The sequence below is a fragment of the Mixophyes fleayi genome, chromosome 2, assembly GCF_038048845.1.
Source record: "Mixophyes fleayi isolate aMixFle1 chromosome 2, aMixFle1.hap1, whole genome shotgun sequence".
Lineage (NCBI taxonomy): Eukaryota > Metazoa > Chordata > Amphibia > Anura > Limnodynastidae > Mixophyes > Mixophyes fleayi.
The window spans coordinates 363231085-363298925 of NC_134403.1; the positions used below are offsets into that span (position 1 = coordinate 363231085).

The 67841-nt window shown below is 41.1% G+C and overlaps 1 protein-coding gene across 1 annotated transcript; it reads right to left on the reverse strand.

Moving 5' to 3' along the window:
* Window positions 1-36242: 36242 nt before the first annotated feature.
* Window positions 36243-58233, reverse strand: RIPK4 (receptor interacting serine/threonine kinase 4). Its single transcript, XM_075197283.1, has 8 exons — window positions 57967-58233; window positions 48683-48974; window positions 44177-44325; window positions 43805-43854; window positions 41999-42157; window positions 40013-40119; window positions 39512-39764; window positions 36243-39099 (listed from the first exon to the last, which is right to left on the reverse strand). The coding sequence occupies exons 1-8, from the start codon at window positions 58146-58148 to the stop codon at window positions 38168-38170; spliced, it is 2124 nt and encodes a 707-aa protein (XP_075053384.1). The 5' UTR covers window positions 58149-58233; the 3' UTR covers window positions 36243-38167.
* Window positions 58234-67841: the final 9608 nt, after the last annotated feature.

Here is a 67841-nt window from a genome sequence, read left to right on the forward strand (position 1 = left end):
CAATAGGTACTTAAATAATGTATAAAAGAACCTTGTCAGGGATGGATATATAAAAATATTATTGGTGATCTATGACTGTAATAAAGGAAATACTTATCAGTAATAATGAGAGAATACTCACCTGTAACTGATCAAGGAGAGGAAAATAATCCCCTTTTTAATAGACAGATTAATAAATAAATAAGTCTATAATATAAACATATATATGATATAAAGATAGAAAGGGGTTATGAATATTTAGAAACAACACTTATCTGTGGTCTGGAGAGGGAGAGGAGTGTGTGGACTGTACGTGGGCCAAATAAACTTCTGGATTATGCAGGGATCTAAAGAAATAAAAGACTAAAAATATGGATTGAAGAATATCAAATGAATTAATGTTAAGAGTTAGATTATGTTTTAGTTATTATTACTTTTATTAAAATATCATTCAATTCACTAGAATAAATAAAGGGGTTTCATCATGTAATAATATTATTAATTTTATTATTAAGCAAAGAAAAAATCGTAATCACTTGTCAAATCCTATTTTATAACACATTTATTGTCACCCATTCACCTGCACACTTATTTGTTATATTTCGCTGGTTTTTAACCCATGATGTTTTTTAGTAATGAATAATAAAAGTTATATTTTAATTACTCTGAGACATTCAACTCCTATACTTAATTGATAATTAATTAGGATTAAGCTGTGCATCAATTCTAAAACAACCTTCTTGGTTCTCTTTGAAATATTACTGTTCATGAGTTTATGATGCACCCCTCAATCTAGTGTAGTGATTGAATACTTTACTTTAGCCATACACAGGAAGGGTGATCTTACTCCCTACAATTAGTGCAACATTTTCCTCTTCCCCTTTTCCCTTTATCTTTAAATTCTGCAAAAGGTACAAGGATTGGACTGCTGAGGACTGAGGTAAAGTCATTTTCTCTGATGAATTCCCCTTTCAGATTGTTTGGGGCATCTGGAAAAACACTTGTCCAGAGAAGGAAAGGTGAGCGCTACCATCAGTCCTGTGTCATGCCAACAGTAAAACATCCTGAGACCATTCATGTGTGGGGTTACTTCTCAGCCATGGGTGTGGGCTCACTCACAATTTTGCCTCAGAACACAGCCATGAATAAAGAATGGTACTAAAAATCCTTCAGGAGCAACTTCTCCCAACCATCCGAGAACAGCTTGGTGATGAACAATGCCTTTTCCAGCATGATGGAGCACCTTGCCATAAGGCAAAATTGATGACTAAGTGGCTCGGGTATCAAAACATGAAAAGTTTGGGTCTAAGGCCAGGAAACTCCCCAGACCCTAATCCCATTGAGAACTTGTGGTCAATCCTCAAGAGGTGGGTGGACAAACAAAAACCCCCAAATTCTGACAAACTCCAAGCATTGATTAGGCAAGAATGGGCGGCCATCAGTCAGTATTTGGCCCAGAAGTTGATTGACAGCATGCCAGGGCGAATTGCAGATGTCTTCAAAAAGAAGGGTCAACACTGCAAATATTGACTTTTTGCATAAACTTAATGTAATTGCCAAAAAAAGCCTTTGACACTTACGAAATGTTTTTAATTTTAGTTCAGTATAACATAGCAACATCTGACAAATAGATCTAAAAACACTGAAGCAGCAAACTTTGTGAAAACCAATACTTGTGTCATTCTCACAACTTTTGGCCATGACTGTAGAATGTTAAAACTTATACTTCACTGACACCCACTCAGCATGTACAACTAATCAATCACAACTAAGTCTATTTAACAAGGATCGCACCTGTTCATGTACCGCCACAATCCGCCTTTCGCCGTCTCAAGATAGCAATAGCAGGATATATTCATAGAAAAAATGCTTCATTTCAAATTTTTCACATTGGGATGCCTGCAAATTAATTATGTTTCATAATATTTTTTTAAATACTGTTAAATTTTTCTTTGAGAACTGGAACCCCAAGTCTGGCCCAACGAAGCCAGATTAAGACTATCCTTCCCGCAGCTAGCCAGATGATTATCGCTCAGGGACATTTTAACAATAAATTGCGACAATAACTGTTTTTCTATCAGTTATAGGAATTTATTTCAGCGCAAGGTCCCCTAGGAGCCTCGCGCAACGATACCCATACTAACCAGTCATGATCTCTGTACTGTAATTAGGGAGATATCTGGATACAGTTAGAGGGATTGGAACTACAAGATGGAGTGGAAATTTGCGGGGAAGTTTTTGAGTTTTGTACTAATATCATGGAAATTACTATAATCTAATTTTCTTCCAATATTTTGTAATGAACTTTTTTATTGAAAGATAATAACAATATTATGTCAGGAAACTGGGTTTCAGAACCTGTACCTATTTTCCACCTCTGTCTTTTGAATGTTTGGACCTATTCTCTAAAAGTGTTTCTGCTCCTAATTACATGACACAAATAATAAAGACAGAGGCTGCTCCTACGTCAGTGTAACTCTGTGGCTTCCTATGAGTCAAAGAAAAGAACTTCGCTTGCTCAATACTAAACACCACAATTTTTTTATGTAAATAATTACCTTTCATCACCATCCATTTACACCGTACACAGCCGTCTGCTCCTGTTCTTTCCACTTATTTGTCAGTTGCCATAACTTGAATTAATTTATTTTAAGGATATTTAACATTAATTATAATGTTTTAGCCAGGACATGTATCCCTGCAGTGCGGGTCTCTACAAGGCACAAACATTGTTTCCTGCACTCATACATCGGTTCTCTGTATAACACGTGTGGAATCTGATTGGACAAGAGCTCTGACCAATAGAATCAGACATACACTGCTTGATTGGCTAGGACAGTTTCGCTCCCCCAGCGATAAGAGTCCTTCTTGCTGTCTGATGCGGAAGTCCACAACTCAGTGCTGGTAATAGCAGGATTGTACGGGATGCTCAGTACCAGTGGACTTAACAGACCCCATAGTAACATTTTGGGGGGCAGCCCAGCGATATGTGTCTATCTGTCTTGGCATGAGCAGAAATAAAAGCCCAAACTATACATGCACCAGGCCTCCACAAATAGAGCAGATGCTTATGGAGCAATATTGCAAGTACCCCCTCACCACTGGGGCATATGTTACACCATTACTCAGTGGAGACCCTACTGACTGGCTCCATGGGGTTTCAACACCACGCCGCCAGTTGGCGTGACCAGCAAGGCATGGGGGCGTGGCTATAATATGAGACAGTGCTTGGCTGTTCTCCAACTCTCCCTATCCCCATAATATACATGGGCAATGCTGCGTGCACTACTGATAGGTGCATGCAGCTCTCTTTTCGAGCAGAACAGGGGGCTGGGGTCCAGCCACCTCAATTATACAGTGCCTCAGCCTTGGAGGGGGGTTTCCAGGTGCTAAGAACCCCCCTCCCTCGGTTTGCCTATGGAGTAGGTGCCTAGGTGAAGAAGGGCTGTTGTCTGGGCTACTGCAACTGGAAAGACAGTGAAAAAATAAATGCGGAAAATGGGGTGGGGTAAAGTCGGACATTCTTGTAGAAGACACATCGACATTACCCCTTTCATCGAAGAGAGCTTTGACTAGTTCAGTATTTTCAACTTGTATTTGATCGGATTAACTTGACTTCAAATAATTCATCGGGGTAAAAGAGACCTTTTACATCAATTCATCATATTTTGATCCAAGTAGATCTATCAGCTCCTCTTAGAACAAATATTTTGTTGAGGGGAAAAAAAATGTATGTTCTGACGGTAAACAAATAGAAAAATACATAAATAAAATAAATGTGTTTTTTTAGTATTAATGTTTAAAAACTGTGGAGTGGAATTACTGTTACATTTAAAAAATGTCCTGGAAATTCTTGAAATAGTTCAGATATGAGATTTTTGTAACGATTCCTGCGCTAATGTATCGTGTAAGTTATATAGATAAAAAAAACACATATTAAACATAATTAAGCAGCCATGAAATTGTGCCACTGACTTATTAGGTTTTGATGATGTCTTAACATCTTCTGTGATGAGTAAGGAGACATCTTGTATCATTTCAAGGTATTACACAACTTCCCACTGATCTATGAAGGTAAAACACAGTTCGGTGTTTCCCCTGCAGCTGTTAAAAAGTAAAGAATTACCTCCCCACTCTATTACAGGCAGCTGAAGCTCCGCCCACACCTTTAGTACAGTCACCTGGTGAAACTCGATATATGTGGAGAATGCAGTCATTTGAGCTGCTGTGACATCACTCAACCTGCCCATATGTATGAATCAACCAATCCACACAATTCGTTAGAGCAAGGCTGCAGAGGAGTGAAAAAGATGTTGGCAGATTTATTTAGTGAAGTGTAAACCTTCCAGTTATTACATTTATTCAGTTCATATATGATTGATAAAATGTATTTTATACTATCAAAAGCTATATAATAAAATATAGAATTCCAATAATTTTCCCAGTAATCCCTACTTGTTTTATATAAAAACCGTATATACTATTTTTCATGTTTTGTGTTGAATTTCATTTTTATCCCTGTATTAATTTGAATGAATACATAATTATTTTTTTTGTATTATAATAAAAATTTTGCACCCACATAGACAGCACCATATAGGCCTGCAACTCCATGTGCATAAAACTGGATGCATTAATCTTTATTGAAAGTAAATGTCCTGATTGCTTGCGAAGTTCTAGGGCCTGATTCATTAAGGATCTTAACTTGAGAAACTTCTTATTTAAGTCTCCTGGACAAAACCATGTTACAATGCAAGGGGTGCAAATTAGTTTTCTGTTTTGCACATAAGTTATATACTGACTGTTTTTTCATGTAGCACACAAATACTTGATAGCTTATTTGTACACTGAAATTTCAAGTTGATATTTGTGTGCTACATGAAAAAACAGACAGTATTTAACTTATGTGCAAAACAGAATAATAATTTGCACCCCTTGCATTGTAACATTGTAACATCAACAGTGATGTTGGGTGACAACGTGCCAGGTTAAACGTTCTTTCTGTGTCGCATAAATTCCAAGCACTGTCATATTTGGTAATAATCAACCTCAGAGGAGGAACTTGCAGTACAGAGATGCTTCCTGCATGGGGTCATTAAGAAAATCTGGGAGTCGATATTGTCAGCTGAACATCTATCACCTTTACCAGCATACACACGAAGGAGCTGGTAGAAAACCGTGAAAGCCATAATAATGTCTTGTCCTGTAATATAATTCTGTTCCAAGTTAGAATGATGGAGGTATGTTGTGCAAAATTCTATGTTGACTGGAATAAAACCACCTATTAGCATATAACAAAACAGGCTTAGGGGTATATTTACTAAACTGCGGGTTTGAAAAAGGTGGAGATGTTGCCTATAGCAACCAATCAGATTCTAACTGTCATTTTGTAGAATGTTCTAAATAAATGACAGCTAGAATCTGATTGGTTGCTATAGGCAACATCTCCACTTTTTCAAACCCGCAGTTTAGTAAATCTAGCCCTTAGACTGTGTAATAATAACATGCATAGACACTGGATTCCAGTTGAAGCCAAGCTCCTTATTGCCGTCAGTGGAAATTATTCATTAAAATAAGTGCAGACTTTTACAGTGTAGTTACCAACATAGTGCAAGGTGTACTAAAGACTGATTGGTGTAAAATGACTAGGGATGTGCACCGGCGACTTTTGAGGTCTCGTGTTTTGTGTTTTGGATCCGGATTTTCGTTATTTTTGAGGTTCGGATTTGTCTCGCAAAACACTTGACGAAAGGTCTCGGTTCGGATTTAAGGTATTGGATTCGGATTTTTTTTGAAAAAAACATAAAAAGTTTAAAAATCAAGTTTTTGGGCTTATTTTCACTCCTAGGCTATTATTAACCTCAATAACATTCAATAACAAGCATTTCCACTAATTTACAGTGTATTCTGAACACCTCACAATATAGTTATTAGTCCAAAACGTTGCAACAAGGTATCTTTCTGGACTGCGTAGAGGAGTGGGTCACCACAATATATATTAAAAACCCTGAACTTTTATGATTCGCACCAATAATTGTACCTGGACTGCGTAGAGGAGTGGGTCACCACAATATATTAAAAACCCTGAACTTTTATGAATCGCACCAATAAATGTACCTGGACTGCGTAGAGGAGTGGGTCACCACAATATATATAATAAGAAAACCATCAACTGGTTTGATTCGCACCAATAAATGTACCTGGACTGCGTAGAGGAGTGGGTCACCACAATATATTAAAAACCCTGAACTTTTATGAATCGCACCAATAAATGTACCTGGACTGCGTAGAGGAGTGGGTCACCACAATATATATAATAAGAAAACCATCAACTTGTTTGATTCGCACCAATAAATGTACCTGGACTGCGTAGAGGAGTGGGTCACCACAATATCTTAAAAACCCTGAACTTTTATGAATCGCACCAATAAATGTACCTGGACTGCGTAGAGGAGTGGGTCACCACAATATATATAATAAGAAAACCATCAACTTGTTTGATTCGCACCAATAAATGTACCTGGACTGCGTAGAGGAGTGGGTCACCACAATATATATAATAAGAAAACCATCAACTTGTTTGATTCGCACCAATAAATGTACCTGGACTGCGTAGAGGAGTGGGCACTGGGCACCACAATAAAATATATAAAAAACCTTCAACAGGTCTGCATTACACTACACATACGGCTGCTCCTCCATCCTCTCCATCATATACATGTTGGAGTTTTAGCATGTGACAACCTCTTGTTTTTGATAATGTCAGTGCATTTTGAATATTTTTCAATTTGCCCCACACCACTGAATGTACTTTATCTATGATACGCATCTATCTATCTTGACTGCGTAGTGTGGTGGCCCCGGTACACAATTTGGTACCGGGGCCACAATAAAATAAATACACCCTCCACGTGTCAGAATTCCACCAAACAAGTATCTGGACTGCGTAGTGGGGTGGCCCCGGTACCCAACTTGATACCGGGGCCACAATAAAATAAATACACCCTCCACGTGTCAGAATTCCACCAAACAAGTATCTGGACTGCGTAGTGGGGTGGCCCCGGTACCCAACTTGATACCGGGGCCACAATAAAATAAATACACCCTCCACGTGTCAGAATTCCACCAAACAAGTATCTGGACTGCGTAGTGGGGTGGCCCCGGTACCCAACTTGATACCGGGGCCACAATACCTCCTCCAAACATGCTACAGACAATTCGTCATTGAGATCCCATTAAGTATGTTAAAGACAGACAGGGTCCAAGTGTTATTAGTTGACTTTGTAAAGAAAAAAACTGTCCCTGTTGCACATAGTCGTGCAATGAAGACTTACTTTTTCATTTAAAGGCACGATCTTTCAAGTGTAGTGTTTGTAAGTCTAAGTCATATTATACTTTTGGTAAAATTGGTTTTTTTGGTTCCTCTTTATGTTAATTAATTAGTAATAGAATTAAAGTAGGAAATAGAATTAAATAGAATTAAAGTAGGAAATAGAGTGGTATAGAGTTGTAGTGTGGTATAGATAGAGTGGTCCACACAATATAATAATAAAACCCTCAACTGGTCTGAATTCCACCAAACAAGTATCTTGACTGCGTAGTGTGGTGGCCCCGGTACACACGGGCCAGGGCCAGGGCCTAAGCCGTTCCTTGCCACTCCGTGTCGTAAATGGCATATTGGCAACTTTACGTTTCTCCTCAGATGATTTTAAGTTTCTCTTTTTGCTACTTTTTCTTAACTTGGGCTTTTTGGATTTTACATGCCCGGTACTACGAGATTGGGCATCGGGCTTGGAAGACGACGTTGATGGCATTTCATCGTCTATGTCATGACTAGTGGCAGCAGCTTCAGCATTAGGAGGAAGTGGGTCTTGATCTTTCCCTACTTTATCCTCCAAATTTTTGGTCTCCATTATATGTAGCACAAGATACTGCAGAATGTGTGAACTTGGTAATATTGCAGTACCAATGGACTTATAATGCTGGATTGGTTTTGCAAATTTGGTTATAATTATTATATATATTTTTTTTTTTTTAATTTTTTTATTTTTTTTTACTTTTTTTTTATTTTTTACAAACTTGGGAATAATGGGGAAATAACTATGCCCTTAGAAGCACAGAGCACAGGACACAGCACCACTGGACTGAACAGGACACGGCACAGGACCCAGCAGCACTACGGAACTCAGCAGGACAGAGCACAGGACACAGCACCACTGGACTGAACAGGACACAGCACAGGACCCAGCAGCACCACTGACCTCAGAAGGACAGAGCACAGCACACAGCACCACTGGACTGATACTGCAGAACACAGCACAGCACAGCACAGCACAGCACTAAACAGCACAGCACTAAACAGCACAGCACTAAACAGCACAGAACTAAACAGCACAGAGGACCACCTAACACACCCTCCCTCTACCCTGATCAATGCCCGAGTGAAGATGGCGGCGACTAGCGGGGAATTTATAGGATCCGAGTATCGCGAGATCCGACAACGGGATTATGAGTCAGAGCCTCAGTTTCACTTTTGAATTTGGCGCCAATACCCGGATCTGTCTCGGATCCGACTCGGATCCGCAACGTTCGGGTGGGCTCGGATTTCAGAAATCCGAGCGCGCTCATCCCTAAAAATGACCCATATATATTTGAACATTGTTATACTTTGATTATATATTTTTGACGCTTTGACCACCTGTCTGGTTTTCCAGAATAGAAGTCACAATGTAACTTTTAAACCACTTCACTACACCTAGCAGCTGCGTCTGCACGAACTGTCCTACACATTTGCATGCACAGCGGTGCCAACCACACCCTGCTTTGCGCTGCCCAATGGCAGGAATGGAAGTGTGTACAAATCAGTGGGGAGTATTCTGATTGGCTCTCCAGCTCCCTGCGCTACAGTGACGGGGATTACGACACTCAGTAAGGGAACATTTGAAAGGTGAAAAAGATTTTATACAGGTAGAGGACAGTCTCTGACTGCAGGGAGAGAGAGGTAATATATATGAAAAGAAAGAAAATAGAAAGAATAAATGAATGAATGAATATAAATAAGATAATATAAGTTGAGAAAGTGTTAGAGAGTAATGTAGACGGGAATTAATAAGTAAGGATAGTTAGCTAGGAAGGTGAAAGCAAGTCATAATTAATTAGGATAATAAGGGATGAGAAATTCACAGACAGGAGAGTCAAGGGTAGAAAACTGCTATCCAAGGTTAATTATTTTATTTATAGTTAAATATATTAGATAGAAAAGGAAGCCCTTGCATTTGGAGAGGTGGATCGGGTGTACAGTAGGGGCGTGAAGTAGGGGCGTCAACCACACCCTTTATGGGCGAGTCTGATTTTGAGTCACATGTATATTTAAGATATGCCTTTTAGGCTACAAAGGACTGTCCAATTCTGTATATATTAACTATGCCCTAAATGCGTTGTTATCATATGGAGAGTGATTAGATTACCTCTGCTTGTTACAAATTTCCTAGGAAATAAATACTTGAAAAGAAAGGCCAATATACTAATAGAAATGGGCTGAACTAGTATTTATGAGAATGTAGACTATCCATTCACCCAGTACCTTGTGAATACAAGTCAGTCCTCATGAATATTAGTCAGTCCTCATGAATATTAGTCAGGCCTCATGAATACAAGTCAGTCCCCGTGAAAATTAGTCAGGCCTCATGAATACAAGTCAGTCCTCATGAATATTAGTCAGGCTTCATGAATATTAGTCAGTCCTCATAAATATTAGTCAGGCCTCATGAATATTAGTCAGGCTGTGCTTCTTCACCCTCTAACCAGGGAAGTGTTTCCACGAGGAAGGGGCATGTGAGCAGTTGCATACCTCCCAACCTTTGAAGTCCTATAATTGGGACAGAGTGTGCCTGAAATGGTGCCGTACTTAGCACTTCTCAAGCGCTAGGCCATTCTAACAGCCCTTCCTAAAATCTGACAAGCATTGCCGCACGCACATGTGGCAATGGCCAGAGTATTGTTCAATGGCCAACATTCCAACAATCAGGACATAAGTAGTCACTGTACAGTAAGGGCGTGCCAAGCTACAGCGCGTGCAGCAGCGTCTGATTCAAGCATTGGGCATCTCTCAGGTATGTGTTTTCCTGTTGTATCACTTGCACCAGCTACAGATCAGGTTTAAGTGCTGATTACTAGTGATGACGGCTGTGTATGCCGCTAGAACATGTGTTTGCAATCAGGAGCAACTGTAAAAATGTATTTTAAATTCAGTAGACATTAATAACATCCTGAGAAATGTATTTTATGGAAGAAAAAATAATGAAAAAATATATATACATTTTTTTTTATAATGTTTTGTCATTAATGACTATATTATTAACAGATTACATTAAACTGAATAGTTGTTTTTTTTATTCTGTGCTTTCTTGTGCGACTTTATATTCCACATATGTATTGGAAGTATCCAGCAGTGTATTGTCTGTTAGAGCAGAGCGGACCTAGACCCGTATTCATTAACAGACGTTTCTTGTTGAATATAGATGTACATATGCCCTATGTACGTGTGCACATTACATTCATTTTGCGTTTGTTCCCTGAATCAGGCCCTGTATTTTAAAATATGCATTTTGGAGAATATATATTGATGAATAGAGCTGGGGTGACAATGGTCAGTACATTCTGCTGTGTGATGATGTTGGTCTGGGAATCATTTCCGTGGGCAAAATGTGTAACATTTTGCAGCCAAATACGTGACAAGGCACAGTGGTTTAGTGGTTTGTGCTTCTGCCTCGCAGCACTGAGGACATAATGAGTTTGATTCCCGACCATGGCCTTATCTGTGTGGAGTTTGTATGTTCTCCCCGTGTTTGCGTGGGTTTCCTCCGGGTGCTCCAGTTTTCTCCCACACTCCAAAAACATACTGGTAGGTTAATTGGTTGCTCTCCTAAACTATCCCTAGTCTGCCTGTGTATGTGTTAGGGACTTTAGATTGTAAGCTCCAATGGTGTCACACATTTAATTGTCTAAAAGGGTTGGTCTTACCGATTGGGTACATTGTGAAAGAGAACTTAGACAAGAAGGATGGGTGGATTAAGGATGTGGAAAATTATTGTCCAAATTTTTTTCCCATCTAAAGTATTGAGGCATGCTGTGGTGTCAAGAGCCTTTTATTTTGCTATAGGCTACAGCTTCACTTACACTGTACCCCTCACATACACGCAGTGGGTACATCCTGTCACAACCCCCCCAGGGTAAGGTACGTCGTCCCCTGTTCCTGCTGGGATCAGCCTCTGGAAGTCTGAGAGTGAGATTTCTGAGTCAATTGTGAAATATGCGTAGTTATCATGTTGGTTGGGGGCTGGATTGCCTCCTCAAGTTTAACCCATTAAGTGATATTTCCATTCTCCATCCCCCTGGGAGGAAACTCACACAAACACTGAGAGAACATACAAACTCAACACAGATGTGAGACAGTAATGCTAACCACTGTGCCACTGGGCTACCCAAGAGTTCTAAAAACATTTAACCACCATGGGCTAGATTTACTAAACTGCGGGTTTGAACAAGTGGACATGTTGCCTATAGCAACCAATCAGAATCTAGTTATGAGATCTTTAGTACATTCTACAAAATGACAGCTAGAATCTGATTGGCTGCTATAGGCAACATCTCCACTTGTTCAAACCTGCAGTTTAGTAAATCTAGCCCATGGTCTACATCTACTGACTAGAGGTTGTCCTGGGTAGGCTAAACCTTTCAGTCACACACAGCTAGTACTTGGCATTATTGCTATTTAACTGATATTTCTGACTAAGTAATCTAAACCTGACTACACGAGCGAGGGTTGGGTATGATATGTTAACGATGAATCTGTCGTCAGTCTGACACCATATTGTACCCATCCCTCGCGGGGATGTAGTCATATCGGCGACAGTAAATCTGTCAGCAGTAGGACTGTCAATAGCAATTCAACAGAACACAAAGGAAATATATTTTTTTTATTGCTGTTATATATTTACACCCTATATTTAAAAAATGAAACATACAAAACAAATATTATTGTTTTCATTGCAATTTCCCTTTAAGACTGAGATAAATGTCATTCTACCATTTAGTGTTCAGTATTTGTTCTTCTTGTACCCTCTTATTTTATTTAAATAGAATTTTGGATTTGGCGCACTTGTCAGTCGTCTATTTGCCCAGTAATAGCACCATCACTGCTTGTCCCAAGCAGCCCCCCCCCCCTCTTCATATCTAATTCAACATCTACTTACATCCCCTTCATTCTCCACCAGCCACATAGCACGATCACTGGTAAGACCAACATGTCATTTCAGTAAGTGGTCTATAGACGTCGGGTTGTTGAACAACAAAATAACTCCCATAATCCTTTGCAGAAGCATGAGAACCACAGTCTCAGAACAACATAAAAGTTTGTCTGTCTATGTATTATTGAGGGCACCGAGTCTTCTCCTCCCTGCATCGTTCTAATCCCTGCCTACAAATAGCCCAATATTTAGTGATTTACTTTGTTTGTACCTATTAACTTTTCTGTCTCATACCTTTGAGGAATCAGTTGTTTTTCTCACAACAACAGCTCGGAGGTATAAAATCCTGTATCATTAGTGTGACCCTCTGAAAGTGATCAGGGCAATAAATATTAATTGTTCAAGTCCCTTGTGTCACATCATGTCACTGTTGTTACACCGATAACGTGATCTGCCAAGGTTCTGTACATGGGCACCCGGTTACTAAATATTCTGTGGAGGAGTTTACCGCTGTAACAATTTCACGGACATGTCTGTTCTTGTCAATTACAGATAAACAGAATAGTCAGCGATATCTATTTATATGCCAAGGAAAAATACAATTATATATTCCTTCTATGTGAACGATTTCCACATTTTGTGAGGCATCTGTGTCGCCTATGTAGACGACGACTTGAGGTGGAACTGAGGAGGGATGTGGCGGATTAGCGGAGGCCCAGTACAGTAAGGACGCGCCGTGGGAGCTCAGACGCAGATGCGGACGTATCAAGTCCCGGTTTTCTTATACTTACGCTTGGTTTCAGCCATATCACTTGCACCAGCTACAGAGGAGGTGTAAATGCCGACTGATAGTGATGACTGACGCAATATACTGCGGGTTTGAAAAAGTGGAGATGTTGCCTATAGCAACCAATCAGATTCTAGTTATCATTTATTTAGCACATTCTGCAAAATGACAGCTAGAATCTGATTGGTTGCTATAGGCAACATCTTCACTTTTTCAAACTCGCAGTTTAGTAAATCTAGTCCCTAGTCTTTGTATTAAAAACTGGCAGTAGCTAACAGAAAACATGTATATGCAAGATAGACTTTAAAAATGCATTGTATGTACAGTATGCATTAAAGGCATCATGTTTTATGTATTTAGTGTACAAAAATAAAAAATAAATTAAAAACATTTAAATCCATATTATTATCAATTATTATAATGTTATAATGTTAACTATTAATTTATTTTATATAATGTGACCTCTTATTCAACAGCATACTGCAGTCTATTCTGTCTGTCTATATACGGCAGGTAACACTTAGCCAGAGCATACTTACTCCCAGGGGGTAAACCTATCAAGCTGTGAGTTTCTGGTGGGTTTGAAAAGTGGAGATGTTGCCTATAGCAACCAATCAGAATCTAGCTGTCATTTTGTAGAATGCACTAAATAAATGATAGGTGGAATCTGATTGGTGGCTATAGGCAACAACTCCACTTTTCAAACCCACCGGAAACTCGCAGCTTGATATGTTTACCCCCAGAATCAAACTGAAAAGTATCTTGAGATATGCTTGGATTTGTATATAGACTCTCAAATTCCGTGCTCGATTCTAATACGCAGTTTGTGTGCAGAGTCGGAACATGAATCAGGCCCTCAGTAGCCTCTGTATTAGGTACACATTTCTATCAGGACCCCCTATTGCCCCCTAAAACAGCCTGAATTCTTAGTGGGATGGACTCTACAAGGTGCTAGAAACATTCCTTAGAGATTCTGGTCCATTGTATATTTTTATTTGTATATTTTGTATAGTTTTATTTTAAGTGCATTAAAACAGAACAAAGAGAGAAACAAACTTTGTCCAGAATTCTTCATAAAATTCTGTTGACTGTACAGTCCCAGAGAGTTACCTCACAATATAACCAGCTAGATCTCTATAGTAGACACATACAACATTTGTATAGTTTTACTCGTGGTCTGATGTGAGTAAAGAGTCAATTTATCATGTGTCATTTTGATTTCTGCCTTTAGTTTTTAATATTTTCTTCCTTTTTTACCCTTTGAAAACAGCGAAGATCCGGATTAGCTGGAGCAGACTGATGGGTCTGCAATGTTACCAGCATCATTGGATCCAGTTTGATGTATGTGCTACCCAGTGGTTGTATATGTACTGCGATGAAGAGTATGTACACCACACTTGCCAACTTTTTCTTGTTGGCTTCAGGGAGATCCCGGGGGAGGTGAGCGTGCAGGGGCGGGGCTTGAAGATTCACATCTTTTTTGCCCCGCCCCCTAATCGATTGTCACAATTTTGGCTAAGATGACACAATATTTGCGTCATTAAGCCCCGCCCCGCGCCACTTATCTATTGCGGGGCGAGAACCAGGAGGATGCCCTGCTTTTTGGACATAGGACACAATTTCTGAACTGTGTCATCATGCCACAGATGGCGAAGCCAACCACGTCTTGTACTGGCTCAGCATCAGGGAGAATGCCAGACTCTTCACGGAGTGAGGGAGATCACCCCTATTTCAGGGAGTCTCCCTGACATTCAGGGAGAGTTGGCAAGTATGATGTACACTTAAAATATGTCCTCATAAATTAGATCATGTGTTGCATGTAGATAGGTAGGAGTGTGCTGTAGTTTTGAGGTCACTGTCTATTCACTCTCCGCTTGTGCCCTCTGGCTTTCTATGACTGGTCTCCATCATGTGAAGTAGCCGGGGTAGAGCGGCCTTGCCAGAAGCACTCCAATAATTTCCACCAGAAAGCTGTAGCTTAGAGATCACTAATCTTAGCTATATGTATATTGTGATAGCTACCACTCTATTCTGCGTTTACATATATTGCACACACTGTTTCAAGTCCGGACTTACGCCTGTTTGCATAGCGTATTTTGCGTGAATTCGCACAGCGCATGCCCAAAAACCAAATGTACGCAATTACACGACATTGAAATCCACAGGCATTGAACACTTACAAATCCTTGCGACTTGAAAGACTGAACGGGCGAGGGAAGTGCTGGACTAACGTAGGCCATGTACAGTAAGCGTTTTTGCGTAAGTGTGCTTGTTTTGGGACATATTTTTATGCACCTGCTACAGGGCAGGTGTAAATACGGGATCATACATGACCAACAAGATATTACTTCTCTGATTCTGTTTGGATGACTGTGACGCCGTCTCTTCGCTGTTTAGGAGGAACGTGAACACGTTGTCTTTCTTTACGACCTTCCCGCACGCCTCCCAGCAGCTAGCACAGAACAGCTGGATGCATTGCAGGATTATTTTCTAACAAGTAGCGTATATTTGCATTTATGTTTGGTATTTAGTTATTTTCAAATAATAGATTAAATTCAAATACAGATGAAATAAAAGAAAATGTTGCAAATATATAAATTATAATGAAAAAAGTATAGGTAAACTTGTTTTGGGGGGTTTTCATTGATCTTTTTTAATTCTAATTTATGATTATATAAAAGTTATAAGTGGGAAAGTCCACGTATGTGCGTTCATATGTGAATTCATTGTAAATACATTGTAAAAACAGTGCAATTACTCCATAAAACTGCTACTACCTGTATGTGTGTCTATGCTTACAATGAAAGCAAACAATGTATATACAGAGCGTATTTCCTCCCCTATTCACCGCATAACATATGTCAACAACGTTTGGTTCTGAATGAGGGTGGAAATACACAAAAGTTGCCTACTCTTCTTAAACAAGTAAAATCTGCACATTTGCCCTCCGCCATGAATCAGAGGCTCACTGTGTATAAAGGGAAATGATTATCTTATAAATATATTCATGTCGGATCGCCTCTCTTTCATACAGAAACTGTTAGCTTTTATTATGAGTGAAGTATACACATTATGGACCTCATTTCGAGTCGTGTAAGTCCGTGTAAGAAGTGTAGGAGTGGGAGTGTGCCGCAGCTTGGTAGGGTATTACGAGTGACAAGCAACCCCAGTCGCGTCCCACTCTTAATGCCATACTGAGCTGTGAGCAGTTCCTGCAGCTAGCTAACCGCTTGCGCCACTTAATTCCTGCTGCACAGCTTTAGCCCTGTTTTGACGTGTGTTGCGTCTGCGCCTCACTGCGACTAGGATGTATTTACATGGTCACGCCTTCACAATTCCGTGTTCCTCCCATTCTCTCATAGTGAGCCGCAAGCTGTCGCAAGTGTTATTTGCGTCCATGATGCAGGCGGATTTGGGGCTTTCTGCACATGTGTGATAGTGTTTTTTTTTGTTGGATGCGCTTAAAATGGACTTTGCGTCCGACTCTAAATGAGGCCCTATATCGTCTTTCTAAGCTTTATTCCACTTTTTTAGATAGGTACATCCAATATTAGTTTTTTTATTTGACCCTAAAATTAATAGCATCACTATATATATATATATATATATATATATATATATATATATATATATATATATATATATTACTGTATGTGCACCATAGATTGATGCTATACACAGATGACGTATATTTCATTTTGACAAGTGATGTGACCCAGCGGCCCTGGGACATGCTGACAATAAACTCGCCCTCTCCTGTGTAAGTCAATAAAATGTGGGTGTGTTTATGCCCTGAAAGCCCACGGTTGTGTAGCCCTCCGGTTTATTTTTTTAAAATCTCTGCTCTCATGTCGGTGCGGAATGTAGCTGCTCAGCCTGGGAGTTGACGTTAGCTCTCTTCTTATGCACAGAGGGCACTATTATGACGCTCCACAGGAATCTGACAAGTGAATATAGTTTTTAAGGCTTTAGGCATCGCCTTCTGATCACTTAAATGCCACCAAAATGTAACCCTGTCATGGATATTATTATGTGAGGGACACTGCCCTGTTCCCTGTTACGTTACTCTGTAATTAGCACAGACGTCACTAGTAAGTGCCGTAGGCTGAGCAGGGCAGTTGCTGGGATTTGTAGTGTGTGCCTAGAAAATAAATTTAACATTGGCTTTTTATATTTCAGGTCAGCTCCTCTGAGCTGCCTTCAGAATTTTTCACATACTCTATTGTAACTTCATTGTTTAAAAAATAAATCAGGAATCTTTCCATACATTCCTGCTTGACGCGCCAATTTGACACATTTCATCAGAGAGACATGTTTCGGTTTGGTATTCCCCACTTACTCTTTAAACTAGATTCAAAGGAAGTGATCCGGCCTCTAAGTCCAAGGGGTATATTTACTAAACTGTGGGTTTGAAAAAGTGCAGATGTTGCCTATAGCAACCAATCAGATTGGCTATATAAGAGCTACAGTAAGAAACTGCTGTTCAGCGTAACCCTGAAGAATGAAATTTTCTTATTAAGTTACCAGACTGCACAATTTAGAGGAAAACAGTGGATCTGGTTACAAATAGTCAGGTGGCCCTGGGAAAGGTCTTAATATACATCAATATATTACATTTCTTTACTGGCCACGTATGGGCTTATTCAGCGTGAGGATCAATATCGGGGGATAATGGGGTAAAATTACTAAAGCTTCTAAAAAGTAGAGGTGTTGCCCATAGCAACCAATCAGATTCTAGTTATCATTTATCTTGTAAATTCTAAACAATTATAGAATCTGATTGGTTGCTATGGGCAACACGTACACTTGTACTTTTTAGAAGTTCTATTAGATCTAGCCCAAGGTCTTTATTGTGCAGTACAAGCTGCAATATCTGGCCAATTGGTTTACTGCAGTGTGAGTGTGTATGGCCGGCATATTGTTTCCAATGTTGGTAAATGTTTACAAATAAAAGCACCCCCCCCCCCCCTCCATTTGTCTATACACATCTAGAAAGTGTCTTTATGATCTGTAAAATTAAATGTTTGCTAAATACGAAAAATAAATTATTTACTGCAATGAATCTCTGTTTTATTCTGTGTCCACAACCTCAAGAGATAACAACTATCAATAATTAAACCAGCTTTATTTAAGTCTTGAAGATGTTTTATATTATTGCAAAGTCACTGTTACTTATTATCCCCAGTTTCCTCATGTGTTCAGTTGGTGCCTGTAGAGATGACTAAGCAGTCATAGAATGTTTACATTGTTGCAATCTGTCCTCTAACCGGTGATTATTTATGTAGTTGCAATGTGACTTCTAACCAATGTTTTCCTGTCTGTTCAGGCAACCGTTTAATGTAGAGCAATATTTATTGACTAATTAGTTGTTGCATTCATTTCAGATTTGCTTTATATCCCAATTCTGCCACTTGGCTCGCGTGCCCAGCAACAGGATCACACAAAAGAGATCACATACGTGTTACCAGCGTTCCTCGCGGCGGCTCTGCATTGTAGTTCTGTCCCAGCAAGTTGCTAGGCAGCCGGGAGGCTGGAGCTCTATTGAGGCGATCACATGATCTCAATTAGCCTATTGCGGTGGCTCGCCTCTTAGGGAGCGTTGTGATTGGGCCTCATGAGTTTAAATTACAGGAAGAGCTCAGTCTACCTGCCAGTTATAGCGTTTATGTCCTGCATTGTGTAGAGCCCGCTGTGTTGCTGATCATATATTCTGTTGTATTACTTCTTGCCTGACCTTGCTTGTTCCAGGATATTTCTTGTCTGCTGCCTGTCTAGATCCTCGGTTTTGTTCTTTAGACCTTCTTTGCTCGTTGCCCTTCCCTGACCTTCTGGCTTGTCCTTGGTATTCCTAGTTGCTGTCTGCCCTTGACCATTTGTATCAGTACTGATGATTCTGGGTCATTATGGAGAGCAAAGCAAAAAACAGGAGTAACCTTTGCACTTCGGCAAAACTATGTTGCATCGAAGGGGAAGGTTGGTGCTTAAGATGATCACCTGTGTGTGTTCCAGGGTTCGTGGTTAGCACTTCTGCCTCACAGCACTGGGGTCATGATTTCGATTCCTGACCACGGCCTTATCTGTGTGGAGTTTGTATGTTCTCCCCGTGTTTGCATGGGTTTCCCCTCCGGGTGCTCCGGTTTCCTCCAACACTCCAAAAACATACTGATAGGTCAATTGGGCATTATCAAATGAACCCTAGTCTCTCCCTCTCTGTCTGTGGGTGTTAGGGAATTTAGACTGTAAGCTCCAATGAGGCAGGGACTGATGTGCGTGAGTTCTCTGTACAGCGCTGCGGAATTAGTGGTGCTATACAAAATAGCTGATGATGATGATGACAGGAACTTGGTAGCGCAGTACAGAGATGAAGGCAGACACTGGTCAATAGAGGTCATCTTTGGTCATCATTCAAGTACATTTTTCAACATGTTTGGTAATGGTTGGATTATATTCAATAGGACCATAACCGGGCCGTCACTCTACAGCCGTACTTGCTGCACAATCAGAACAAAAGTCCAGCATTGACTGCGATATCACATAGCGTATGACCAGGTATACACAGGATATGAGCAACACTAGAATGGAACCTAGCGAACAGGTATTGTCCAAATAATGCTAAGAAAGATTAAAGAATGCAATACCACTTATGGCCTCCAGGGCCCTTCTGTGTACACTGTATGTTCAATGTAGTTTGTAGTCCATGCTTGGGCAGGATTTATAAATGCCACACTTGTGTGTATATTATAGGCATGTATCAAGAAAATGCAGTACATTTTATTATAATATACCTTCTCTATCAGAAATCCTGTATATACTCCTGGACATCGTATCTTGTTAGTGAGGGATCCCAATAAAACCACAGATTCCACAATGGGAGAGTCATTGCTATTCTATTGTGTTAGGTATTTGACAATTTACAGATAATATATGTAACACATTGGGGTAAATGTATCAAGCCGAGAATTTTACCGGCAGGTTTAAAAAGTGGAGATATTGCCTATGGCAACCAATCAGATTCTAGCTGTCATTTTGTAGAATGTACTAAATAAATGATAGCTAGAATCTGATTGGATTTTGAAACCCGCCAAAAAACTCTCTGCTTGATACATTTACCCCATTGTCCCTGAAAGGCAACAGATCAGTGAATTTGTCTTAAACACAAAAAGATCATACTCAACATTTCATTTCATCATAACACAATTTTTATGTGCAATGACACTTGTTTTAATGCACCCTACATAAATAGGTAAACAGCCCAAATAAAGTAGTCCCATGTGCCGTATGAGATTATAATGTGTGTGACTCCAACTCACATGGTGTGTAAAAAGGAAATCACAACCCACCCTCATATTGAGAGCGCCTCATTAATTTTATCATCATTTATATAGCGCTTTATCTTTGCCTTTATTTCCCCAATGTATTGTGAGATCCTTATTTAGCCATTACATAATTCAGCAATAGGACACTGCTGATATTTGTACTGTAAGTACCATAGTTAAATAGATGATGATGATTTGTGCAGCCTCCTGTACAGGGTCAATCTTGTCCAGATTGTGACGTGATCCATACTAAGCTGTTAATGTGACTTTAGTGAGTTCTTGCTGCTGTTGTCAGCTGAAGCCACTTTTTCAGATGTGGGGTGTAAGGGAGGGTACAGTGTAGAGGATTATTTTGCATTGCATGGAATTTAAGAATGCAAACCTATCAATCACCCAAGGGAATAGAGTTGTTCCCGGAATATGCATACCTGAGAGGCAGGGCATAGTCACTTACCCCAGGAGATCTCCCTGTAAACCAATCACATCAACAGAACAATCCATTAACACTGTGGGAGAATAGGCTGGAAGAAAAGCAAGTGAGGGGACTTCTTTCTATGTAAATTCCTCCTTACCTCCCTGCTGGGTGCTGCTGCTCTGGGGAAGGTGCAGATTCCCTGTAGGCGTTTTTTCTATACTTAATGAAGGATGAGGTATAGGGAGATTAGTTTTACCCTATAGACGTTTGGGTACACACTACAGTGTTATCAGCCCATTATCGCGCCAATCACACAATAAATGACCGTTCTGACCGATATGGCATGAGTGTGTACATTCCAACGATGAACGATTATTGTACCAAAGCTCATTGCATTGTTTAATTTGATTTTGAAAGCGAACTACAAACCCCGTTCAACAACGGAACGACAATCTTGCAGTGTGTACGCACTCACGACCGGCAGTGTCCATAGATCTCTATGGAGTGTGCAGAGTCACGATTTTTTCAGCCAATGATTATGACAGATGAAGAGCACAGATCTGAAGGTAAATCGTGTAAAATATGTATAGTGTGCATAGGCAAACCGAGGGGGGTTTTCCTAGTGCCTGGAAACCCCCCTCCAAGCCTGGAGCACTGTATAATTGAGGTGGGGATGGATCCTGCTCCCGCTTCACACAGCTCTGCTTGAAAAGGGAGAGCTACGTGCACCTAACAGTAGTGCACGCAGCATTGCCCATGTATATTATGGGGATAGGAAGAGTTGGAGAGCAGCCAAGCACTGTCTAATATTATAGCCACGCCCCCATGCATGCTGGCAGAAACCCCCCTCTACAAATCCTGCCTTTGCCCCTGGTGTGTACACATGAATCGGCATGCAGATCAGGACTTTTTTTTTCTGTCGATAAAATCGTTAAGGATATCACATCGGGAGAAATTTTCTGTAGTGTGTACCCAGCCTTGCTTATTATTTTTTTATTTATATAACGTTACTCATGTTATACAGTGCTGTATAGAGGATATGTAATCACTCACATCAGTCCCTGCACCTTTCAAACTTACATTCTAAAATCCCTGCCAAACACACATTGTGTCAGAAGCCTAGCTACCTACCAGTATGCTTTTGGGGTATGAGAGGAAACCTACACGAACATTAGAAGAACATACTGTGCAAACTTGACACAGATAGGGCCTTGTTTGGAATCAGATTCATGACCCCAGTATTGTGAGGCAGCAATGCTAACCACTGTGCATCATACTGCCCTGTGTGTTATGGATATTGTTGATATTATGTGAGTAATCTTGGAGTGAATAATACTGAAGATAATACAGTCAGGGGGCTTTATAATGAAGATGATCACCTCATGAGATCTTTAGTGTGGATAAGCGTTAAACTGGCCACGTAATTTGTAATACTGCAGTTGATTTTGAGCAATTGGCCCGATATCACAAAATGCGTGGCCTTCAATTGACCAAAATGTCAGATTATAATCCCATCAAAAAAATCAACTGGATTGACCCATAACGTTAAATTCTTTCATAACATTGTCCCTATGAATTTCATACCCAAAATCTCTGGCTTCCAGGATCGCTTTGGGCTACCCTCTGCCACTTTCTACCAGTATGTACAGATCCATCATCTCTACCATGTCAAAATAAAAAGTAGAACTCCCCATCTCCCCACATACTAGAAGCCTTCTGCCTTATCAGATCCAGCTCAAGTGGCCTAATCTCAATGTTTTATTCGCTGTTCCTTAAGTATATGTGGTGCCCCAAAATCTGAGTACCCTGGGGTGTATCTATATGTTTATAATTTGTTAATTTAATTTGTTAATTGTTAAAAGTGTTTATAAAGATTTTAAAAAAAAATGTTTGAGGGAAAAGTGACAGTTGGGAGTGGTTGGTGGTTGCCGGGAGTAACAGGAAGGAGGAGTGTGTGGCATAGCAACAAGTCCACTAACATTGGTAATAACTGTGAACTCCCAGAAGGCAGTGGGGAGAGGAAAGTTCTAGACTTCTGAGGGAGAGAGATCCCTGTGTCTGCATAGACTGAGAGAGATCCCTGTGTCTGCATAGACTGAGAGAGAAGAAGATAAGAAGTGAGACAAAGAGAGGTGTGAGTAAAAAGGAAAGTACTGAAAACAAATAAGCAGTATAGAGATCGGTGACATCACACTAAACAGACTGAGCTATGTACTGAGAACAGTGTGAGAGGAGAGAAAATAGAGAGGTCTGTGAATACACACAAAAGAGACTGCGTAATACAAAAGATCATCAGCTTATTTGGCGTGAAAAAGTAATTTATGGGCCCCAACCACGTGCAGCACTTCTACTAGATTCCTGTGCACAGTTCAACCCAGGACTGAGTGTAAAATATGGTAACGTTACCAGGGATAATATTGGTGCACCAAATGTTTTAGTTGAATATTAATGTTAAGTGATTTACCTGAAAATTGATTTATTATTATATGTTAAATGCTATTGTGCTCTATGTTGATCAAATGAGTGTTTTGTCATTACCATTGAGTTGAAGGGGTCAGTGGCGCGGTGGCTTACCAAAATTATCTTTACCGCGTTATTAATAAACCCAAGTTATTTGACCAATCCTTGTCCCTCTCATTGAAGTATTTATCTCCTGACCACCGGATGTCCGAATAAAAAAGAACCTGACTCGTGTCTGGAGGACAAGGTAAGGGAAGGAAATCCCATCAGTACTCGGCCACCACATATACCCAGCTGACCAATGAGCGGCAAGAGCTTTTATTGAAAGAAGACACGGGGGAGGTCCTTGGCCCAGAAAACTAGTCCCGGATCTGAGAAGTGGTAGCTAAAAGCTCCATCTGTACGCAACTCATAGAAAATTTGTGCAAGCTCCACTTTGGGTGGTACCTTGTGCCAACAAGACTCAGGCCATCTACCCCAATGCCTCAACATTCTATTGGCGTGCCTGTGGAGGAGAAGGCATTCTGTCCCATATCTGGTGGTCATGCCCCAAACTAACACACTCCTGGATCGAGGTCTGGCATTTGCTTACACATTTAACTCAAATCACGAATACAGATAAGATCTCCTACCACCTTCTCCAGCACCCGGTCCCTGAAACTTCAAAACACACACAAAAGTTGACCCTCAATTGGAAGAAAACAAGAAAACAGCCCCCCCCCCCCCATTATCCAACACTAATTCCTAAAGTATAGCAAATTCAAAAAATGGAACACATTACCAGCAATATCCACAATTGCCCCTTTCAATTGTCCTTCACCTGGAGCATCTGGATATCCCATTACAGCACTGATCATTGATAACACACAACCCTCCATGCACGTGGGGGGTACAGAATAATGATGGTGATTATTCCGACAAGACTTACCACGACGTCTTCACACCGAAGGGCTCCTTCCCGACCAGGCTCCAGGACAACTGATGTTGCCACCGACTGGAAGCAAGCGCGATGAATGAAGAAGCCGGCGCGACTTGATGACGTCACTGGCAACCGCAACGCTGTTATCGGTGCTGTTAAGGGGGCAATGTAAGTATGCGGGCATGGACAATGTACCTTACAAAGCGTTGTACATTGTCCGCATCGATATGCTGACCTCTACCGGGACATTCCGCCACCCCCCTCCCCTACCTCTCCACTAGTAACACTCCACTGGTATCACTTAACCCCATCCCATTCCGGTCTCTCTCCCATTCTCTTATTTACCTCTCCCTCAAACAAAAGATTGTCTTTGGATTCAACTTGACTATGTACCCCATACCCTACTTCTCCTTTTCATTCTGTACCCCTTGCCCCACCGCCCACCCCCCTACCTTCTCATTGAAATGAAAAAAAAAAAAAATCAGCTGGATTATAATCAGGCATGTTGGTAAAGGCGGTTTGTGTGGTTTGTGTGTTCTGTTGTCTTTCGAGAGCACCGACAGGCCCCAATGTGTGCCAAAAATCTACCCAAACTCTCAGTTGGAGCACCGAACGGCCAGATCTCATTCAATTTGCCCACCTACACTGATACAGTCTTCTTTTATTGCAGTGTTTGTTCGCAATTGTACAGCGTTGCAGAGCATGCTGGCACTACAAAAAATAAATAATAATAGCCCAAATTCTTGCCACATATAAAAATATGTTCAGCAATAGGGTCAGTTTGGCTCACATGAAAATGGACAAACAGAGCGTGAGCCAGGTGAGGTCCGGTCCTTCTCCTCAGTAGGTTCCCTCCCAGTATGGTTTACTCCTGTGGCCTTTGTAAGTCCAGGAACAACATCACAAGAGGTCCGACTTAGGAAATGACACCTAGATGGTAGAGTGGAGTCAATTGATCAGAGGTCAAAATTGGTAAGAATTCTGGTCAATTGAATAATTTTGCAAATTGAAATTGATCTGGACAAGGTTCAGCAGATAAAAAAAACACCCCCCCCCCCGCCGTAGGATCAGACCAATCACTGTCAAGCAAACAAAAAAACAAAAATGAGCCAATCACAATGCAACAGTCACATGACCATAACCATAAGAATGTATCATGCAACTAGATACACACATTTTTTTAGGCTTTTTTAGAGAATTATCACAGTGTCTCGGAAGTGAATTTTGATTCCCGAGTAGCTCCGTCTATTAAACATTTTCACTTTTGCACACAGGTCAGATAGATTTCTACGTTTACAAAGAGCTTGTTACATTACACAGATTCAAATAGGTTTTTTTTTAAGCATAAGCAATGTGTCATTTAACTAGCCCAGATGTTAAAAAAAAAAGTTTACATTGAAATAAATGTTGCAGTATTTGTGGTTAAATATAATTGCTTCCTACTTTACCCTTTATAGTGCCAAAACACTTATGTATGTTTAGCCAGGCTTTAAAACTCCTCTTTTTTTGTTTCATTGAAAAATGACAATATAGGTTTTACTTCCTTCAAATAAGGCAACAACAATCTGCTTAAAAGGAAATACAACCCTCTCAAATGGATACATCTTTAATCTGCATATGTGCTTGTGATGATTAGGGGAGATGATGAGGAGAATGAAGATGAACAGATTATTGGTGAGAGCCAAGAACAAGACCATATACTTTTAGCCTGAACCTGCACCCACAAACCATTAGGGTACAAAGGTCACAGGTTAGTCCTCAAAGCACAGAAGAGTCTTTATTCTGATCAGCGATATTTTTTAAGCATGATATTAAAACTGGTAAGGAAAAGAACAAGTCTACAGTAACAGGCATAACTGCTAAAAGGGGAGGACCCGAGTCAACGGCTTGGGATGTAGGACAAATTTTCACAGTAATATGGCAGCACCCAGAATTCCTCTGGATACTGTAGCGAGAAAGATCAGGATAAAAATAAGCCCCTCCCACTATGCACTCAAACCGTATCAGGTCCAAACAAACTCCACCAAGATTCACCAGACTACGCCCCTACTCCAACAATAGCCAATTCCCCTTTTATTAGGTATTTCCCTTCATCATCATCAGCTATTTATATAGCGCCACTAATTCCACAGCGCTGTACAGAGAACTCACTCACATCAGTCTCTGCCCCATTGGAGCTTACAGTCTAAATTCCCTATCATACACACAGACCGATAGAGACTAAGATCAACTTAATAGCAGCCAATTAACCTACCAGTACATTTTTGGAGTGTGGGAGGAAATCGATGCACCCAGTAGAAACCCACGCAAACACCGGGAGAACATACAAACTCCACACAGATAAGGAGATACCCTTTTTAGGGTCTGTGAATTAGGATTTTTTGTGAGGTTTGATCCAGTGAGCAAGTAACATTCAAAAAAGGGCAAAAGAGCCTAAATTCACTCTCCACTTCATCAAATCGACCTTCTGTGATATTTCGCTCCACTTTAAAGTGAATCTGTCATGTACACACAGTGGAGGCAACCAGTTTATAGGGTAATACAAAATATATGAAATGCATTCTGTCCATTCACTCGGAAATTGTGACCTCACTGAAGCACTAGGTCCAACCTAAAAGATGGCGGCTTCCACTGTAAGAGACATCTGCACTTTAAGTCTGGGACTGAAATCGTGCCATAGGCACGTTTGCAAAATTAATTACGTCCTACTTACTTTACTGTTTTTGGTAAACCAAATATTGTTATTGAAAGAACATTTCAAAAAAAGTGAATACTTGTACAAAATAGCATTAATAAATGTCTAATCATGTTTTAACTGGTGATACAAATAGTTTACACACTCATTACAACACAAAACACATTTATTAAAGAGCACCATATTGACCTTGATCCATGTCTGAATTAGTTACACATTACTTAGTTATTATCCTGGTTTATGTTATTTACAAAGGGGAATCTCCCTGGATCATACAACAGTAACTTGCCAATAATTCTGGGAAGTTCAGCAAAAACTAGGGGCTCAAAGATTACAAACCTGTCTTATAGTACTTGCACTTTACCTGTTAGAAGTATCTTATGCAAATTCACTAATTTAAAACACAGAAAATTAAGTAAATTATTAACTGACAAGTTAACCCGTGCATGATACTCATGCATTCTAGTCAAATCAAGCTACTTAAGGTCTTAAAAAGGTTCTTGTCATGCATTTGGACCTAGCCCAGGCCTCCTCAGGGGAAGAGCGTTACTTCCCGACACAAGCGCCCTTTTTAATGTGTGTTCATGAGGTAAAATTACCTCACGAAAATGAGTTTGAGCCCTCAACTCGTAAATTTAGCCTTTACTACCCCTCCCACGGGGGGAAGGGGGGATGATGGAAGTTAACTTACTTCACTATTCTAATTTTTTTGTCAAATAATTTCAGTATACCAAACTTCAGGTCAATTGGATGAGCCCTTTCTGAGAAAATAGTTTTTTCCACACACACACACACACACACACAGCTAGGCTTTTACTTTTATATATTAGATAATGCTAAGAATTTAGTAGGTCAGTGTATAACTCCGCCCAGCAGGTGGCGCTGCAGCTTGTTTTGTTTTTTTCCACACACAGACTAACACACGCCGCTAGGCTTTTATATTGAAAACAACTAAGTCTCTGGCGCTAATAGGTCCCAAATAGTAATCAATATGTTATTAAATATTAGGCAATAAATGCAGCAACTCAAAAAGGAGGTAGTGTCAAACCTCCATAAAAATACAACGACAACAAACAGAGAGTTGCGCAGGAATTGCCTGATAAAACATTAAATCAGATCGTGTGAGAGCAACCAGTGTAAAGCTTTCATAGATCAATAAATAGTGATCTTATAACAGTAATAGCATATAGAATATATAAAGATATAGATACAAATTATGCTTGTAAAAAGCAAGACATAAAACAATCATATCACATGGCTTTCAAAAGAGAAAAACATTGCATCAATATATATTTAACCCTTATTAGACAGTATCCAGTTAGATGAGGGTATCCAACAGCTGAATCAATTACATTTGCAGATGCTAGTAACCCTTGGGAAATCCTAAGCAGCCGTGGAGAAAACCAATAGAATGTCAATTCCAATAAATCATCTGTAGAAACAGAAGTTGTCTCTTTTGATAAAGAGGAGTATAGTAACTTTAATATCACGATGTTACCTCTTATAGTGAAGAGGAATACAATAACTTCAATGTCACAAAGGTAATTGTATATTCATATGTCCGTATACAAGTAATATCCGTGCAGCTGGGGTTTAAGAGTAGTAAGGATATGTGGTAGATGAAAGCTTCTTACCATCTGGACGGCTAAACATCGGCAGACATCGCGTCCCTCCACATAAGATATATAGATATATGTGTATTCTTACCCCCAGCGGATAATGTCCTCACATCAAGGAGCAATGCTATATTAAGCCACTGTTTAATGGAACAATCCGGAGACAGATTAAAGGTCCTCTTCGGTGCGCACCAATCCGGATAAGCTTTTCAAGTCACGTGACCAAGGGTTCCGTTTATGATACAAACTAACTTATCCCTTTGTTCGGCTCACGATAACTCAGATGATATAAGCATAGCGAAAATAGCAACTCAAATAGATAGAAGTTTCGTCACAAGCAGAGAACAATTCTTTCCCATCAGTGCACGAACAGTGTCTAATTGACAATTCAGGCAGCAAACACAAGGCGACGCGTTTCGTCTGATATACAGACTTTCTCAAGCAGTAGAACCCTAACTAGGGAGCTTCCTTTTAAAGAGGAAATCTCATCAAGCATAATTAAGGACACGTCTGGATACTGAAGCTAATGCATGTGTATAAAACCTGCTAATTCAGCTTTCATATGGAACCCAAATATATATATATATTTTACATTAAAAGAAATTTGTGTGTATTTAGATATAAATGGCCAATTAAATTACCATTCTTATAAATCAACAAATGCATAAAAAATTTGTATTAATTAAAATTAAAAATTAGATCAATTAAATCAATACACATTGATATTATAGATCTTTGCAACATCATAAAGCGCACAAGAGACATAGTCAATGGCAGTTTTAGGCAACACAGTTCCCAGGGTAAAGGGCACCCTACGTGGAAAATAAATTATCCGTTAAAAAAAGACAACGCAAGTAAATATGCAAATATTTGTGGTTGTGGGAATGGGAAAAGGTGGGACATATGATATATTCTATATGACCTGAAGATCCTATGGACTATTCCATTAACACAGAAAGGGCAAAGCCGCAGATGTGTAGTACATATTTGTTTGGTCACAAAATCCCTTATTTCTCCACTGTGTACATACATACTACCCATTATTCCCCCATAAAATAGTAGGACAAAGTAGTACACATCCCCATTTTATCCAAAACATGTTTCAATCCTCCTATGCCATGCGCAATGCAGACAGGACCAGGACCCTTTCCAAACAGCTCACACCTCTTGTAGCTATCGGTAATCATGACTGTGGCCATTGCTGCATGGTCCCATTTATGCTCACGACGTCCAAAGTAAACCACCTGCAAAGCAGGAGGTGTAAAATAAGGTTTTATTAAGAGGGTTGATAGGCTCTGTGGAAACCCACCAAACCCAGACATGGCCCCTAAACTTTACCTCTTGAAACTCTGACTGTGGGTCCAGATTAAGGTGTTTTCGTAACTAAACCCACACTGACCAAAATGCACGACACTCAATCCTCCTCCCCCCAAAAGGAGCATAATTTTGCAACCCGTAGTTGCAGCCACCTGGACATGCTAAGCCACGTGATTAACTACATAATGGGGCACAACAGCATAAAACAAATACATAACATCACAAAATAGCATTTGCACTTTATGGTTTTGTAGCGTACTAGATGACTCTCAAAGTCTACAGAGCTACACAAAACAGACTTGTGTTACCAAGTAGACTGCAAGCACAGTTTCACCAAACTCCTAAGCAGATATTTAAACACGGATATATTTACTGAAGAATACATACAACAGTTATTTCTGGTATATTATTTAGTTCTCACAAATAAGAAGACAATAGGGTAATAATTTGGAAGACACTGAGCCAACACCAACCACAAAATCAAAAGTCCTATGCTTTATTAAATAAAACAAAATCAATCTTATGAGTTCCCATTAAATCTACTAGCAAATTATTAGAAAAACAATTGCTGAAAATATAGTAAAGATACTTGTGATAAAAGTTAAAAGTGAGAAAAGGGTCCTAAAATGTATTGATTGAGAGAGTGGGTCCCTTTCTTTATACTCAAATCTATTAAAGAAGATACTTCTTATATGTTCATTTAGTTGTTTTTTTCACCTAGCTGTGCACTCCCTTAAGGCCACATACGTTACAAGGGGGCTACAAGCTGATTTAATGGGGACTCATAAGATTGACTGTGTATGACATATCCAATAATTATATAATATAGGACTTTTCATTTTGTGATTGGTGCTGAGTGCCTCCAATAGGAATGCTCGTTTGGACACCCCCCCCCCCCCCACACACACATAATAATTGAGATTAATTTATGATATGATAATTTATTGTAATGTAAGATTCTACTCCATTATTTAGCTCTGTAGTTCTCAGATTTTGATATATACTAATCGAGCAGTGGCTTTATTTCCTCTACCTTATTTATAATAAATGTCAGAGGGGAAGAGTCATGGGGTCTACTTAGTAAGGCAAGTATATGGATAAAGAACGTCACATTTCCACTCTTTCTTCCATACTTGGCTCTGCATGGGTGTCCTGTAGTGCTGCCCGCCGTGGAGAGTGTCTGGGGGAGGAGCTAGAGCTCACATGAAGGGTAATGAGATTAGTGACTATCATTTAACGTGTTAAATCGCACTATCCCCAGCTCTAGGCACCAAAACCCACCACCATCTGTTAGGTGGCGGATGTCAGCTGTAGATATGTGTCGTAACAACTATTACATATGGAAGCTGTTTTGCTCCACAAATGGCCATTAGAATATAGAGCACTATATACGTATAAGAAAGAGCTCTGCTAAACCTAAACACCATATATAAGTAATATTCACTCTCTGTAAGAGACAGCTCCACTTTAAACCTTGGTCACACATCTTGCTTAACGATGTTCAGCGCTCTGTGCTTCCTTTGCATTCTGTAACCCATTATCCTGAACAGTGGTCTGCTGGCGGCACCCGCTGGGCTATAGCGGCTGACGTGGACAATTGGCCCGGTACTGCAGCATGTGGCACAAAAGTGAATTCAATGTCCAAAACTAATATAATTAAAACTGATCGGTCCTTATAGGGCATACTGGTAAAATTGGTCGGAAAATTAGCACAGCGACCTGTGTGCTCACACTTCCCACGTCATGCTGAACGGTGTCATCACATCCAATCTGGCCAGCTAGGAGTCAACAAATTAGCCATTACTCCTATATTTGCCCTGAGTGGAACAATCAGCCTGTGCCGTGCGCTATATTATACTTGACAACGATCATGGAGATATCGGGGCGTTCTACCCTGACTCCAAGGAGTGTAGGCCACCCTCCCAGATTACGCCATCATGGTAACAAACACCCCCCTACCAATGACGCAATCACTTCATTGTACAGTGGGAGGGCAAAAATTATATTTACACATCGCCCACATCTGCCCCTTTTGACCTCCAAGAGGGGAGGTCCAAAAAGTAAGTACAAGATCTTACTGAACAATCTTGTTCACTTGCTTTATCTCGTCCAGCAGTGATGATCGGTTTTGTATTGAACTACACTGGGCAATTTCTGCAGAAGAAAAATTATTCCTATCTGCAAAGTTCCATCCCTTATGTGTGATTACATTACAAGAGCAGGATAGGGTGGGAAACTCAGCTTCTGTTCTCAGACAAACCCTCTCTTGGGTGGTGGAGATTGTTCAATCTTTTACCTGCTCTGACTTGTGTAATATATCAGGTGTTGCTGACTTAACCCATAGGGAACTCTCCCATAGCAGGAACAAGCTATGCCACACACTCCGTCCTGCTCTTTTTTACAAGTTACTGCAATCCTACGCACAGTGGAGGTAGCCATTTTAAATCAATATTCATGAAAAGGCAACATACCCATTCACTAGAAAGCGAGGTTCTTACAAAGTGGCTCATTTTCTTTTTTTAATTTAAGCATGAGGTGTATGCTCGAAATCAACCTGTGCTGTGACAGAGCCCTGTTCCTTCCCTCCCTATTCTAGGGGAATAAGGGAGCTTAGACCACTTCTCCAGAGCTTGGGGGGAAGGGGGGGGGATTATGACATTGCCAGAACATTATGGCACTATAGGGAGCAAGGGTTACAGGCCCACATGGCCATCTCCGCCACAGGGTTCAGATGGACCCTTTCTCCCCAAGTTTGACAAAGCTCCTCCCCCAGAAGAAGGGAAGCCTCCGACGATAAGGGTCTAGACTAAACCCCTTAAACAAATTTGAGACATACAAAATGAAAAACATAAAAAAAAAAAAAGTGTCAAGTACTTGAGTGTTTTGTGCAGTAAACAAATAAATAAAAAAAGTGCCCGAAGACCTTAAGCCTCAAGACCGGTGGGATTAAGGACGGGCCAAAGAAGTGTAGTTTCGCCCAAAAATCCAGGTACTCATGCAGAGTGCCTCACGTAGTGCACATGGTGCCCCTTCACCAGCTCAGGATGTGATATGCCACACCTTGGGCTTCCAGCAACTGGACTTTTTTGCCAGAGGACCAAGTGCAGTGCACAGTGACTGGCTGCCAATTTTTAGCCCAGGGGGACGAGACTCCACTCAGTAGCCTATTAAGAACATGCTAAAGGAAAAAAATGCAGGTGGCCAAGTGACCCAGCCCAAGGGGGGGCAAAGCCAGCCAGCCCCTGGCATCGCATCACCTGCTGTGGGCCCCTGTAAGCTCCACACCATACATACACATCAACACTCAATCTCAGCAAAATGGCAGAAAACCTTAAATGACTCATCCCTCAATAACAGCACTGGTTCTGCTGAATCCATAAACCCACGGAAAGACCGTGGATAATCAAAAATGAAGGGGTGTCCTGAGAGTGTTAACTGTGCCCTCCACATATATTGTTGTTGGTTAATCACGGCTTGGGCTACTGATATCACTTTAGTAACCACTTAACTGATGGCAATAGATAGTGTCATTTGTTAGTAAAAATGTTGCTAACAAAGTATCTTACAAACATAACAGAGATAATAATTGACCAATGTAGCTTTAATAATTAACTTATGAAAGGATTTACTTTTTTTCATAGCAATGGCTTAATTATTATGACCTTGTACTTATATTGTGCCAATATTCCACATAAAATCCTGAAAACATGACCTGTTGGAAGCTCTGGAGGACTGGGATCTGAGCACCTCTCTCTTACAGTATAAATTATTTACCACACCCATCAGTGTGTTCAAGGACTACAGGAGCCAACCTGCTCACCTAGAGGAACCCCACGTACACACGAGGAGAACGTGCAGGTAGTGCCCTGTAGTATAATAACCCTGTGTGCTGTAAGACAGTAATGCTAACCACCATGGGCCATATAACTGGATATGTGCAGCCACATCTGCTGGCAGCCAGTGCTGGTTAATTTATTGCTCCATTACTTAAGTTATTTTAGTATTGGTTACTATGGATGTTTTAGCACATTGTAAACATGTCAAATTACAGAGAAAGAAAAACGTTAATCAGAAAGTCTTCTAGATAATAAAACATGGTATAGGTGCAGACAGGGCTGTAAACCTCTAATACATTTCCAATCATCTCACCTGCTAATTAATTTCTCATTTTCTGCCCTGTAGTTCACACCCGCCCCATTATTTTGCACTCTCCCTCCTATAATTCGCTGGCAATTTCCAAGTACCCTCCACCCCTATTGTCCTGTAGTCATACCTCCCACCTGTACCGACTTAGGCAGGATAGCCAGATTTGTGGGCTCTCTCCCACTGCCCCGATCAGGCCAGACGCTGGGTAGGAATGGTCTCACTCACTGCTGCTACGCAGAACAGTGGTGAACAGGTACCATGATGCCCAGCTAGGTGTGCATGACACTGGATGCTGAGGTTGGTGCAGTGTCAGAGGCACTGGACTCACCCCCTACTCATGTGCACGTCTCCGCAAATTTGTCCCAATTCCCCCACTGTAACAGTCGGGAGGTATGCTGTAGTTCACAGCGCATACGCAATTATTTTGCGCCATGTCTCATGCAATTTATTTCCCATCTTACCTCCGGTGGTATAGTCTCTTCGCCGATGCTGATAAATCGGATGCTGAGGACACCTACAAAAGAAAACCGGTTTGACATCTCACGCAATTCATTTCTATCCCCCCCCCATTTACTTTGCATGCGTCTCATTCCTGTAAGTAATTAACTTTGCCACCTCCTGTAATTTCTTCTGATGGTAGATGGGTTATAGAGAACTGAACATTTTTGGGGCCCCTTGCGTAAAGCGAAGAGCAGGCAAAGGGGAAAGCGGATGGTAGTATCTGATGTACTGATGCAATCTCCAGCTTCCAACGTAAGTTTGGTGCTGGCAGAGTTGGGGCCTGAGGACAGAAGTGTCAGTGCTGTTCCGGAACAACTTAAGCCCTGTACAATATGGGCCACTGCCTTTCATTTCTATGCTAGGGGCAATTCTCTCATTACAATGTTCATCTATATGTATGGTCAATGGCCAAGAACCACTTTTGCTCGATAGAGACAGACATGTATAGAACAGGATTTACACACAGTCACGCCATACTAAAACCACCCTGACAATATGCTCCTATATTGCACCATACAATCTACACAAGGCCATTCCAACATGTTGCTCTCCAGGTGTTGTCACACTACAAGCCCCAACATGCTTTGCCAGTAGACAGACAGCCAATAGCTGGCAGGGTATGCTGGGACATGTAGTTTCAGAAAAACTGGAGGCCAAAAGCTGTCCAGGCCTTGTGTAGACTGCATGGAGATCAGACCCTCCAACTTAACTCCTTCCTCCAGTTACACATCGATCTACTCCCGATCTTACCACTTAGCTACTAATACAGTCACCTGGGCAGGGTTCAGTCATTGTTCAGAAGGGTGTTTGTTTTTTAACCATCAATGAATGAACCCTGCCCAGGTGACAGTATTAGTTGCCAAGTAGTGAGATCGGGAGCAGATCGATGTGTTCCGGGTGGAAGGGGTCAGGTTGGAGGGTCTGTACAGATGACCAAAAACAAAGAGCCAAGGACATTGCATTTATAAGTTGCCAATTATGCTTATAACACAATATACAGCTTTGTGATCGCATCTGTTAAATAAGAGTTTTTTTTGTGTGGCCCAAAAAAACCTCAGAAACGTAGCAGTGTCAGACACTAGACATCTGTGTCAACCGGTCTTATCAGCTGTGTGTCTATAAATACTGCTCACTTATGCTTATAAAGCAGTTTAAATGGCCTTCGCTCAGAGTATCTAAATGTGACACTTCCTGGTAAGAGCTGCAGAGAGCACATTGCCTGGGAACACCAGAGATGGCAGCGGCTGCTTGCCCTGACTTGCGCAACGCTCGTTCTCAAAAGCCTCTAAATTAGCTTGCAGAAGACAAGCAGCTACACCTCCCTTTATAAACAGCTCTAGAATAGATCTCTGGTCAGTAATCAGCAGCTTTATTGCTGCACAGTAAGATCGCCTGCAGCCATTATGAGTGACACGTGAGACCTGGTATAAAGGAAAGGATTTAAACAAGAAACTGGTCTGTATGCAGTATACCGTGTTCTCACCAATGCAGACAGTGCCAGAGTAATGGAACAGCAAAACCATGCAGCTATCAAACACAGGGGTTCACCGGATTGTACCTTCAGTCTGTTGATTTTGGAGCCATGAGAGGCAAAAACGCTACAAATTTATATTCTGTAACATCTCCTACCACAAATGCACATGTCATTTACAACATGGACACAACAGGTTAATGATTTTCGTGGTTTTTAAAGGCCAAGAGAGTCAGTTTTGCAATAATCCACATGACAAACACGCTGTAAGTTGGTAAGCAAACCATAACCTCGGGGAAAGATCTGATCACTTTTAGACTGTAAGCTCTTTGGAGCTAAAGACTGGTCAGTAAAACACAGGACACGTTTGATCCACAGTAGTAAAATTGTTTATTTGTAAAAATACCTGTTATACAAAGCGGAAGCTGGAGAAAAACACAAAATACAAAAATAATAGGTGTACTAAAACATACACAATTCATCGATATCACAATATGTTCTGTTACAGAAAGAGATTAACATGGGTTATATATGTCCGACTGGCTAAACATGATATACACAGTATATTCATTGCAACTGTGTATTTAAATTACAGTCATTTACAAATAAATTGTTGGTCCCTAAATTAACATATGTAGTTTAGGGAAACAAGATAACAATATACAGATTTGCAATAGCAAACATACACACATACACACACGTGGTCACACAAATCAGCTGCAGCACACATAGGCGAGGTCTAATTCTATCTGTAATTTGGCAAAAGGGAGTTAACCAGCCCCAACAAGGCATGCAGTCAGGTGGCTCCCATTAACTCACTCAGCACCAGTAATGATTTCCGGTGTGAGTGCGCCTTACCTACATCTCCCAGAATGCTTTGTCCACCATTAACCTCCTCAATGCTTTTTGTCTTTTCTGCTCAAAGCACTTTCTAATAAAACAATTAAAGGTCCAACTTAATACGGGCAGATTCAACTACATCACAACACTGTTTTTACACATTAAAACCAGTCAAATAAAAAAATGTAAAAAAAAAAATAAAAAAATAAAATGCACAAATATTTTGCACCCTAGTGAGCAATAATGTGCATGAAAACCTAGCTCTTGTGCTGGGATGTGCAAGGTCCCCCATAACCAAAACGGAGCCGTGTTATGTAAAGGTGGATATAAAAAAAAGGTACCTATTACAGAGAGCAGAGCTGTGTCGTATCCAAGGGCTACATAATCAAAACTCTACCTGGAAGATAAATGAGCCTAAGAAACCAGAAAGAGTATTGTGTATCTAGTATGAACAGCAGAAGGACATGTACAAGCCAATATATGAAGTTCGGTAAAACTGGGAAACCTATTTTACACTACGAAGTGCAGGCTTGCAAAAAAAAAATATATATATATAAAAAAAATAAAAAAAAAAAATCGACCTATTACAAGACAACTGTTCTGCCACTTGCCAAAAATCCACACTGGTGGGTGGCAATATACAAAAACACTAGATGGACTAAATCTTCTAAAAAGGAAGAGTGGAAGTGTTGCCTATAGCAACCAGATTCTAGTCGTTATCTAGTACATTCTAGAACACGATAGCTAGAATCTCACTGGTTGCTATGGGCAACACTTCCACTTTCCCTTTGTAAATAAATCTACCCCTTATAGAGCTTTTACAAGCATATATCAGTGTTTAAATGTAGCCGAATGCGGCTTTCAACCTGTAGCTCAAGGACAACACATGAAATGACGTGTCAGACACAAATACAGGGCTTCCTAGCCGTTGTAGTTTTACATTAGCCCCAATTAATCCTCAACCAGGTTTCAAAGAAAAAAAAATTCCTGGTAAATAAGAGATCCATAAAGAATCGGGTCATTGACCCTACGAGTGTACATAGTTACCTATTTCCCCATCAACATTTCTATGTCAGAGGACAAAGTCCACAAGTAACAGTAAAAGTTATCCGCTACGGTCCCCCCAGAGCGGCGACCAGCTGATCTTCATATCTTGCAAGTGAACAATGCAGAAATGTTTCATAGAAATGAAAATACTCCAAGAATAGATCTCTAATCATTAAACGTCATGAGATAAGCATTTATGTTTGTGAAGTCTTCCTCTTAACTGGTGTTTCCCTCCTGAATCAGCAAAAGCCATATTTGCAAGCTCCATGTGTGCAGATAACAATACACAGTTTGCTCTGGAACCCAATTTAAAACATTCGGAGAAATGTTTATCCTCTCAAAACAACTAGAGGAACAACATAGTAGGGTCAAAATAGATGTCAGCAAGAGAGATTCCAGAAATCCAAAAGTCATACATTTTCCACAAACAAGATTGTTTCCCCACGGTGGATGTCAGATTGTTCGTCCATCAGAAGCTTAACAGTAGAATAATGGTTGTGTTGGCTGGCTAGATCCAGAGCCGTGTAGCCTTCTACTGTAGTAGCGTGAATCTTGGCACCATGGTGCAGGAGTAGCCGTGCCGTGCTGGCGTGACCGGTCTCGGCAGCAATATGTAGAGGGGTTTTCAACTGCAGGTTTGGAATGTTCACATCACAGCCAAGTTCCACAAGGATCCGAGCCACTCTGTAGTGTCCTCTTTGGGCAGCTAGATGCAAGGGGGTTCTGCCGTCAGAAGTCTGGGTGTTCAGATTGGATTTGTACTGCCTTGCAAGAAGCTTCACAATATTTAAGTGACCCTGCCATGCCGAGTAATGCAGGGACACCCAGTTGTCGAGACCCTTGGCAGTAATGTCAGCTCCTCTCCGGAGAAAGAGCCGGACAATAGTCTCCTGACCATGTTGGCAAGCAATGTGAAGTGGTGTTCTGCCTTTACTGTCAACCTCGCTCAGAGAGGCGTTCTTCTCCAGCAGAACTCGAGTTATAGACTCATCTCCATTCTGAGCGGAAAAGTGAAGAGCCGTGAAGTGATCCTCATCCTTGGCGTTGATGTTGATCTTCTTGGACAGGAGCAGTTCCACAATGCCCTTCAGCTTCTTTTCAGCAGCAATGTGGAGCGGAGTGGAGCCCTTCACGTTGGTCATGTTGGGGCTAGCATTGTACAGAAGAAGCAACTGGACGCACTCCTCCTGCCCGGCCTCCACAGCCAAGTGAAGCAGACTGGACCTCCCGTCCAACACCAACTCAACATCTTGAGGCTGCAGGATCTTCAGCAGCTTTGCATTGTCTCCAGCCATTATGGCATCGATCAGCTTCTTCTTCTGGATCTCGGTGGTGCTAAGGTCTGGGTGGGGAAAAAGAAACAAAATATTAAGAAATGAACAGATAAAGTTGAGCAAACAATAGTATTTTAGGAGGAAACCCACACAAAACACGGATAGAACATACAGATAGACACTTGGTTGGAATCAAACTCATGACCCCAATTGCCAAACACTGAGCCATAGTACCCATACTGTCCAGTTCATGTTACATCAGCATTTTATGACCCAACACTGTATATAAGGCCACTGTATCGTTTAAATTACACAAATAAAGATTTGTATGAACCTAGTACCACAAAGCTCTCCATAGAAACCTTCTCATTTGGGGTCAGGAATATCGCACTTATTTCGGCAATGATACAGAGGCTAACACGATATTAAGGTGGCCACTATACCCTCTCCTAAACAAACTTGCCAATTAGCATAACTTACCAGCTACTGAACAAACTTTGTCAAAGGACAGAGACAGAGACCCTCGGGACGAGAAGGCCGAGTCAGAGGAGATACCGGACAGGCGTTTGTCGCTGGGCGCCAGCTCTGGCTCCGATGTACTGTGACAGAGGCTTTCGGGCCCTTCCATGGTTTGCGAAATCCCAGAATCCAGCTGGGAGAGCAGCTCGGAGAGGCTGTAATCTTTGTCAAACACAGGGGTGAGACATCCGCGTTCTGGACGTTTGACCAAGTCCTTTAACAGAAAAAGAGGCATGGTAAGACCAATTGATGCAGCACTAACAAGACACCCCTCAAGTTTTAAAACTACGTAAGCATATATGAAGGTTACAACCTCCAACAAGCCTGATCGTCGGGGGTTCTTGTGGCCACTGCCAATATGGGCAAAAATGGACAGAGCCACCCATTTTATCTCAATTTGTCTGTGTCAAGTTGTTAGGAGATCAGCGTTACACAGAAACTAGCCGATTTGCAATCATTTACCTCATGTTTTGTTTCCGGGGCAGCTTTTGCCAGCGTTTCCGGACATGGCTCTGGAATAGCCTCATGTTCGTGTTTTGTACATAGCAGCTCCGTCTCCGAGGTAATTTCTATTTAGATGGGAAGAAAGAAAAAAAGTGGTCAATGGATCGTGTGTGGAACCAGTCGTCATATTTTCCACAATAATCAGCCCAACGCGTTTCCCAAGTTTTTAACTTAAAATAGAGTGCACTTTAATATGAACAATGTCAATTCAAAATAAAAAAAAAATGAAGTTAACACTTTACAGATTGTTTATATAGAACAGAACAAGATTTATGGAGGAAATGAGGTAGGCAAAGGTGACCTCTCCAAGTGGACCCTTTGTGTAATGCGAGATATAAATCTATATATATTTTTATGCAGGCTGTATCACTAATTGATGTAATAAACACCCATAAACCTGCTGAGAGAATTAATTGTAATACTGTGCCACTCCCTCCATGCAGAACATTTTGCTAAAAGGCCTTGAGCGTTACTTAAGTGAGCCATCTGTGTGGGCTGTCCTGTGGGCTGAACATTCTGCGACACAAAACTTAAGTCATTCTCCACCAGTATGCAGAACACTGGCAGACTCCCTGACAGGGTGATGTCACAGGAGGATTCTCACAACCCCAGTGAGCCGACTCCTGACAGGACACAGGATTTTCACCCTCTCATTAATGCTCATGAATATTTACGAGTACACAGGAAGACCTTCATGCAGGGCATGTGCAAAGGTGAATTCAGGAGACTCTGTCACCGGAACACTTAGTAAATTATTAAAAACATTTTTATTGATAGGTTGACTGATCATATATCTGTTTAAAGGGCAGTTCTGTGTAGTGGATCATAACCTGATCAGATGTAGGCTTAAAAACACCCCCCTTCCCCATAGCCTCTCACCCAGGCTTCTCGGCACAGGTTTGAGAAGTGACTAAACATTCTAAACCGAAGTATTAATACTTTAAATGAAGTGTTGCAACATGGCCGGTGCTAACACAACAGATACACTGTCAGGACTTGTTCACGGTGGATTGTCCACATTCCACAATCAGCTGCAGGAGTTCAAGCTTACACTCACTTTGATTGATGGAGGGAACAAAATAATAATAAACAAAGTAAAACCGTGCAAACACAGGCTGCATCCTCCAAGAAACATATTTGGCAACAGGTCTATTTAAACTTTTATTCAACTTTGAGTGTGACCGTGAGGATGTTCTGCTTCCTGTTTGACACACTCCGGCTAAATCAGTTCAAATTAATATTAAACAGACTATAGATATGTGTGTGTATATATTATATTAGTGCCTGGAAACCCCCCTCCAAGCCTGGGGCACTGTATAATTGAGGTGGCTGGACCCTGCCCCCACTTCACACGGCTCTGCTTGAAAAGGGAGAGGTGAGTGCACCTAACAGTAGTGCACGCAGCATTGCCCATGTATATTATGGGGATAGGAAGAGTTGTGGAAACTCCCCTCTAGAAATCCTGCGTTTGCCCCTGCCAGCCTACAATCCTTCAAACGCTCCCTCAAAACTCACCTATTCTACCCTCTCGACCATCTCATCCACCCCAATCGCCATTTTCTCCCACTTGCTCCTACTATCCCTCCCTCTAGAGTGCAAGCTCTTGTGGGCAAGTTCCACTCTCCCTGTTGTCTCACGTCTGTCTGCCGTCAGTCTTCCTTACATGTCCTGGTCATGTCGTACGCTACATTCTGTGCGAGTCACTACAGGTTTGTGCTACGTAGGTGTAACTTGTCATATTCTTGTGATTTTGCCCACTGTATTAGTTATGTCGTATCTGTATGCTCGCCCGCGCTACAGAGTCTCTGGCGTCTTACGAATAAATATCTGGACATCGTAACATAACGTTGTAGCAAAGTCTCAAAGTTTTCGCAGATCTGTAATATTTAATGACAATGATGTAGTTTGTTGCATAAGAGGCTGGCGCTAGTTTCGCCCCCTTACCTTGAAACGAAGGCCGTTTGCCGGGCTTGTCGTGCCAACATTGCTGCATTAGTTTGATCATGTCCTCGCACTGCTGGGGTCTGGATCGAGGGATGTGCGCCAGGTCTGGGCGCAGACCGCCGCCTACTTTCACCATGATATGCAGAATGTTTTTCTCCTCTAAAATAAGAGCGTTCGGAAAAAAAATAAAATAAAATCAGTTAAAAAAAATAAAAATACCATAAACCACTTTCTTCGGTCGTGTACGCTTTACATTCTTGCGCCCACGCACCGCACTTAAAACATCACACTAACCACAAACACAGCTCACAAGCATTAAGCTGTATGTGCCTCAGCTTGCCCGGCATGTAACAATTCACCGGAAACTGACAACAATGTGAAGAGTGCCGATCCTGATCAGCAGGACTTGGGGAAAGAGAGTTTTGGAAGCTCCCTTTAATAGAGAGGGAGGGGAAGAGCGGCTTGGGGGGGTATAGTAGTAAAAAAAAATAAAAAATATCTTAAGCCCGAGGTCCAACTAATATGAAAAAAAAAAAATCGATCTCAAAAAATAATATTTAAAACAGTGCTTCTCAACTCCAGTCCTCAGGACCCACTAACAGTGCAGGATTGCCAGGTGACCAGTGAAATAATTATACCACCTGCTACACTGTGCCAGTCAGTAATGACTACACCTGCGCCCCAGCAAGGAGATATGGAAAACATGTACTGCTAGGGGGTCCTGAGGACTGAATTTGAGAAACATTGATTTAAAAAAGGACACAATAGCCTTTTTTAATTTTGGCTTTGTATTTATTGAAAGTAAATATTGAGGTAGATGTACGTAAATATTGTTGCGAAACATTAACTACTAGAAGTTACTGTAGATAGGATGAAGGGATTCTGGGACTGACCGTCCCCGTCAGTCTTATTCACGTGTATATTCCCTTACAAGGCACAACTAAAGAGGTTTGCAGTGGCTTTGACGTTATATATTTTCTCATGCTGGTGAGCGCACAGATAAAATGCCGCAGCCACACTGGAAGTCATTAACATATACGTACGACCTTCGCAAATCTCTCTCTTAAAGCAACTTTCACTTTTGCTCTCGCGATCTAACAGTATACAAGTGTTACCAGTTAGAGCAGGCAAACGTGAAGTCTTGCGCTACAAAAACCATTTAATGTAACTCAGTGGCGGATCCGGGGAGGGGGGGGGGCGATCACCCCCCCTAGCAGGGGCTTGCTGCCGGCGGCTGCACAATATGTGCAGGTCCGCTCGGCAGTGACAGTGTGCTGCCCGGCTGCTCTGATTGGGTTTAAAACACAATCAGAGCAGCCGGGCAGCACATTGTCACTGCCGAGCGAACCTGCACATATTGTGCAGCCGCCGGCAGCCTTGAAGTCAAAAAGGGGGCGTGGCCTAAATAGCCCAGCCCCCCCAAATCGCCCCGGGTAGGATACTTTTCTAGATCCGCCCCTGATGTAACTATAGACACTGACAACCGAAACATAACCTTGACGGCAGGAGATGTAGCTGGGGAGGCAGCATTTTGTAAGCTGAACCAATATCATCATCATCCTTTATTTATATAGCGCCAGCAAATTCCGTAGCGCTTCACAATTGGGATAATGGAGCCAATCAATTTACTAGAAACTATTGACATGACTAAGTTCAGCTCACAATATAACCGCCTCCGATGTTTATAGACGATGGTCACATCTTCAACCAATTTTGTTGGTCTCCAACAGGCATCAAGACAGTTTGTACTAATAAAAAGGAAAGCCATAGCCAACTTATAAAAAAAAAAAAAAAAAAAAAAGTTACCTGCAAAAGGTTTCTGCTGTGTAAGGAGTCCCCAAATGACGACTGCAAAACTAGAAAGAGGATGGGAAGAAAGGAACAATATTAGACTATACAATAGACAACCTAAAGGCACTAAGTAACTAACGAAACATGTCCATAGAATATATTTTGAAAATTTCAGTCATTTTAAAGGAGCATGTGGTTGGACCAAGTATTTAATAATGATAATGTGTTTTGGTGGTGCAGACTAAGTGAAAAATGCAAAGTAAGAATCTTAGATGTGTCAATAGGATTAGATATGGCTACACTTCAGTTACAAAATCATGGTAAGAATTTAATGGAGGGTCCCCAAAATGCAGGAAAGCCTCGAGATAGATTGCTAGCTCTTCTCACCTGTAAACGTCATGCTTGGTGTCGAAGTTCCTGTTCTTCTCCTTGAAGCGCTCTGGTGGGAGGTAGGCAATGGTTCCACAGATCCCATCCAAACTCAGCTCGTGAGAATTAGACAACCCGTTCCACTTTGCCAGTCCAAAATCTGAGATCTAGAATGAACAAACAATCAGAATTGTGATTAATTAGTGAACAGAGATTCCTGTGTTCTTCACATAAACCTTGAGACACGAGAGATCTCTTGTATTCGTGGGTAATGATGAGAGAACTGGTCACTGCTTAACTAGCAAAGCTAATGGCTCTAAATACACCATTAATCACCAGGTATTACTGATTGTTAGTGCAAATAGGCACAAATAAACACTCAATTAGGATCAGCAAATAAGAAAATTGCTTGAATCTTCATCAGAGACTCTGTACAACCAGTTACAAGTAGTACTGCCCTGTAAGCTCTTTGGTGTCCTGTCTACTTGATTAACACACATGTCTAAGTATGTAAAAATGTAAAGAAAGGGAGGAAGAAGAAAGAAGAAAGAAAGAAATAGAAAAAAAAAAAAAGTAGTTTAGAGAATTTTTTTCGATTTTGGAGCTCATGTTTGTCAAGTAAACCAAGGCTGGACTTCATGCCTAAAAATGATTATGTCCAAACTTCATTGCTTAACATTGAGAAAAATAGCAGTAAATTTGCATGACATTTTACATGGGCAACTCTATAGCCATCCCCATGAACACTGCAGATGGCTTTCCCCAGTATATTGGATTCCAGGTACCCGAAGACTAAGTGGCAGATTTATCAAACATTCTAAAAAGGAAAAAGTAGAGATGTTGCCGTTGGCAACCATTCAGATTCTAGCTATCAGTGGTCAGCAGTTACCTGCAGCGCTGGATGGCGGTTATAAGATGACCATGAACTGGTTTCCTGCAGTACACTATATGATACTCAGGGTAGGGCTGGAGAAAGTAGATTTTTTTCTTTTTAGAAACGTGGAAAGTACCTTTACAATAAGTGATGGGGAAGTTCAGGTGTGAGTGGGTGGCTTCATACTACACTGAGCATGATGAGTGTTCACTAACCCCCCCCCCCCCCTCCAATAGTCAAGGTGTTATACTGGCAATACTTAGCTTGTACCAGCTCTGACTGCTATGAGAACTGGTTTGTGTAGGTCACTGTATAATGTAAGTAGCAGACAACATACAGGGTGCGGGGGAAAAAAAAAAAAAAAAGGATACTTGTGAGAAAATGTTGATTCTAAAACCTGCACACGATGCCGACAGGTATGAAGGATACAGAGATCGCTGAGGATACCAGGACTGGTTACACAGACTACTAGGAAAACAAAAACAAAGTATTCAACTGCCACGAAAAAAGCACAATAATCCACGATACTCAAACCGTATTTGCTGAATAAAACTTGAACAAACTGATACATATATATCAGAAAAGGAATAATATATATATATATATATATATATATATATATATATATATATATATATATATATATATATATATATATATATATTTTATTTTTTTTAAAAAGAACATTTTGTTTATATGTAAAAGTTTCCATTGATTGACCGAGGTTCTTAGCATCGTTTTACATTTTCCAAGGATCTAGGCTGAGCCGCTATTCTCTGCTATTTCAAATAAAGCGGCTGTACCGCAGTACCCCTCAATGGGATAACAGACAGGAAGTCTACTGTGCATAGGAAAATATCTTCCCCAACTCATACAATTTTATTTAAAAAGTACCTTTATCTCTGATCATCTCTTACACAGCCAACATTTGTGAATGTTTTTAGTAACTTTTGTACAATACTACTAATGTTCCTGTCCTTGAAGGACAGTCAAGCCTAAAAATACCATTTTTTTTTGCATGTTCTTTTGGGGAGACCGTTCAAATGTGAGAACTAAAATGGGCCATTTTTTACCGTCATTTCACCTCAGAAAAACATGCTATTTTGGACAGATTCTCAAATTTAGTGCAAGTGTCACTTTATTGCACTTTTTACCACAGATATTTTTTTTTCTTCTATACTTTTGAAAACATGGCTCCAAGTGTTGTCAGACTGATGCATCATCTGGGTCAGATGACCTCTGGGAATAAAGACATGTCAGAGTCTAATAATAGATCCAAATTGCATTGCCACCAGCTCATCTCTCTGGCATCAAAGTGACGCTGGTTTATAAAACCTTCTGTTCCTGGATTCCATGACATGAATACAGGACAGGTCAGAGACCCAGTCTGGTGACTGGACGGGGTTAGTGTACGAGGTATGTGGGGAAGCCAAGAGACAAGGGCCTTGGTATTAGAGGTGACTCATCCAGCGGTTATTATGAACAGAGGTAATAATTGTACAGTACTAAAAAGCATTCCAAGCATGCAAATCTATTTATAAGAACATTGCAGAGACCAGAACACAGTGTAACATAAAATCTAACGCTCAAAGACAAAGGGATCTTTTATGGCAATCACGTTAGACGGGAGGCACCCTGCGACATGGAGGAAAGCTTCATTTGGTCGGACATGTTTGAACACCGGACTCGTCGCATTGCGATTTCAGGAGCCTGGTTTATATTTATACTATGTACACTAAAACGGTAGGCAAAATCTGGCACCGGACCATTTCTTCTGCATGGTTGAATAGTTCAGAGCTCACCTGCACGCAGTAGTAGCGGCCATTTTGTGGAGCAATAGTCAAATTAATTAGTTTATAAGAGACAACACTGAGGCACCAATATGGAGCCGGTGAGTTTACTAGGAACTGGTGACATCACGGAGCAGAATGGCCAACTCATACCTTCAACACATAAATTATACAGGTGATGAAGGGACAGGAATGTGACATGAACCAGGAAGCGCCTGGTGCCTCAGTTATGTCAGCAGTTCCCTGTGAAAGGACAGAGGGCAGCATTGCTTCAACCCAGAAGATGGCTGCAAGCACATTAATGGAATTGACCAACATTCATAGCGAGTGGCCTTGTGGACAGCCCAGTACAAATCTCAAGATGGTCACAAGGAGACTAAGGACAAGTCGGCGCATCTCCCTGTGTTCGAGAAACCTGGTCGCAAGTGTAATTGGGCAATCCCGTTTACAGCATATAGAGGACATGTGGCTGTGGACCACTTTAAGTGAATGCACAATCTTCAACCCAATCTATCAAACAATTCATCCGAAATATGTAAAGAGAAATTTTGGATTGAAAAAAAACAACAAAACAAACAAACAAACATCAATGTCTTGACTTTTGGAGGGATCACTGCTAAATGACTGCCCAGTATATGCCAAGCATCCGGCAGCTATCTGCCCTTCTGTAGAATTTATACGGCACTCAATTTTTTGGGGAATATCCGTAGCTAAATTTTATGCCTTGGACATCAAAACAGCAGCTTCATCCTCCGACTGTGCGTACCACACACCGTCCCAGTCTTATTGGTTTGTTATCAGTCATCATGGCCTCAAATGCTGTTTTATCAGGCCAATTGATTGTAATATAGTATATTTTACATATAGCATAAACACCGGTAGTTATTTTCATCCCCCTTATGGATACAATTGCATGGAGCCAGGCTAAATTGTTCGTATCATTCAGCACAAGTACAGGGCTGACAAGACACACTAGTAGAGAGTCTGGTTGTAAGATGACTCCCAACCACATTTATGCCAATGGTGGATGATCATGATGATCATTCTTAGGCTACAAATGCAGAATTTGACTTCTACCACAGGTGGGTTACACTATAGCTGCCAGTAGACAGGGAGGAAGTCAAAAAAATAACGGAGGAGGCAAGGCACAAACCACTAGAAGACCACATTATAGAAGACCACATTGTAGAAGACCACATTGTAGAAGACCACATTGTAGAAGACCACATTGTAGAAGACCACATTGTAGAAGACCACAAAACTCTGGTCTGCAATCCGGACTTAAGGCCTAAAACTGAACAAAGAATAGAAAAGACAATTGTCAAGAGGAAAGTGCTTAGAAAGAGAATACTCAGCTACACTCCAGCGACATTTACATAGAAGAAATAAAGGACAGTGATTCTGTAATCCTGAGATCATTCAGGGATTCTAGAGTCAGATGGGACATGTTAAGTACAGTTATAGATGTAATGTACGCTGTAACAGAATATGAACCTTGATGTAGCTATTGGCACCGATAGGAATTCGCAACGCAAAGTAAAAATCATCAAACTGTACAGCCAGACACCCGACACCAGATCACAATAAAACGTGTAATTCTAGATGGTTGAAGAGTGGTTTGTCTGGATGTAGTGAGGCACAAACAAGTGTATTAAATCTCTGGCAGTCACCACTCACATCTGGTGCCCAGTATCTCAGGCTACGGTGTGACCCTCCAGCTGTTTAGGATCGGGCATGCAGGGACAGCTGGAGATACGTAGCCTATACCTGCCTAATTCAGTCCCAGATTACGAGACTTGTCTACTTGCCAGTATTTATTTAGTTTCAGAACTTGACGTGTGTGAAAGGCCAGAGACGTACCTTGACGTGATAATGTCCATCCAGCAAGATATTGGCAGGCTTCAAGTCCAGGTGAAGCAGAGGAGGGTTCATGCAATGAAGGAAGTTCATCCCTACTGCCGTCTCGTGAATGATCCTAAACCTCAGGTCCCACGGCAAACGTTCAGAAACCAGGAGCTTCTCCAGAGACCCAGTCTCCATATATTCCATGACCAGACCCACCGGATTGCTGCAGATTCCGTACACCGGCAAAATGCAACGGAACTTGGCCACTTCCATTTTCTTTGCCTCCTCAACCAGCTCGATACGTTCTCTGTAGAGGGATAAACAGCCAGAGGTCAGTGTTGTACTACAAACATCAAGGGTTAGTTCTTCGCTTTCTCCAAGATTCTAAAATATATTCTTAGGTTTACTGGGTATAATTAAACAGTCGCAATCTTGACACGATCAACACCACGCAGGACAGAATCCATGCTGGTTGGTTATACAAGTTAACATTTTATCATCATAAACCAGCAACTTGTCCTTGTTTATTTTTAGTATTCAGCAGCACACAAAAAAAGTGTTGTAACTCCAATACACATATTATGCTTTAAGAAATCTAAAATGCAGAGGGTAAGAAATATTTCAGTGGTCGCCCTTGTCTATATTTCTATGGGTGCCAACGGCACAGGAATATACACGCACCACAGCAAAATAAATAGTTATCACTTGAATAGCTAGTAAATAAGAATAGGATTTATAGTCTCCTGGACAAAAGCATGTTACAATGCAAGGGGTGCAAATTAGTTTTCTATTTTGCATATAAGTTAAATACTGACTGTATTTTCATGTAGCACACAAATATCAACTTTAAATTTCAGTGTAGAAATAAGCTATTAAGTATTTGTGTGCTACATGAAAATACAGTCAGTATTTAACTTATATGCAAAAGAGAAAACTAATTTGCACCCCTTGCATTGTAACATGGTTTTGTCCAGGAGACTACTTACTCATTTTTTTTTACTTAAATTTCCTTAATGAATCAGGTCCTAAGACATTATTAGCCAATGTTTGCAAGCAAGTAAAGGCAGATATAGTTTAGACAGTGTATGTTATAGCTACAATATTGTAAATATTGTAATATCTCAAATTCTCATTGTAGTAGTAGACAGACAAATAGACACCACCGAGGACAGGCGCAGACAAGATTTAATTTCAGCAGAATGTGCCAATCAGATATTAAAATCCCTGCTAATGTTCCCACAGCTGTATATCCCAGGTTTAAAGCCCCCGGCTCTTTAAATAACAGGCAGGCGCAAGACTTTGTGACCTACCCCAATACTTAATCCCACTGTAATCAGCAAAACAAATGCACAGTGCTGGAATCCTTCGCCTCACAGCACAATCGTGCGAGGTGTGCAAAAAGTGATGAGAAAGTTTCTCTCTATTGCATTAGATCACTTTGCAAAAACTAGTCAGACCACTTGTGTATGCTGACAACATAAAATAAAGTTATTGAGAATGTAGGTCTCGCAGCTCCAAGGCTTTCAAAATCCACTCACTGTGTGTATGTATAATAATATATATATATATATATATATATATATATATATATATATATATATATATATATATATATATATATATAGCAATTACTCACACAATATTATATTTAAAAATGTTGCACACATGGTGGTTTGGGACAAAATTAAGTGGAAGTATATGGAAAGTGGGGAGGGGGTTTGGACAGTAAAGCTAGGTACACACTACAAAGTTTTCGTCCAATAATCGGCTCAAACAGCCGACATACGACCGACCGCTCGTTCAAAACTCGGGTCAGTGTGTGCAGCGACACGATGCTCGAAAGTCTGCCCAAATGGACGATTATCGCCTCATTTGGTTGGTCGTACAGTTTAATATTTTCGTTCCAATCTCGTTTCCGCTGTGCCGCGTGTATAAACTTCCGACCGATCCACAACAGTGAGTACGAAATTACAGTCATTGCTCACGACAACATGGCTGTAAAAAGTCGCTAAAGGGACGTCCGCTCTTCCCTTTATCATCCTAAACAAGGCTAGTGTGTATGCAGTCAATGGACCGAGCGATCGGACAATCGATCGCATGTAAAATCGCTCGGCATAAAAAGTTGGTTGAAATTTCTGTAGTGTGTACCCAGCTTTAGCACTTCATGAGTGTTTTGCGTAGTGTTGTTCACAGCTCTGTCTACAGAATTTCTCAGATACCGTTCCCCTGCCCAATTATACTTAAAAACTGTGTCTGAAGCATAGGAAGTTAGTGACCTGTCACCACAAGGACCGGAGACTGAGATTTCATAACACTCTGGCACCAATAGAACACGCCCACACAAAAGGAAAGGTGATGCGTGATTGGTTGGTCGATTTGGACAAAAGAAATCACCATCCAGTCACAGTTTCCACTACCACAAAGGCTGTGCGAATGGACTTAGCTGAAAATAGCCACAGGATCAGTGTGGCAAACAGCCAAATTACCGTTTTATATTGTTATACTCAAAGATATAAACATAGAAATATAAAAACTACAGCGCAACAATGGATTGTTTGCCATTTTCAAATCATTTTAAAACATAACTAAAAAAGCAGTGCCACCTAGTGGTCAAATTATCCAAAAAAACGTATGTGTGTCATTTATCAAGTAATAACCACTGAACAAAGACTGCAAAACTTTGTGTACCCTGCAACACATGACATTAAAGACTGTTATATTAGTCGTTTCAAGTTTGCCAGGTAGCGCGCATAGTAACAATGGCAGCCAAGATATAGAATGAATGTGCATTTCAAGTGGTTGACTTAATAGGGACAGCTAATGGCCAGTAATATAGGACTTCATGCCAATGTTATGAACAGGGCATAAATAGATAGGGAGGGGGGGGGGGTGTATTTTTTACCTCCAGGAAATATGACGACTATTCTTCATGTAATCATTATACAAAGTACGGCTGGGGAGCCGCAGATTTAAACCTCTTTAATCCAGCAGGAATGACTCATCTTACACATGGATGGGACTTCCGAGTGGCATTATAAGTTGCACAATGTATAAATATACATTTAGAAGATTTAGTGACGCTCCCTCTGTATTAAGCACATGACAATATACATTCAGGGCATCTCACATGTCAATGTAAGTAAACAACACAACTGCAGGCTGAACAACATTTAAATAATCACATCTTTAGGTTCCCACCAGAGCGGCAAATTCATCGGCTAGTTTGGCCGCTTCGAACCAAAATTGCCGCATGTGGCCCTGAAAACCAACTGCCCGCAACAGTAAGAATCACGTTAGATGCAACTTTGATGGACATTAAAATAGCCGCAGATCCAGGCGTTTAACATTCATTCCAAACCACCAGACAGCAGCATATAGAGAGAGCTTAGACAAGGCAAGAATATAGGGTCAAAGCTGGATCTACAACCTGTTTTATTTTGTCAGATCAGTAAACTTGAAGGCCTGGTTTATATAAAATGTTGTGCCCTGAAGAAGCCACTAAACCGAAAAACAAACTGATCCAGTGTGAGGATTATTTCACACAGAAAACACATCAATTAATGCTCTCGGAAATAGGTGCTTATCATGTGACCACAGTTCAAAGAATAGGTGCCAAAGTATTGATAGTGATGCAGGATGGCCTATGGACACAACAAGATAGCACATCGAACACCATATTTTAGCCCAAGTCATGTTTAACATGTTGTTGAGTAGACACCAGTGAACCAGACACATTACATACATCCGTCCGTGTGTACACTGTATTTGCCTGTAAACCCATTAATGCAATGAATGTTGTGGTCCAGTTAATACCCTCTCCATGCCCAGTTCCCAACACGGTGGTTTCTTGGTTTTGCACCACTGGGAATAGAAGGTCTGCGATCATTAATCGACAAGTCTACGCACCCTTCTCAGGAGATGCAGAAAACTTTTCCAATTGTTTGCTAAAATCCCACTCCATAAAGAAATCAGCCATTTGAAAATCAAAATACAAAGCCTGTTTCTTTGTAAACCCTCCAATGTGGAATTTAAAAACTTTATTTCTTGAACCCAGTGTCCTGTTGCAGCCTATACACAGAAACAGTTTAATTTTAGCTTGTAGCCCTTTAGAAATGCACATTGCTCCTTTCTTTGTCTGATGAAATTAGCCTATAAAAAGACCCCCCACCCACCCTGCAGTCCATTGTCACGGGTTATACATGAATTTCCAGCCACCTAGATGACATCTACATTTCAATAAGGCCATTTAAATGCATTCAGTCTTCAAAAGCATTGACTTAGCTCATTGCATGTCAACATTAGATGTATTGGGAAATTTGTAGCACATATCTTGGGGCACATATACATCATCCTAAAACGAAGAACATGTCTGGGCAAAAAGCAGGAGAGCAGTTAGATCCCAGAGATCTCCTTCATTAAGAAGACTTTGCCTTTTGTACACGCGGATTGATAAATACAGTTTACCCACAGGGAAGAAAACCTTGTCTGCGCAATTCATTTATTTGCGTTTCATTGTTGCTCACATTTTAAAATAGTTCTTCAGGGGCACTAGCGGTGGGAAGGTTTATATAATTATGCTGTGATCCAAACTTATCTCCATTAACTGCAATCTGCCTCATTTTACTATCATTGTTTATGTACATAATGCCAATCATACTATGCAGCGCTGTACAGAGAATATGTAATCATTCACATCAGTCCTTGAGCCATAGGAGCTTACAGTCCAAATTCCCTAACACACACTCACAGACTAGGGTCCAATCAGCCAGGAGGGTAAATTTATCAAGCTGTGGGTTTGAAAAAGCAGAAATGTTGCCTATAGCAACCAATCAGATTCTAGTTATGATTTGTGTAGAACATTCTACAGAATGACAGCTAGAATCTGATTGGTTGCTATGGGCAACATCTCCACTTTTTCAAACTTGCAGTTTGATTAATTTACGCTTTACATTTTTGGAGCATGGGAGAAAACGCATGCAACACGAGAAGAACATACCAACCCCACACAGATGGGGCCCAGGTCAGAATCAAAACTCATAACTCCAGCGCTGTGAGGAAGCAATGCTAACCAAGGTGCCACCATGCTGCCCACATTACATATTCACTGGACCTAGTTTTAGTCAGCGCTGCACAGAGAGCTCACTAAATCAGTCCCTGCCCCACTGGAGCTTACAATCTAACACACACACACGCACACACACACACACACACACAGACAAAGAGAGACTAAGGGCAATTTGTTAGCAGCCAATTAACCTACTAGTATGTTTTTGGATTGCGAGAGGAAACCGGAGCACCTACAGGAAACTTACGCAAACACGAGGAGAACATACAAACTAGTTTCACATTTTATATGCTCATTTAAAAATAAAAAAACAAAACACAACAACAACAACAACAACAACAACAACAACAACAACATACAACTCATAAGAATATCTGATCATGAAAAACACATTTTAGATACAGAAAAGTAATATAATGGACAATTGGTCAATTTAAAAAAATAGGGATATTTCTGGGGACAAATCTTTAAACCCTGGAAGTTAGGGACAGCGGGCAACACTAGTGTTGTATAATGACTTATATGGGTATATTTATTAAACTGCAGGCTTGAAAAGTGGAGATGTTGCCTATAGCAACTAATCAGATTGTAGCTGTCATTTTGTAGTATGCACTAAATAAATGATAACTAGAATCTGATTGGTTGCTATAAGCAACATCTCCACTCTTTCAAACCCGCAGTTTAGTAAATATACCCCATAGACTTCAAAGTTTCTCTCAGCACTGGGCTGAGAAGAAAAATAAAATCAAACAAAGGATGCTGTAGTATTAACTCAGGTTAATAGGACCATGTAACTGGCTTTCACACAGATGTGGCAACATGCAGTGAGAAACTCCTAGATGATTTTAAAACAGAGAAGTTGTGACACCCAAGCTAAGGCAAGTTAGTGCATAATTGTACTAACAATTTAAAACATTTCCACCTTGCTGCTGTACATGCAATAATGTTACATGCGATGTGGACTTCAACCTCCGTTATATCGTTCTAAGCTACAACGTTTGTTTGTTTGTTTTTTTGCATTTTAAACACTCCAATAAGTATTAAAATAGGGACATACAAAGAATAAAATAAAAAGGAGGAAGGCAAAAAACGTTAAAAACATAAACAGCTCTACCGCCCTCGGCCAATACATGACGCCGAGATTTCCCACAGAAAGATTGACAAATGTATGGAACACAAGCTGTGTAAAACAGATAATGTAACAACACTATAAGTCAAAAAAAGAAATATATAACATGAGATACACAGATAAGTCACTGCCCTAGAGGACAGACACGGATTCCAACTCTTGTGGAACTGGAAGTGGTAAGAGTACGTGAGATTGCTGAGACTTGTAGTCCCACCAGAGCTGGAGGGGAGCCTATTGCAAGTGTCAGACTTCCTCTTTGTCTGCAGAAAACACCTCTAGCTTTTCTCCTCCTCAGGCACAACATATATTAGGGAACAAAGAACAAAACAAAACCCAAAACACATGAAAAGCTTCCAGGGAATTTGCCAACGCTTCGGGGCAGTCACAAATCTTAAAATGACTTAATTAGCAGTATTTTTCTCCTTTGCAAGCCAGGGCTCATATTCTGCTAAGCAATTATGTTCTTAAGGGCATAAAGGGTTCTCTGGTTTGTAAAACTAGATGTAAAGATAAAATGGATTTGCTCCACCTTTTAGAAGAGAAAAAAATGTAAAAACACAAAACAGAATTTGTTAAAGAGAAAAAGAAAAAAAAAAAAAAAAAACACCTCAGGCAGAATTCAGCCAGCTCAGGTCAGCAGACACTTGAAAAATCAGCTTAGCATGAAGTAAGTTTTGTGCAAAGGTTTTGCCTGGGGTTGCAGAACTGTAGACCACTGAAAGCGACTGGTTACCCAGAGACATTAGGGAAATACAGTGCGATCCTGGGGTCAGTAGAGGGTGCTCCATAGATCCCCAATGTACTCAGTGAATGTGAGCAAATTGAGCAGGTATCATACAATAATACACCAATGTCCCTGACCACAAGTGGGCACCGGGTCATTGGATCCAACAGATTCCATAGATTCCTAGAGCATGATCTGGGATGCCAATCAGTTAGTAAGGGTCCTTGAGTGCAAGAGCATTCTATCCCACAGACAGACACAGCATCATCACCATTTATATAGCGCCACTGATTCCGCAGCGCTGTACAGAGAACTCACTCACATCAGTCCCTGCCCCATTGGAGCTTACAGTCTAAATTTCCTAACGTACACAGACAGAGAGAGAGAGAGTAGAGTAGTAGAACATACAAACTCCTCACAGATAAGGCCATGGTCGGGAATTAAACTCATGACCCCAGTGCTGTGAGGCAGAAGTGCTAACCACTTCATTGTATATCCTGCAACCTTGCATTTTGATTTGTTCTATAAAAATAAAAATGTAATAATAACGGCCAATTACCACTACTATAGAAATGAACACCAGATAAAATGCGAGACGACGTATAAAAAGACCCTACAGCTGCCCTCTCTGGCTGCATCTCGGTAACTGATTAGAGGGGTCAGAATGAAGAGTATATTTTATACAATATTTCTAAAGCACCATTTTTTTCTTACAATGAACGTAAACATTAATATACAAACCACGGCTGCCATTTTTATGAAGCACAGAGCTAAGACACCATTGTGACATATGGTTGTCACTCTGTAGAAGGAAGCCCTTGCTTCTTGTTTGACAAGCATAGCAAAACAGACATAGGGGGTAAATTGACCAAGCTGCGAGTTTCCAGCGGGTTTGAAAAGTGGAGATGTCGCCTATAGCAACCAATCAGAATCTAGTTATTTTGTTGAATGTGCCACATTCAACAAAATAACTACATACTACAATGATAATTACAGTCTGGTTGCTATAGGCAATATCTCCACTTTTCAAACCCGCTGGAACTCGAAGCTTAATAAATTAACCCCATAGAGTAGGTCAGGAGGGGTTCACAAGCTGTTTTCACGGTTAGGTCACACAAACACGATTAAAATAAAAAAAAAGATAGACCATGGCCGAATTGTTTCACTACAACTTATATACTTCTTCTATAGTACTAAAAGCTGCTAGTTATACATGCAAACACTCCATCCAAGAGGGAGATTTATACAAGCTTCTTTTTGACTAAAACAGGTTCCCCTTATTCTCCGAAAAAGAGAAAAAAAATGCCATACTTGTGTATCCTACCTAACCCCCAGGTACCTGCGGCATTCAGCTGCTGTGGAACTACAAACCTCAGCATGACTCATCAACCGAGGTCAGCAGGTAGTCCTGAGACTTGCAGTTCAACAACTAGTGACCCACAGGTTGCAGTTCAGCAACCTGCACGTCACTTGTGACTGGGCAGGCCCTGGGTAACAGAATCATGTTTTGACCTTGGTGAAGTCTGAGGCTTGCAGATACTAAAATACACATATAATAAATTATCTGGGAGCAGGAACTTGGCAGATATTATAAAACACAAAACTGATAGGACAGTAATAAATGATAAAGGTGAAAATGTCTGTGGGGACTGGGTTAATAATGTAACATTATATTGGGACGAGCACTATATTTCATAAAACACATTGTAAACAAGGACTTTCACAGTATGTCTATTGTGGTTCTATATATGCAGTAAACATAAACAGAGTTACACTACAATAACAATTAGTTTACCAAAATCTGTTTACAAATGGGCAAAGAAAAACAAAACAATCACTACAAAACACCACTATGAAGCCAGACTACAATAAATATTACAAATATAAACCTCTATCTTTTGCATGTATCCATAATACAGAAACAAAACACTTTGCAGAGTAACAAAACACTTTGCAGAGTAAACTGAATATTGTAGGTTTATACTCCAGCGAGGCTCCAGTCCAAATGAAACCTTTAAATCAATTAACATCATTGAAATCCCCCCAGCAGTGGTGAACTTAGATCCCCAAACAGTGCCAACCCGGGAACACAGCCCGGCAAACACACCTGGCACAAGGCTGTGCCCAGAGAGACGCTTCCTGCCTGATTGTTATTGCAAATCTGCACCAGGTTCAATGCACTTACTGTAAACTGCTACAATGTAACATATATTCCGATACAAGTTTGCAGCAGCAGCTTCCTGCATCACCACATACAGATACATTCACATGCACAACCGTATGGGGAGCAAGTCGGGCTTAACCCTTTAATCACCAGGGAGGTTGGTTACCCCCATAGATTGCATGCACTCAGGGCTGTCACCCAGATGACTAGGACTTACTTCTCATCCACATGAAGGCTGGGAGGACACTTGATCGCCAACCACGTCTTCCAGGGGATATGTTTAACTTTATAAACCTGACCAAAGCCCCCCGATCCGATTTTCTCCCATCCACAGAACTCCTTGGAGTCAAAGGTCCTGAGCAGCCCCATGTCCCATGGGGAAGGTCCCTCCTTGTCCATGGTGCTGCACCCTGTGTGCTCTCCTCTCTGCCCCAACTCTGTCTGACTAGGAGAACTCCCTGCCCAGGTGATTAAGGTGTGTTCATTACTGACATCATTTCCTGACTCCTTTACCTTTTACACCTCTGGCGTCCTATGGAGCTGACAGGTGAACCGCGCTGCCACCTAGTGGTGGGAAATGCTAACTGCGGGGCAGGCCGAGTGCAGGCGCAGGTCACGCACATACTGGAAACCAACATGTGACTAATTATGTTGTTAAACTACAATTCATCTTCCGCTACCTATGCAGGGAAAGTTGCAAATTCTACTCATTCGCATAAAATTTAGTTTTATATAGTACTTGCACAGTAAGGCCTCATCGTTTGTGCAAAGAAGGACTGATGTGGATGTTAGCAGGGGAAGGGTACAATTTACCTGGACCTGGGCCTGACAGGGGGGCCCCACTGCCAGGTAATTAAAAAAATAATAATCAAATGCCTTTTTTTTTCCCGTCCAGCGGGTGGCGTTGTGAAAGGCGCAATAACAGGTAGGTGGGAGTAACACCATTTTAATACATAATGGGGGAAATTCAATTGCCGGCTATGTGGCGCACAGACATCACGCCGCGCACATTACTTTGGAAATCTCCACTCATTTTGAGCGGAGATTTCTATCAAAGATCTCCACCGCGAAGTGTCTTAAGGACGTTCTGGAAACACTTTGTGGCTAATTGATTCCCCCCCCATAATATCATGTGTGGGGGGAGGGGCGTAGAAAGTTGCTGCATCGGGGCCCCAAATTCCTCTTGGCGACCCTGAATATTAGAATAAGGATGTCCTATTTTCACACCCACCACATTCGTTCTGCATTATAGGGAGATGTCCATATGCCTAGTGACACGTGTTATGCAGTTAACCCTATCATGCCCAAGACAGCCTTTCTTTGCTCTTTACCAGAGAGAAAATGTAATTTAGATAAGACATTATTAAAAACCATCCATCTGCACCAGCATAGTTGTCAATTGTCCCTACTTTCCTGGGGCAGCGCTAGGTTTTAAAGATATCTCCCTACTTTTCAATTTCTTATGTTCTCTGCTTTATGAGTTAATATTTATCACGTATGTATCAAGGAAATTCAGCAAAGGTGACATTAAATGGTGATGATGATGATTGTAGCGTTTCAAGGTTCACTCAGATGGTATTGAGCGTAAACGGCAGCTAAGTGTCCATGTTGACAACTAAGCACTATACATTAGGTGATCATTCTTAGGAGTCTTCCTGACCCAATGACGCAGTGTTTGGTGACGGTTTTAAAGCGGTTCATCATCACCATTTATTTATAAAGCGCCACTAATTCTGCAGCGCTGTACAGAGAACTCACTCACATCAGTCCCTGTCCCATTGGAGCTTACAGTCTAAATTACAGTCAAGGCAGAAAATTGAAGGATAGTCATGTGAGATTCAGCTATACAAAAATAAACAGTTGTCCCCATTTTCAGGATGGACAAGCTAATAATCTATCAGACCTGTGTGTAAAAGTTATTCATGCTACCGTGTTGTGTAATATTCCATCACTGTACAAATAAAACAAAATATCTTTCACTTTGTGTCCTGAATTCTCCACCCAGGGGGAGGAAATCACATGAGAATGTGGAACAACTGAGTCAATGCAAAAAAAGGTGAAACGAGAGCGTTCCCTGACACCACAGCTCAGTAATTCTCACTATTTATTTTTTTCACAATGTACCTAGTGAAGGAACCTGGTTATCTCACTTCCTGAGATGGGCACGTGAGGTGAGAGGGTATTAATGACAAAGTAAAAAAAAAACAGATGAAAGAGGGGTCTGGTGAGAGTATGACTTCAGCAACACATCATAAGAACCAGACCCCCTTCTGCAGCTATCACAAAACTCCAGTTAAGCTTTGCAAATCATTCAAGCAGAGACAGGGTAGATGAAGGAGGTGTAGACGTGAGACAGAGGACAGAGGGACCTGCTTGTGAGATCTAGAGCAGTATTCACCAGTTTATTTTAGCACACGGAACCCTAAAAAGCTACAGAACTTACTGCATAGTTACAAACTTCTTACTCCTTCCCTCCGGGGAGATGGAGGGGGTTGGAGAGGGGAATCCTGTAATTTCGGCCCTAGATCTGGTGCAAGCTTCCGAGTTTAGTACACTCCAGACACCAGACGCTAGGGTTGCATTTCTGCGTCTACGCAAAAGTCGGAAAATTGCAAAAGTTGCAATTTTGGGCCTGATTCCGTAAGGTAAGCAAAGCAAACCTAGACAAAACCATGTTACAATGCAAGGGGTGCAAATGAGTTTATTATTTTGCACATAAGGAAAATACTGGCTGTTTTTTCATACTTGATAGCTTTAATATTACCCTGACATTTAAAGTTGATCTAGGACAAGCCCTACCCCAACTATAAATCTGCCATCACATTTTAAATTTATCTCCCCCTCCAATGCAGCATGGTTTTGCCAAGTTGCAAACTTCCTCCTTTCTTTGCCATAATGAATCAACTTTATGTTTAAATTTAAATCAGTCCAATTGTGTGTAGGTGAGAAGTTGGCTTTCATTTCTACACAAAAAACAGGCTAAACAAAAATAGGAATCAGGAATACCTTGCAGCAGCTAGGCGAAGCCATTTTAATGTATAGTTATTGTAAACCTCTTTTTCTATTTGTCAGCTGAATGTTGTCATGTAAAATGCATAAGACAATGTGATCATAGGAAGATTCTTCAGTAATATTTAGCTTGAAAAGCCTCATTCCTTTTATGTGTTACTTTCTTTATATTTAAATGAGGTTATCCTTGAAAGGAACTGAATACAATCCCAACCACTCCAAGGGGAAGTTAATATGGAATAAAGAAATAAACATGTGTATTATGGGAGGGATGAATAGAAGTGCGGTCAGACATGTCTCTAGGTAATCAGGCGTTTACGGTCAGGATATAACAATGGGAACTGATAAGGAAAGCAGTAAAAGTAAAGAAGTGACCTGCTGGCCTGATAATTACATCAAAGCCTTCACTTGGCTGCAAACAAGGAATTACAAGGGCAACAAGTGTTTGACTGGAGTTTTGCTAACCAGTAACAAGTATTTGATAGATCCTGTGTGGATGGAGGTGACCTGTCACACTGTGGCCTCTGTTTACAGAATCCCCTTATCACATTGACCACTAAAGATGGACTGACAAGTTATCAAATCGTCCATTGATAGGGGTAGGTCATGCTGCGGCCATTTTGTATGAGGGAAACAAGTGCCAGCATATCAGGTGATTGAATACATTGAGGACCTGTAAATTAATATTTGATTGGCTGTCAAGATAAGTTGTATCTGTATACATTTATTGCCTAGTAGATCTAGCTATCTACTTTTTAATCGTTGGTTACATTGTTAAGGATAATGCATCGGGAGAAATTTTGTATAGTGTGTACCCAGCCTAACTCATAACTATAAAAAAAAGTCCATCAAATTATCTCGAGAGCAGGACAAGAACAATCTAATATTTTACAATTTTGGGAAGTTTCTTACACATTTAGTGATGCAGACCCAGTGCAGACTCAGTGCTCCTTCAATTAATTTTTAAATGCGTTTCTTTGGTTAATTTGCAGGTTTAGACAATTTCAGTACTTGGGCTATTTTTAGGGCTATGTAAGGGTTATGTTTACACTAAGATCATCCTGGGCCAGCAAATCCCCCAAAAGTGGAGATTCACAGTGGCTGAAGCTGGGTACACACTACAGAAATTTCGACCAACTTTTTATGCCGAGCGATTTTACATGCGATCGAAGGTCCGATCGCTCGGTCCATGGACTGCATACACACTAGCCTTGTTTAGGACGATAAAGGGAAGAGCGGACTTCCCTTTAGCGACTTTTTACAGCCATGTTGTCGTGAGCAATGACTGTAATTTCGTACTCACTGTTGTGGATCGGTCGGAAGTTTATACACACTACACAGCGGAAACGAGATTGGAACGAAAATATTAAACGGTACGACCAACCAAATGAGGCGATAATCGTCCATTTGGGCAGACTTTTGACCATCGTGTCACTGCACACACTGACCGATTTGTTTGAGCCGATTATTGGACGAAAACAGTGTAGTGTTTACCCAGCTTAAGTGGATAGCACTTCTGTCTCACAGCGCTGGGGTCATGAGTTCAATTCCCGACCATGGCCTTATCTGTGTGGAGTTTGTATGTTCTCCCCGTGTTTGCGTGGGTTTCTTCCGGGTGCTCCGGTTTCCTCCCACACCCACACGCCAAAAACATGCTGGTTGGTTAATTGGCTGCTATCAAAATTGACCCTAGTCTGTGTGTGTGTGTGTGTGTGTGTGTGTGTGTGTGTGTGTGTGTGTGTGTGTGTGTGTGTGTGTGTGTGTGTGTGTTAGGGAATTTAGACTAAGCTCCAATGGGACAGGGACTGATGTGAGTGAGTTCTCTGTACAGCGCTGCGGAACTAGTGGCGCTATATATATAATGGTGATGATGATGATGATTCTTCAGTTTAACATAAGCAGTCTTTGTATTCCTAAAACACGAGGGAGCTGAGGCAGAACTGATTTAAGTCATTTCATATCCATTACTATGAATTTTAGGATGGGCCCTGTGTTTGTGGGATCAGAGCAAATACCCCTATATTAAAATGGTCTTGGATATTTGGTGGGCCAGATGCCATCTTTTTAAACATATATTTCATTATTTTTTACATGTTCATCTGAGTTATATGGTATGGGTATATATGTGCATATAGATTGTCTACTAAACATATTTGATTTCAAGGTTACTTGAACCGTAAAGATAACAAACAAGTAACAGAATATCCCTTATCTATAATTGACAAGTAATTACAGACTTTCTATAAATTTTTAACAGGCTGGTATGGAACGGAGCCGCGTCATTCAAGTTAATACACATTTGCGGAGACCAATTTTTTATTTTACTTTGTATTTTGTTTTATTCTTCTAAATGTATCTCGGATATTGTTAAAGTTTGAACACAAACACGAGCATTCTTTTGTCTATTTTTCTTGCACATAAGTATTGCTAATGAATTCAATTACATTTAAAGATCTATTGAAATCTCTTTTCTGACTGCTGAAAATATATAACAACCAAGGTATGCGGTGGTATGCCCGAGTCTGCCACAAAAACACTCATGCACAAAGTATATAATTAAAAAATGTTTATTCTAACATGTAAAAAACCATAATAGGTACAACCAATGTGGGCTGTTACCGGTGCCAAAACAATTTATAGCGAGGTAGGTGCACCTACACGCTAACCAGATAATATATATACCAGTCCAGCAACTGTATAAAAACCGTTCCACTCTATTATTATAGAGATTATGATATGATTTTCACGGAATTTCCAAACCCTATTAGGGATAATAATATGGAGAATAAAGTGTGTTTGGGAGGTCCAACTCCGGAATAACTGATGAAATCCAATACGGAATGTCAAAAGGTAACATAAGTCTCTTACCAATTTCTGGCGATGTATTATAGGACCGGTACCTTGATATGTACTATGTACTGTGTAACCGACATGGATCCTCCTCTTCTAGATGTAGATATTATACGGAGCTCCGTGTATAGCTCTTGTTCTCACCACATCAACTCCAAACACTAGCGCGTGGTCCTGCTAGTGACTGACGTCATAGAAGTGCGTCCCCCGTCTCCTCCGGGACTCTTCAGAAGTGTAAAGGTGAACGGTTGGTAGAAAGATGCACTGGTATAGGCACTGAACTTGGTTGTTATATTTATCTATTTTTGGGGTGCAGATCCCCAGCGTTGGTATCGAGTTTGAGCATTCTTTTCAGTGCCGGACTAAGTTATATTTTGTTGATGCTGAAAATATATATTTAATGAACATATCCGAGCAGCCGACCTGTTTGTCCTGCTGATCACATTCAGGGAGCTAAGGATTTCTTAGGTCAGGCATCCCTGGATGCTGTTTCGGGCACCTCCAGACTGTCTGTTCTCATAATTGGGGCTAGGCGTTCCTTCTGGCTATATTTCTTGTCTACATATGGAGAATCTAAATGTGCTCCAGAGTGGTTTCCATTTGTCGGAACTGACTCGGAACTGGAGCAGATCACTCAGGTAGCTACGTGAGTTAAGAGCGCTTTTCTCCCTGTTACCAATGCTAAACTGAAACAACCACGGTTTAAGACCTTTCATTCCTTCGGACAGATTTCAATATTCATACTCTCTGGTAAGTTTCTCATAGAGGCAGGGGGTCTGCCAGATGCGGGGCTCCAAAATAAACAAAAATAGGTTTCTGCAGGACGGGACGATCCACCACATCACTGCGGTGGAGGCTCGCCTTCTGACTTTTCAGGACCAATGGTTGACTTTAACCATAGATGCCTGGGATCAGGTGGTAGTGACAAAGGGTTATGCCATCAACCTTGTCAGATTACCTCAGCGCAGATTCTTCACCACAGGCCTGACCACCTGCAGACTCAGAAGACTGGCTCTTAGGAAGACTATCTGGAAACTTGTAGCTTCTGGTGTGATAGTTCCAGTTCCTCCTCAAGAAAGGGGTTTGGGGTTTTAGCCCAACCTATTTCTGCTCCCGAAACTGAATTGCTCGCTTCGTCCGATTTTGAATCTCAGAACTCTTCACAAACAAGAAGGGGTTCTGAGATTCAAGATGGAGTCGTTGCGGTCAGAATGGGAGAAGGTGAGTTCCTTGCATCCCTCAACATAAATGATGCTGACCTCCATGTTCCCATTTGGGAGGCGTATCAGTGTCTTCTTCACTTTGCAGTGGGCAATGCACACTATTAGTTTTGGGATTTACCCTTTTGGCTTGGCTCAGGGTTTTGGCCCCAAGGGTTTTCACCAAAATGATGTCCATCATGGCGAATCTCCTCCATTCGGAGGACAACACAATCATGCTATACTTGGATGATCTGCTGTTAAAGGTGTCACCTGAATTTCCCCTCCACCAGCATATTCTACTGACTATCCAGATTCTGGAGAGGCACTGCTGGATTCTCAGGTCTTCCAGCACAATAGATTAGGTTTCTTGGCCTCAAATCGACACAATGTGTTAGAAAGTGTTCATACTGGAGGACAAAGTCCTTTTCATTGTGAACAAGACCAAGTCTTTGCTGGCCAGATGGGAAGTGTCTCCTCTCCGGTGCATGAAATTGCTGGGGACCATAGTGTTGGTGTTTGAGGTTGTGCCTTTCACACGGTTTAATTCCAGACTGATTCAACACAAACTTCTCAGGAAATGGTCCACTCTTCAGCTGGACAGGCAGATCATAACTTTGCCCACAGCCACTTGTCAGTCACTCACGTGGTGATTGAGAAGACCGAATCTCACAAAGAGTCAGTCCTTCCCTTCTCTCTTCAGCTGGGGAATGGTCATAGGCCCTCAGTTCCAGGGACTCTGTTCATACCAGGATTCCTTATTGCCCAGCAATAAGCATGTCCTGGAGCTAAGAGAGATCTACAGAGCACTCTTACAGGGTCAGGGATCCTGGCTGGAAAGCCACAAAAAGTCCAATTGGACAGTGCAACATTGCCTACCTGAACCATCAGGGGGGAACACACCAGTGTCATGGCCATGTGAGAGACTGCACCGATCATGTTCTCGGCGGAACGTCATGTTCCAGTGATATCTCCCACATTTATCCCGGGGGTGGAGAAATAAGAAGTCAATTATCTCTACTGAAACAGAATCATCCATGAGAATGGCCCCTTTGCGCAGTGTTGTTTGCTCAGCTGGGACAGTGCTGGGGTCAGCCAGAGATAGATCTCATGATGTTATGTCTGAACTTCAAGGATCCTCAGTTATGAACAAGGTCCAGAGACCACAACTTGAGTTACACGGATGCCGATCCCATGGAAGTCTCATCTGAAATATCTGTTCCCATCAATGCCCATGTTAAAGAAACTAAAAAGAGAAAGGGTGACCGCCATTCTGGTGGCTCTGGATTGGCCGCGTAGAACATGGTACTCTGATATCCTAGGGTTGGCCATAGGTCCATCTTACTGGTTGCCTCTTCATCCAGACCTTCTGGCTCAGGATTCTCTTCGTGCCACTCTTTAAGTCATCTGGCTTTGATGTCTTGGCTACTGAGACCATTATTCTTTAGGCTAGTGGTTTTTCGCATAAGGTTGTAGAAACTATGATTAAGGTGAGGAAACCATTATCTTTCTGTATATTACTTCTGTTTGGAAAGCATATAATCGGTGGTGTGAGGGCCCGGTTTTCACACTTCTAGGTTTAGTCTATTCCGCTTGTTGCCCTACCTTCAGGAGAGTTTTGACAAGGGCCTTAATTTCTCGTCTTTGAAGATGCAGGTTTCATCACTCTCTGTTTTCTTTCAGCGAAAGTTGGCATTGATGTGAGATGTGTAGAATTTCCAAGGGGTTCTTCATGTGCAGCCCCCCTTTCTACATCTCATAGAGCCTTAGGATCTCAATATTGTGCTGAGAGCTCTTATTAAACAACCCTTTGAGCAATGGAATAAGTTTATCTCCACTATGGTACCTGTAAGGTGGTATTTCTGCTTGCCTTCTCTTCAGTTCATCATGTGTCTGAGTTGTGGACTCTGCTCCCGCTTTCACTTGAAACACGAGATTGTGGTTTTGTCATTTTGTCCTCAATCTCTGACTTCTGATGCTCATTGCTACTTCTGGATGTGGTCCGGGCCCTCTGGGGGCTATGTGGACTGTACTGCTTTAGTCCACAAGACTTATGACCTCTTCATGTTTTAAGTATGGTTGGCCAGCATCTAAGCAATTTATTGCTCATTGGATAACATCCACTATTCGTTTGACATACATTGAGGTGGCTAGACTGGAGCTAGTCGGCTTAAAGGCTCATTCTACCAGGGCAGTTGGTGCTCCCTTGGTGGGTCGTCATGGTGCTTCAGCCAAACTGTTGTATAGGACCGCTACTTGGTCGTCTGTCCACACTTTTTCCATATTCTAAATGTAGCCGGGATTTGCATCTCAGGATGCTGGTTTTGAGTGAAAGGTTTTACATGCAGCTGTTTCAGAGCAATCCCTCCTTTAGGAGCAGCTTTTAAATGTCCCCATTGTTGAAGTATCCTCCAATGGCTTGACAGAGAAAAGAGGATTTTTTTTCTCACCAGAAAATCCATTTCTCTGAGTCCATTGGGGGATACTGTGCTCCCTCCTTTGCTCTGAATGTTTGGTTGTTTGTTGTTGACGTATTTCTGTTGTTACGTCTAGTTAGGCTCTCTCTTTTGGGCTGTTATAAACCGGAGGATGACTCCAGATGGGAGGGGCATAGTAAAAGAGGAGCTATGCTTAAATAGTTTAAGATTTAACATGCCCTTGCTCCAAGTCCAGCTACTATATCCCCATTGTCGCAGTGTCCCCCCAAATGGATTTTGCAGTGGTGAAAAATGCTCTTTCATCATCATTTATTTATATAGCGCCACTAATTCCGCAGCGCTGTACAGAGAACTGACTCACATCAGTCCCTGCCCCATTGGAGCTTACAGTCTAAATTCCATAACACACATACACACACACACAGAGAGAGACTAGGGTCAATTTGATTGCAGTCAATTAACCTACCAGTATGTTTTTGGATTGTGGGAGGAAACCAGAGCACCCAGAGAAAACCCACGCAAACACGGGGAGAACATACAAACTTCATACAGATAAGGCCATGGTCAGTCATCAAACTCATGACCCCAGCGCTGTG

Excerpts from the sequence above, each read along its gene's own strand:
- RIPK4 (XM_075197283.1), bottom strand. The coding sequence starts at position 58,148 with ATGGACAAGGAGGGACCTTCCCCATGGGACATGGGGCTGCTCAGGACC. Across the intron at positions 48,975-57,966 it reads AGCCTTCATGTGGATGAGAA|AGAACGTATCGAGCTGGTTG; the intron begins GTAAGTCCTAGT and ends ATCCCTCTACAG. Across the intron at positions 43,855-44,176 it reads ACCAAGCATGACGTTTACAG|TTTTGCAGTCGTCATTTGGG; the intron begins GTGAGAAGAGCT and ends TCCTCTTTCTAG.